Source organism: Agelaius phoeniceus, chromosome Z (genome assembly GCF_051311805.1).
Source record: "Agelaius phoeniceus isolate bAgePho1 chromosome Z, bAgePho1.hap1, whole genome shotgun sequence".
NCBI lineage: Eukaryota > Metazoa > Chordata > Aves > Passeriformes > Icteridae > Agelaius > Agelaius phoeniceus.
In genome coordinates, this window is record NC_135303.1 from 43,687,034 (window position 1) to 43,759,122 (window position 72,089).

Here is a 72,089-nt window from a genome sequence, read left to right on the forward strand (position 1 = left end):
TTGTGTAGTGCTAGACTCCAATTATAAATCAGGAATACAAAAATAAGCACAGAAGTAAAAATGGCATGGGAAAGTCATAAGTTGGTCGTACACAAAAGTTCAGACCAGCACACTTACAGTTTCCAGGACAGACTAGATGTGAGAATGAATTTCCAGTAATCACTTTTGTTGACACAGAAGGCAGTAGCTTAGTTGTTTGCATGTAATAAGAATAACTATTATCTACAGATATTTGGCATTTAAAGTACCTGAATTCTAGTACAACGAACCTACGTCTTGGTTCTAATCTCTGGCTCATTTGTCTTGTGCTCCTTAAAGCAAAAGAATGTATGTCCTATGGCCTTGGTGGGCTTTGTTGTGTGCAAATTTTTCCACACTTTTCACTAATTTTTTGAGTTGAGCATCTTTTATTGTTTGGGAGATACAAACTTTGCACACTGGGATTTTAGACATTAAACTTGAAAAGGAATTTCTTCCTGTTCTCATCAGCTGAGAAGAAAAAAATATTCTATTTTGTCCTGTGTTGCAGAAAATAACACATTTCACAACAAATGATTTTCATTGTTTCTGACAGCTAAGCTTTGCTTTCTTCAATTAAAGTTTTTTTCCTAAGCATTCTTCCACAAGATATTTATTTGTTAACAGGATGCCCTAATAATATCATAAGTCTGCAAAATATTCTTAAAATAACATAAAAATACTAATAAAAAAGACTGTATTGGTGTTGATCATAAGGTTTATTATTTGAAAAGAAGAATAATGTTTTTGTTTGTACAAGTAAATACTACTGTTAAGTATTTAACCATGCAAACATCTATGGCTGGTAATTACTGTTCTTAAAATAAAGACAGATTATTTTCCTAAGAACATATTTCTGCTATTGATTCCACCAATGCTTTTCAATAAAGGATAATGTACTGGCAGTTACAATTAAGAATTAAGAGAATTGAATTGTCATAGTAATCCTAACTAAGAGGTGAATCAACAACAATGTTTGTCTTATTAACTCAAAAAGAAAAATCTCTCTTAAAAGGTTAATTTTTTTTCACTAGAATTGTTATTCTTTTGTAATGAAAAGTGTTCTTGGAAAATGAGCATTTAATATATAACCAATTAGTAAAACCATTAAGGCAATTACCAAACACAATTTCTATATTAAATGTTAATTAAATTCAGAGGTATTTTTAATAGGATTATTATAGAGAAAACAAATTTTAAAAAAAGGCAGTTTAGCGTGAGGAAAATCTATTAGTCAAGAACAGTGTTTGGTTTTCACAGACATATTTATAGCAATATTTACAGTAATGATTCATTTAACATATAAAAGTTCAATTCATATCCAAAGGGCTTGAAAATTCAGTTAAGCCTTTTGTTTGTGTGGTTGAACATAAGTGAAATATATATTTTAATGCAATTGCTAAAGTTAAAATATCAGCAATACTCCTTTGATCCTAACAAAAATGCTGAATTAAGCCTGATCCTGTATTGATGTACACTTTTGTGATCACATTCTTTGAATAAATATGCATCCTAAAATGTTCAGTAGCAAAGAACTTAAGTTCTTCAAGATACTGAAAACAAGAAACATAAAAATGTGGCACAAAGGAACTCTGTGTCTTCTTTTCTTTTCTTTGTCTCCTTAGTAGTCATGGGGCTTAAAGCATATATAACTCAAACTATTAATTTTATTTTAACAGTGTGTAAAGTTTCATTTATCATCCAATATTTCTGTTCTAAATAAATTAATGACCACAATGTGTCCTGGTGTATTGGAAATTCCAAAATTATTCTAGTTCCTTGAAAATTAAATTAAAAGTATTTTCAACTAGTCTCTCTCGGAATCTGATAAAATTTAATCTGAAAGTTACTGTGAGGTGGTATAATGTTATGAGAAATTAATTTATGTTTGAAAGAAATTCTCCTTACTGAGAGGTTTAAAGGTAAAAATTTGATTGGATAAAGAGGCAGCTTTTGTTGGGGTGTTGGCTTTTTGTAATAATAAATAAGCAACGGATAAACTAGTTATCTTGCAAGATTCTTCATGGGGAGAAATAATTTGTAATTTTTATTAAAAACTAAATTAAAAACTAAAATGGCAAAATTCATTTCAGTATATCATTGTGCTTCTCACAGTAAAACTGTCCCTTTATTCTTCTTAAAGCAAAATACCTGGCATACTTGTTATTCTTTGGAAAGAATCTCTTTTGTTTGCTGTGACAATCTCTTAACACAGCTTGTCTGGGGAGCGTAGTATTTCCAATTTATTTGCAATATCTTCCTCTGTGTGACTGTGGTTAAAAAGCCCAGGTACAGTCGAAAGTGACAAAACATCCCTCCATAGCAGGTATCATCTTCAAGCATGCTTAGAGCTGCTGAGGGCTTTTTGTTTCGTTACATTGAGATATTCTCAACAAAACTCTTAAAGATCTTGTCAACAAGTCTGTTAGGAACAGCAGAAAGAGGAGAGCAGTGTACCCAATGACACAAAGTCCCAGCTTTTGAAATAGTAAAAACTTTTCAGACGTCTCCTATCTCATCTGTGAGATGCAGCTGAAACACTGTTACTGAAGTGAAAGGACAGCATGGCAGAGCAATTTGTCCAGGACCACTTCTCATGCCACTTCTACAGATTACCTTGTGAGAGCTTTCTAGAGCTTTCTTCTTGCCACCATTTAGTTCTGCTATGTTAGGGACTGACTAAAGAACAAATACTAATAATTAATAGCACCCACTGCTAAAAAACAGTAATCAGCTTGCTATTTTTAAATTAGATTACAAACTTTGAGTGTAAATTTACAATTTTGAGTATTATTTGCTGAATTTCTAACATTGAAAAAAAATCCCCTGGTTTGAATATATTCATCACATCTGATATAATTTGAATAATAAATAGTTTGTCCCACCTTAAACCTAATGAAGACATGGTAGAAGGCTACTCTGACTGGCTTGTGTGGATCTTGATTTGTGATGTGTTTCTAGAAGAAAAGGAGGATGACTGGATTGAGGGTCAGGGAGTGCAGTGTGGAAGAAGGGAGATTAAGTGTTTCCTTGGGGAAAACAGACCATGCTGACATCAGAAAGAGAAGGACATGGAGGGGAAAGAGAAGGACATGGAGGGAAAGAAAAAAAAGAAAAAAGAAAGAAAAAGAAAAGAAAAAGAAAAAGAAAAAGAAAAAGAAAAAGAAAAAGAAAAAGAAAAAGAAAAAGAAAAAGAAAAAGAAAAAGAAAAAGAAAAAGAAAAAGAAAAAGAAAAAGAAAAAAAAAAAAGGGAAGGGAAGGGAAGGGAAGGGAAGGGAAGGGAAGGGAAGGGAAGGGAAGGGAAGGGAAGGGAAGGGAAGGGAAGGGAAGGGAAGGGAAGGGAAGGGAAGAAAAGAAAAGAAAAGAAAAGAAAAGAAAAGAAAAGAAAAGAAAAGAAAAGAAAAGAAAAGAAAAGAAAAGAAAAGAAAAGAAAAGAAAAGAAAAGAAAAGAAAAGAAAAGAAAAGAAAAGAAAAGAAAAGAAAAGAAAAGAAAAGAAAAGAAAAGAAAAGAAAAGTGATGAAGGTGACCCGAAAGTTTTATTTAGTTAAATTAGCATCCAATAGACCAAGATGCTGTAAGAATTCAGCAAATTCTTTGATGTGCAAATTGGTGGTGAACTGATGTGATTACAAAGGCATTCAGCATGTCTAGGAGAAATTACTGTAGGGCTATGGAATGGGTATCAGCTGATGAAAGTGTGAATCAATGAAAAGGTTTTCTGAGAATGACCCTAAATATCCCCCACAGGACAGGTATGACCTACTTGATGTAACCTTCATACAGATCAAAATTTACATGCAAACTTCCACAGCAAGGAAGTGAGACCTGGCAGAAGCACGTGGTGTGAAAACATTATGTAAAATGCTGACCAAACAAAGAAGGGATCAGTCCTTACATTCCTTCTTTCCATCATGCATAAACCAATATGAATAATGGACAGATTTCATAATATAGTCAATGAAAAACATATTTTTATAAACTTTAAGTAGATAATTCATGGCTCAATTAACTTATTTCTTTGGTGGGAAAAGCAGGATGTTGGTTCTCCCATAACAACCCTAAACTTACATCTTATGCTCTGTCAGCATTGATCTTCTCTCTGCTGTGTTCTCTCATACATTTGCAATTTTCTCCATCTGATGTCACGTTGTGGCTGCAGCTCTTCAGCTTACCATAGCTCTTCCACAAAGCTGATGCCTTTGGCTTTGTGTAGGAGAGCCTGACCCACGTCTCTTAGGTGCTACAAAAAGGGATGAGCAAACCAACAGCAGACCCACACTTTGCTTTGTCCTCTCACAGACAGCTTTACACTCAGCACACCTTTCCCAATATCCTCACAAGTACACTCTGTTACACACACTTCACATGTCAAGAGAGAAGAAAATTAAGAGTTCTACTTAATGAGGACCCTACATAGACAACACCAGACTAAGCCACCTGAAATTGTCTGCAGTTACCAAAACATAAAACTTTAACCTACTTAGTCTTTTTCCAGAGGATGGTTTTCCAGCCACTCTGCTCCTAAGCTATAGCTCTGCACGGGTTTGTTGTAGTCACAGTGCAGTGCCTAGCACTTTGTCTCACTGAACCTCATGGCCCATTGGTCCAGCCTGTCCAGGTCCTTCTGTAGAGCCTCCTGCCCTCCAGATGGATAGCCCAATCCAACTTGGTGTTCTCCATGAATTTGCTAATGGTACACTCAGTCCCCTCATCCAGATTAAAGAAATTAGACAGGAGTGTGCCCAACACTGGGGATGCAGCACCACTTACCTACACTCTCAGGGCCCACCTCTTAACTCATCGAAGAGTGCACATATCCAGGTCATGGACTGCTAGCTTTTCCAGGAGAATGCTGTAGGAGACAGTGTCAGAGTCTCTGCTAAAATCCAGGCAGACAACACCCACAGGCTTTTCCTCATCCTCTAGGTGAGTCATCCAGTTGCAAAAGCAGATCAGGTTGGTGAGACAGGGCCTGCATTTGCTGTTTGGACCTGATCTGCCAGCTGTTCTGCAAGGACCATGTGATCACAAGGTGATCTGCTCCATATCCTTGCCAGGCACTGAGGTCAGGCTGACAGACCTGTAATTCCCTAGGTCCTCCTTCCAGCCCTTCTTGTGAATAGGTGTCCCATTGATCAACCTCCTTCCCTGGTGGGCCAGGACTGATGATAAACAATGGAGAGATGCTTGCTGAGCTCTTCTGCCAGTTCCCTCATAATCCTAGGATGAATTCCATCCCATCCCATAAACTTGTAAGCATCTAAGTGTCTTGGCAAGTCACTAACTACCTCTTCCTGGATTTGAGGAGGTTTATTCTATTCCCTGTCTCCATCTACCAGCTCAGGAGGACAGTTATCCTGAGGATTACCTGTCTAACTGTTGAAGATTGAAGAAAAAATATTGTTAGGTACATCAGCTGTTTCCTCATCTTTGGTGAGTATAATTCCCCCCTTGTCCAATAAAGAATGGAGGTTTTCCTTGTCCCTCCTTTTTTTATTAATATATTTATAAAAACATTTTTTATTATCCTTCATAGCAGTGGCCAGATTCACTCCTCTTAATTTTCTTTCTGCACAATCTAACAGCATCCTTAAACACTTCCAGATTTCCACCCCCCTCCTGCGCCCCATAAGGGACAGTAGCAGTTATTTTTCATTCCTCACTGATCATACATACAGGATTTATAGCATGTGCTGTGTCTGCTGGTGTTTATTTAGTAGAGTAACATCTAGTTATCTAGCTGCATTTCCCTTGAGTATGATCTTCCTATGCTTTCTTAGGCAAAAACAAGTGCCCGTCTGCTGATGTCTGTTCAGTGGAACAGAAAGGAGCATATGGGCTCTCCCCTGGTGTAGCTGAACAAAAAAGCATCCATCTCTAGGGCTGCTGCTCCAATATCTTCTATAAACATTAAATTCAAATATAGATATGTTTAATACAGCTTCCTCAGCTGCTTGTGCTTCTGACTTTGTATTACATTTGTGGGGTTTTACATTAAATGTTCTTCTTGCTACTTTTTACTTTGGTAGTTTACCCTTGTTAGAATCACATGTGATGCACACAGAAGAGATTACAGCATTCCCCAAAGACTGCTCCTTTCCACAGCATGCATATTTCAACAAAGCATACATAAATGGGGATGTTTTGCAGTAAGTGCTGAAAATATGGCTACAAATAACTTGGGGAATGCAAAACTAGTAAGATAGGTCTGTCTGTTTATTTGTTTGTGATTTCTTTTGCAATTTAGGGAGCTGTCTTAGAGTTAAATACTCCAGCAGCAGGTTATAACCTAGTGGACTGAGGCAGCTATTGATCTCTGGATATGCCTACAAGATCTACTTTTCATGGAAGAGAAACCAGTCTCATAAGAGGCGCTGGCTTCTCAAGAGATGATATATAGTTCCACTCAAGAATACTGTGTGAGGAATAGCCTAGGCGTGTCTTAACATCCAGGTCCATAATGGAATCTGACTACAGACACTTGGGGTTTACTTTAGGCTAAATCGTTGCATTCAAACATGTAGGTAAAATGGTAAGAAATATGTATTTATTAGGTATTTTTAAAGGTCTGTACTATGGGATGAGATTTAACAATGCGTAATTTAACAGTATGTATTTAAGCATCCCCCCTTGACTTTGCAAGAGGTTCTTCCATATGGGAATGCTTTTCAATTCACTTCAAATTTCATTCATCTTACATCTTGCTCAAGGGATATCTTCAACAGTAGTACAGTAATGCAGGCAAAGAAAGAAGAAAATAATAAGATTTCCCACTGTACTGCTGGAAAAGCATGATGTATTTGTCATTTTGGAAACTTGGTGGGATGAATCAAAGGCTATTTTCTGTTTAGGAGGGACAGGCAGAGAAAGAAAGGTGGGAGATTTTTCTCTAAATTTAAAAAGAAAAGCAAATAAAGGATTGAATGCATTGTTTTGTTTATGAAACACACACAATGAGAACTTTAAAGTGAATATTAGAGACCAAGACAGCAAAAGAATCTGTGGTTCATGTTTACTACAGGCCACTTAATCAAGGGGAGGCTGTAGACGAAGAACTACAGGATGCATCCTGCTCATAGGAATAATCTGCTGAGGGACTTCAGTAACCCTGACATCTTCTGGGAAAGCAGTGCAGCAAGCATCAAGCAGTGTAGGATAATCTAAGACCTCACAGAAGACAACCAGCCCAAACCTCCAGATCTCTTCCTGCAGGGTTGTTCTCCTGCCTCTCTTCCCCAGTTTTTTTGTTTAACCGGGACCATCCTTTCCTAGGTGCAGAAAATGTCCATTTCTCTTAAACTTCATATGATTGCCCAGCTCTCTATCCTATCCAGATCTCTCTTTAAGGCCTCTCTACCTCCCACATCACGTGTCCTTTATTCCAATATCCATATACTTTCCTTTTCCTGCTCAGCCAAACCATTCTTCTGCCTCACTTGCTTGACTTCCAGCATTATGGAATTGCCTGCTTTTGTGGTCTTTACAAATGTCTCTGAAAAATTGACCAGAATTCATGGACCACAATACCTTCAAAAGCAGATTCTCAGGGGACTTTACTAAGTAATTCTTTCATCAGCTTTATGTCTGCTCTCCCAATATCCAGGGCTGAAGTTTTGCTCCTGTTGCTAATAACTTGAAATTCAACTATTTTGTGGTCCAGTGACCGAGACAGCCAGAAATCACTATTTTTCCCATTTTCTTATCTGTTTGCAAAGAGCAAATCTAGGAGAGTGCCCTTCTTACTTGGCTCCCTTAGTACCTGCAATGCGCGTCACAAATTTCCACGACCTGTTTGTATCCCCTGTGGGGCATTCTCAGTTCATGGCTGGGAATATAAAATCACCCATAAGGACAACAAAGGATGGTCTAGAGATATTTTTTAATTCTCTGTGGAATAATTCATAAGCATCATCATCCTGGCCGGGCAGGAGATAGTAAACTCCACAACATCTGCTCTCTTTGCTTTCCCCCTTGCTCTTATCCAGAGGAACACAACTCTGTCTTTGCCAATTGAAAATGCCACACAATCCAAATCCTTCCTTATGTTGTGACCCCTCTAACCTCTCCTGCTCCACCCATCCCTCCCAAAGAACCTATGAGTGTTTATCATGGCGCACCAGTCACAGGAGGCCTCCCACAAAGGTTTGCCTGTGTTGATGATGTTGCGACTCTGGGGCTGTCAACACACAGAGGGAAAAAAGAGGTAGATTTTGACAGATCTGTTGAACAATCTTTGCCAACAACTGGGGCATGTCTTCATCTCCTTTGGTTTCTACATCAGATGGTGAGATCATAGCTTCAGTTTCAGAGGACCTTCTTAGCAATACCAGTGTCACGACATAACTAAAAATATTTGTAATCAGAGCTCTGTACACAGTGTGAGATTTGTACACTCTTCATGCGTGCATCTCATTTTTAAACAAGAGCAGTGCAAATGTCTATGGATTTTTAGTGTTCACATAGAGCATGAGTGGCAGAAGCTCATCATTCAGTCATAATAATACTCAAGTTTGAGCCAGCTACAGAGAACTTGTGTGCTTCGAGTGCAGAGCACACATTAACAGTATTATAAGGATAGAAAGGGCATCTAGCCCTGACTAGTGGGATAAATAATTAATGAAATAGAAATCTACTTAGATATGAAAGGCTTCCTGCTGAACATGGATCAAGACAATAAGTCTGGGAACAGCACCAAAGTGGAAGAGGGTATCCCTGGGAAAGAGTGAAAACCACTTCTGCCTGATTTAAAGGAGGATAAAGTTGTTTTCTTTTGTTTGTATTTTCAAAAGAAAACAAGAGGATAAAGAAGTCCTTTGTTAAATACAAAGCATCAAGATTATATAAAATTCACTTCTGATTTCCTGTGGCCTATTAGGTCATCATCAGAAAAAAAGCACAGTTTTTTATGAAAAAATTTTGGAAAGATCTCACAGAGTTTCTCACAGAAGATTTTGGACATAAACATTAATGTATGTATAGAAATATGATAATTTAAATATTGCAGCATTTAATATCTAAACCTAAAGCCCTAAATTAGTCTTTTGAAATATTATGTAAGGAACATAGAATATAAAAAATTCATAAGCAAAAGACTAGCTATGCTAGGACTTAATTTCAAGGCTGAAATAAAAGGCAAAATGTTTGAGAAGATGAATCATCAGGTATCATGTAAATTAGTTTCCAGAACATAGTGTGGAGAAGATTTTGTGACTTTACATATTTAAAATAATATCAAAATGTCTACACTGTTGGCAAGCTGGACACCCTAATTCTTAAAATGAAATTCGTAAGCCAGACAAGCCCGATTTTTGTACTGTGTTCTAAAAGCATGATTTGAGTTTTGAGTGTTCATGCTTAGATGGTAGACACTTTGTAAATAAACTCTTTGGATATAATCTTTTATAATATCCTTTATATTCACTTCTAGATATGCAAAGCATAAGCTTTCTTCCTGGAGGTCAAACAACTTCATCCTGTTCCCTCAAATTCCTCTTCCTGTCTCACATATTTTAATCTGCAGCGCAATTCAGATTCCTGCTTGGCCTAATTGCTTGTTATATGATGTCAAAATAAACCAAGATTATTTAAACCCAAACAAGGCCTCACCTCTTTCTTTATCTGTACTCCTTTTGTTTGGTGTTAATGTGATGATCTGCTCTGAGCTCTTAATTCTGAGGATAACCTTCCTCAATTTACACTGAAACATGGCTTTCAAAAATATTTCAACACTTTTTTTTAAGAATCGGAATGCTGAAAATATTACTGCATTATCAAAATTTCATGTAATCGATTTGAACTTTTTTACATTTTTACAATGCGTTTAACAATCAGGTTACTGTGTTGAAATTGAGGTGTACACAAGTTTTTTGTGATTGTTTTTTTACAGATTTCCTGTGGAATCTGCCATGCAAGCTACTGAATCTGATATTTCACCCTTACTCTTCTGGTTTCCCTGCTTTTCTTGTGTTCAGTACTTTTCTATTTATCAAAAAATAAAGAATAAAGTAGCAGAAAACCTTTATTATCTTTGATTTTATGAGCAACTTAGGGAACATGAAAATAAAAATAAAAAACCCCAACCCTGCCTTCAACAAACCCTACAAAGTACAGCTATATCTTAAGTGGTGAAGTTTAATTGTTCCTTTTTAATTTCAGCATATATTTTTTTTACAGAGAAACTATCATTGTAGTTGAAAATTGAAAGAAACCCAATACATTAACTTTAATAGGGCCTTATAGGGCCTTATATTCATGATTTTTTTCTTGAATTTTTGAGAAATAGTTTTTCTCTGGTACTTTTCATCTATCCACATACTCTGGTTAGATATTTTTAAATTCCAGGCATTATACAGACAGAATTTGCAGGTGGTTCTCAGAGAACTTTTTCCCCTCTATCTAGCTGTGGAAAGGACAATGCAATTAATAACAGATGGCATGAAATGACCACGTCCTTGAGAGAATGCCTTATTGGCACCTCCTGCTAATTGTAGCACATATAATGCAAGTAAAAGCATAATAAATCTGAGCTGGGGGACATTTTATGCAAGAGCTCTTCTCCCTTTCCAGACGGTAAATTGCTCAGCTCTTGAAATATCTATAACCTTGTGATACGCAACGTGCATTAGCTTAATTGCCTTTTTCCCATTCTTTCTCTCCCCCTTTCCTTGTTCCCCCTGTCTTTTTCAGTTCCCTGGGTCTGTAAAAGAAATTATATATTTTTAGTCTACCTGCCTTAGTGCTGTAAGGAAAGGATCTATATTTGCTGTCTTGGACAGAAATTGGCGGGTATCTTTTGTAGAGGTATTGGTAAATTGTGCTTTTTAAAGAGCTGTAAAGCCCTCCACTTGATATCAGAACGTAACAAATGCTGAAGGAGAATAATAGAAATCTAGAAGAGCATTATTGTTAACTGTGAGATAGAGTGAATTTCAAATGGCTCAACAGATATATCCAATTCAATTTCTAAATATAATACTATAATTAAAACCCCTGATGCACCAGGAATTTTTTATTTCTCACAACAAAAAATGAGGATTTCTTTTTTTTCCAGTGGAAAAAAAAATATGAAAAGATTTCTGAAATCTCAAGTCCTTGTGCTTCATCTCTGTGTGGGGATGAAAAAGCAATGCTTTGGCAGAGTTTGCCTCTGCTGGCAGTGGGGGGGGGGGAGACTGCCTCTTGCGAAAGTTCTGCTACAATTTTTGCTTTATTTCTCCTTGCAGCAATACTTTCAATCCTGGCTTTGTCCCAAGGAGAAAATAACAGATAAGTGTACAGGAGTATGGATATACATTTGCTAGAAGGAGCTGCCATTTAAGGCAGAGAATGATGCTGCAGCTGCACAGACTGAATTGTGTGTGTAGTTGCAAACACCCAATCAATATTTAGTTGGCTTTAAGGTATTGTCCTAGCTCTCCTAGTGCCTGTATGGTGAAGGAAATTTGACAGAGTATTGTTCTTTGTGGAATATTTCAGTAAGATGAGGCAAAGTGATTATTTCAAGTGATTATTTGAACTTTACTTGGGCCTGTATCCAATGTGCAAAGGTGCCAACCATTATAAACCTTTCCCCTACAGGCTATCATGCCCTTTGGGTGTTTCCTATTCCATATCATGTCCTGCTGAGCCATCTGGGGAAAGAAGGTCTTCCCTGGATAAGAGTTACACATAGCCATCAATGCAACCCACAGAGGAAGATATGCATTGAATTGGGAACAAGGACTTCCAAATAAAATTCTCATTCTTGCTACTGACTTTGGGAATGATTATTGGCCATTTGCTGTGTGTTTTCATTCTTGATCCCTATTCTGCTCTATTTTTAACTGCATGATCATGAATGGTGCCTATCCTGAGGATTCCTCAATGCTCTAGGATTACATATTAAAATTAGTAGCATGAAGAACTACCTTGGCAAGTACTAAAAAAACCATATTTCAGTATGAAGACTGCTTTAGGAAAACTATGCAAACCCAAAAGCTGTTCTTGAGAGACAGCTGAAATCTGAGCTCAGTTATTCTTATGATTCTTTTTGTTTGTGCACAGCATGTTGAAATGTCCCCTAAAATTTTTATGATTTTTTTTTACTTTGGTAAGTTCATATGACATTTTCTTACTGCAATTATGAGAGCAATTATATCTCTCATATGTGCCTCTGAAGCTATTATAATCAGACAATAATAAGCTTCCTACTTGAGAGAAGAAAAGAATCTTCAAAATGCATTTTAGTATATGTATGCAAAACAAAGCCCAAAACATGAACAAACCCAGGCCTGGAAGAAAGATTATTGTGACTAAAGTCAATAATGTGGCCAGGAGTTAAAGTCACAGAGGTTAAGAGTAGACAGTATGAAAAATAGCTGAAGAAATGGCTGAAAGCCAGAATGGCTTAGGTAATGACACAATAATTGCTTAAGCTACCAGGTTTTCCAGTGTGGTGCATGTTTTGGAATTTTCTTATTTGCTTTATGGATTTGCTATTTTGTTTCTTTGATGGTACTACTACTACTACATTCTGAACTAGAGCTGTGCAATAAATTGTGATAACCCTGGCACTGTTTGTACATCTGAATATCAGTTTTTAAATTCAGAGTGACTCAGGCTTGGACAAAATACAGGAATTGATGTATAACTTAAGATGCTATTTAGTCCCTTTAGAAGAATTATGCTAATCCTCTCTTTAAGCGGAGAGTAAAAATTAAAAGTGCCATAATGAACTTTGTAGACACTGATGGAAATACCTTGTGTGTCCAAGTTGGTTAAACCTTGTAGTTGCAGGTAGACAGTCAAGTGACCATGATTTTTCACTTGCACATCCAGCATGGAACCTTTTTTCAAGTAGTGCTAATTTCCATAAAGAGCATCAAACTACGTGAAGAGGTGCATTCATCCCCCAACTGGCAGATTGTTGACCATAATCAAAGATAAATTTCTAAGTAAATAAAAATACCAAAAATATGTAAAATTCACACTCCCATTGCAAAAAATTTTTAAGGTGTCATTGTATAAGGTATTTATTTACCATGCAATGACTTCTCCTTCAGCAGAGTATGGAGGGCACTATTTAAGTGAATTAGACTGATTCAGTTTGGATCCTATTGTGTTGAGTCCTTCTGACTAGAAGACTGTAAGTTTGCACAACAATGACTTTACCCAGTCTGGTGTTTTCCCATTGCTAAATAAGAAGAACCTGGTCTAGCTTCGTGGAGAGATATCCTGGTTTTGTACTCCAGTGTCTTTTCAGGCTGGCTCTGTCAGCTGATAGACCTTTCTTTCAAAGAGTTCACCTGTTGAACCTGAAGAAAATAAAACTAAGAAATAAAGGTGAGCAGGATTTTTTTAAGAGTGTGTTAGGAACTTAAAATTTAATATTCTGGGAAAAGATTTGAAGAAAGACAAAGCCATATGAGGAAGCAAAAGAAAGGAGGAGGATGGGGGTTAGGATAGAGAAGAGAATTGTTATCTCTCCTTCAGTCACAGTGAAAGCCTAGATTGTCTCAGTTGCAAAATGTATTCATCCTAATAGCAGGTGTCTGTGTTAACATGTTGATGGAGTGCTGTGTATGTTAGACATGTACATTTATCATGTCATAACTTTCCATATGTGTTTAATTTTGCAGGAAATATTACGTACTCATTATCACCACTAAAAGACCACTCTTCCTATACACCAAATGTCTATTTCCACTGCTGAAAGTCAGTTTGACTTATGTAAGAAAATTTCAAAGATCATCCTTTAATATTAACACATTCAGTAGGGTTGGATTAACAAACACTCAAATATTTAGATCATGGAATAAGTATTCTTATACAATGAGTGTAGCAATTCACTCATCCTTCCATATTGCTTCTAAATACAGCATTATCTTTGACAATTCTATAATTTCTTTTTCTTTATGTTTTCAATTTACACTCTAGATTTAGAAATGAAAAGTATTTTCCTGAAAGGTAGTGTCATTTACTTGGGTAAGTAGTTTGGTTGAGTGGATCTGACTGAAATATAAGTACTGTATTCAGATGACGACAAGGGAAAGCTTCCTTTTTTTTTAACTTTATGAATTTTCTAAGTGGCTTCTCTATCTCTAAACTGTCATGACTCAAAGATTTGTACAAAGCACTATTAAATGAGACAGTCCAAAAACCACTGTTTTTTTGTTTGTAGATACTTACTGTATGTTATATCACTAGCAACCCACAGTAGCGCTATTCTCTATCTCTGCTTTCATGATTTTTGGTTTTTGTTTTCATAAGGGTCCTCAAATTAGGGGAGTAATTTGCCCTAATTTGCCCTAATTTGCCCTAAACTAGGCAGGGCAAAATAATGTGGAAGCTATTGTTTTTTTGTGAAAGTTAAATAGTAGAAAAGATCAAGGGAGGGATGAATTTCAACATATCACTTTCCTGCTGAATTTCTCTTATTTAATTCTTCTCCTGCTGCAAGCTTTTTCACATCACCAATCACCCTATTTATCTGCCTCTGTACCTTTGTATTTATATTCTTTCTTAACTGACTATTCAAAAACAGAACCATGGACATGTGATGATTGTAGCCAGAAAGACAAAAGAAGATTAATGACAATAGTCTGTGGAATGAACAAAGCTGTAAGATTAGTGTAGGGAGGTGCACAGGCAAAACCCGCTGCAGCTTTCTGAATTAAACCTCCTGCTAAACATACTGTGAAGTCCATGCATCTTTCAGACATGGTAAGTGACCTTCTAGGGACTATGAAAACTTACCCAATTGCGTAAAAGCAAAATATTTCCTTGTAAATATACTATTAATATCAACTGACAATATTGATAATAAAAACACATTACTAATATCAGTGGAAATCTGTAGAAGGGATAGACTAGAACAACATCTGGTAGAACTGAAGTGGTAAAACTGTGTAAAGCAGGTTTTCTGAGCATTACTCTTGGGACTCTTTTTCATTTATGTCCTTCTATCCATCCTGATATGTTAATCTAACAAATCAATAACACTGATGCATCTTTGAGCGAAGATTTTTCATGTGTCTAGCAACCATACTTCTCATTAGGACAACTATGAATTGATTTGAAACAGAGAACACATCACAAGAGAAGCTGTCAACAACAATTCCATCTGATGTGGCAAATGGAAGAAAATGTTATCTACGAGATAATATGTGGAATAAAGTTCTTTGTTCCTTCTTTTCCTCTTTTACCTTTCTTTGCATTTGCTATTTCTGAACTGCTTACTCATGTGAGTGGGTGTATAAGTGCACATTTATTGTAGTAAAAGGTTAAGGATATTTTATCAACAGAAATGAATTATTAAACTAATCAGAAGTTTAATTTTCAGAAGTAGGAGAACACAGATTTTTCCATATAATTGCTTTATAACCTTGTGCCTGTTTTAATAGCTTAGAAATCTTGATGGCCTATCCACAAAGCAAAATATATTTGGAGCTCAAATTTCAGTAACAAGGATCATTGAATATACAACTTAATACTATGCATCATTGTAAAAGGGGAACATTTTTAAAGGAATTACATATTATTTTCTTTCCCCTCATTTGTCTTCTTTATTAGTAATTTAATGTCCAATAGCTGATTTTGAAATCACCCTGTCTGACTCCCTACATCATGCACATTATTTCTGCTTATGCCTGTTACTGACAACATTTTTTAGATAACAATATATAACAATACATTTAAACAAACTAATACCACATGTAGACAAAATTGAAAGATGTAATATTAAAAATAAAAAACAATTTTGAAAATCTCTGTAAATAAGAAACATGAAAAGTTAATTTGTAACAGCATCACAAAATTACCTTAAGTAGTACATTAGTAACCGTAATGAAAATAAAAATGAAGGGTGGAGAAAGCAATCTAACATGTGTTGGTGTACAGTGACAGAATTGTCACAAATGACAAACCCAAATGATTCCTAACAAGTGCCACGTATGCACATGATGGGAACAGGTAAACTAGGCAGTATACCCTAAGCTGCATGGCAACAGTAGATTTGGATATTTTGCATTAAATGAGAGGAAGAACTTAGAGCTTATAATGAGTCTTCATTGTGCTCTGACAGAGCAATATGTACATTGCTGGGGATTTTTTTAAACCCCAATTTAATACCCACTACATATTTGATTTGTATGGGAGCACAGGGAGCTCACAGTTTCTTTCTTAATTGTACTGTTCCCCAATTTTTGATAAAGCGGGGTAAGTACTGTGCTGATAGCCTTTCCATATTTGCCAGTTAAATAAGAAAGAGTGTGTTAAATCTCACAAACATTCCTTTTAAAAAGTATTTTCAGGACTCTTGGACAGATTCACAGCTAGAACGAGATTAGGGTTCTTTTTGACTTAATTCCTCTGTACTAGATTTGTTCTATTATATTGGGAAAGCTCTGCTTCTCTCTAATTCCTTACAATGATAACTATCATTATTGTTGTTATAAATATAGAACCATCAAAAATTGATCAATCCAGGGTATATGGATTTGAAGGAAGGGTTTATTTGAGGCTAATTTTCAATACTAATCAATTCAACAACAAATAGCCAATGAATTTTATCCAGCAGCATGCTACATCTGAAAGGGAAATTGAATCAGAGTTGAAACTCAGCTGTGTAGTTATAAATAGTGTGAGTGATAATATGACAGACTGAAAGTGGTTAACTTGCATTTCTCTGTGCACCAGGAGCATTTTTTAAACTATTCCATCAGAAAACTGACAAACAGATGACATCTAAATAAATAATTCAGATATACACCTTCCTGATTTTCAACCTATTGTATTATATGGTCCTAATCAATGAGTCAGTTACTTTGCTTCAATATATTTTACATAAATTAAATGACTGGTGTCTTCTCATGAGATTGTTAAACTCATGAAAAGCTGAAGCTACAAAATGCAGCGTTCAGGGAAAAAAAAAGAGAGGGAAAGAAAAAGAGAAGGAAAAAACTGTGTTCTTCCTACTGATGGAAAAGGGATTTTCTTTTTCCATAACTGTGTTGAAAGTTCAACTGAATTCTTTAGCGCCAGCTGGTGAATTTGCTATACATGGATCCAGTGGCTTTAATCTGTGATGCTTATCATGTTGCCATATCATGATGTTTTTCAAACCATTTTGTAGGAATCACTTGGCTACTGATAAAGAGTCTCATCTAGCTGCCTATTTTTTTTGCAAAACCTGATCTCATCTCTGTTGCTATGGCATTATGATGTTATAGAGTAGATTTCAATTGCTGTTTATCAGCTTCAGAATGTTTTAATGTGGAGGACAGAAGTCTGAAGAAACAATTCTTCAGGTATGTTTACTTGCTTTAACTCTGCATTGAGCAGGTATCTGCTGGAATCATACATAGAATGTCAACAGGAACTTACTAAACAAAATTGCAAGTTACACTATACTAGTGGGAAAATCCAAATGATTGAAGTTCTTTAAAAATAGTAAGTGATTAGGGAGAACACAACTGAACCTGAACACATGAACTCTCATGAACGAACTGTGTCAATGTTCAAAAAGAAAAGCATTCCCATTATATTTTTTAAATTACAGACTTTGTTCCTTGCTTACTCTATTACAAGCGATTAATTTTTATGACATGTATTGTGAATAGTAAAGAGTATTTGTCTATTTGATCTACAGAGATAGAAAAAGTTATAATCTGCAATGATTCTTCACTGACACTTGCTTAAATTTGTATCTATGTGAATCAAATAGGCACAGAAATATTCTACTTGCAGAAAAAAGACAGAGGAAATTCATCATGTCTGCACTGCTCAAAACTTATGTAAACTTTCTAAAATCCTCCTTTTACTTCCCTCATCCTGCCCATGTGTCGCATACCAAGCTCCTGAAGACAGGAGACACTTTCCATGAAAACACTGTATCTGAATTCCAGATGAAAAAGAAAGCCTCAAAATTCAGGATGCATTGGCTTAGGAAAAAGTCCATCTGTATCATTATTAACAGTCAGTGGACAATACTGTTGAAGTTGTGTTCCTGAATGTACTTAAGGGGAAAATTCTTTGCTACCTCTTGCTTGTTTTCTGTCTTTGAATGCAGTCCTTTATGCTTGGCCATAATTACTGCCCATACCTAGGGATGAATATCTACCTCTATCATAAGAGTAATAAGAAACATAAGAATCATAAGAATCACCAGCCTTAAAACTTTGGCACCAGCTCTACTAAATAATCATTCCACCTTGTTAAAATGCACTTCTATTGCTATTTTTTAGATATGATATTGGTGCTCATCTCGATATCATAAGGTGTCTTGTAAATGTGAAAACAAATATAGACACTAACTCACCCAGAAAGACAGAACTCTGTTAAAGGTCCTTACTGGGCTTATTTTCTAGTACAGCCAAGGATCGTGATTTGGACCATTTCCACTCCTTGCACACTTACATTTCTGAGTTCAAACCAGACAACTGGAAATAAGGAAAATGATCCATGCCTCTCATTCATCCATTTTATTTTCCATTTACTTGGAATCCCTGAGATTTATGCCTGCATTTTACGCATCTATGTAAAATGGTTCTGAGTCTTACTTTAGAATTGAGGTTTCTTTACAATAGACAGCATTTGTCTATTGTAAAGAAACCTCAATTGTCTATTGTAAAGTCTGGTATTAATGGCAATTTAGTTTTTAGGTTTTTTAGTTCTAGGATCATGCTGCCAGAATTTAGACCTGTTTTGTTGAAAACCAAGTAACACAGAATTACAGCTTGTGTTCTTTAATTGATTGACCATATTCAGTTTTATTTCTATTGGAAAACTGAACATAGGTGGGAAACAAAAGGCTCAGAATCAAATATTTTAGATATAAAAGATCATCTGAATGTTTTACAAGGCCATAACTGGGATTTTAAAATTTCTTTATTTTAGATAGTTTATCCTTTGCAATTGTTCTACTTTGCAGTTAAACTAGCACATATTTTCCTTTGATTTTCATTTAATCAATCTTACTATGCTAAAAGACACTGTCTTGGTTAAATTACTGTGGAGTCTGTGCTAACAAGATTTATTTCACGTCACTTGAATGATATAGCTTCCTTATATTATACAGCTTTCCAGTTCAAAATAGGCAATACCTTTCTAGTTCAGAAAATATACTGTCTCTGGACTCAAAAATGTATCAGAGGGTTTCCAAACACCAACAGAGCTTTTTCTTTCCAGATTTGTTATTTGAATTCAGGCAACATGTCACAGAAAGGGAGGTGGGGAAAAACAGGTTACTATTTAATATTATTTATAGACTAGCCTTAGCATATACTTCAGGTTCTATAAACCTTGCCAGTAAGCCACTTCTCAAGTACATCAGACCTTGTACATCAACAGTGGCCAAAATAGTACACACGCTGTAAAAAAGAAAGGGGGAAGGGAAAAAAAGAAAATAAAGGGTTGTTGATGGTGGGGGGGTTGTGGAGTGGTTTTTTTGGTGTGTGTTTTGGGAGTTTTTGTAAGTCTTATCATTATTAAGAAAAAAACTTAAACAAGCAAACAGTCACAGTTACTTTGTTTTTATAAAAAATTTGTTATTTCTCTGTTATTAGTACCTTGATGTCATCAGTGAACTCTATGGGAAATCATTACTTTTAAAAGTGGACCAAGATTTAAGGTGAGTTTACCGGAAAAATCGTTCAAGCTCATGGGCTATGACCAGTCTGGGAACTGCTGACTGTAGCTGTGAAATAATAGAAATGGAAACACCTCATTACTTTTCCTCTATAGCTGCCATTTTGGGTCTTAGGCAAGCCATTAACATTTAGATATGTCTGAGTTGAATTTAAAAGCATAAGAGAGAAATTTTTTGGAGACAAGGTGTGATTCCAGGAGGTACATTTATTAAATCAAATATGAGTCCATTTCAAATGTAATATTTGCAACAAGCTATTTTTCCATATTGCTCACGCCTCTTACTGTGTGAATACATTAATTAAACACTGGGGTTTTTTCATACTTAGCACACTTAGAGAGTGCTATATATACAATTTTACCATAAAAAGTAGTAAATCTGGGAGGTGAAGAATGACACTGATCCATTGTCCCTCTTCCAAAGTCCTACACTTTGACAGTTAAATTATGTCCATGCTTCATGTCTTCCTTCTGGTTTTCCCCTCATATAGCATTTTTGCAGTGAGAAGTGTCATTATTTGAAATTCTGTTCATTATACCATGTCTTGCATATATGGTTTGTTTCATAGAAGTTGCTGTAATAACACCTTTTTTGATACTGGATCTAAAAAACGTTGTTTAGTGTTTTCAAATCATTGTGAAAAATCTTAAAGAACATAAGTTACCATCAACCTTGTGAAATACATACATATCTCAATTTTTCTGAAAAAGTCTGAAAGAAAATTTCTCCATGGTACTTTAAAATCTCCAATCATTTAGATTTTAGAAAGTTACAAGAAAGAAAATGAGAAATAGAACAATAGAACATCATGGCCTCTGTTAATTTTTTTCTCAAAATATACATGGCTGTCGTGGTTTGTCTGGGATATTTCCTTTGTTATGGAAGCTGGAAGAATTTGTGTTACTCCCCTCAATATAAATAGTAGTTCCACACTTTTATTGATTTCTTCTCTGCAGATTAATTATCCCCTTATCTTTTCCCTCCATTTTTATCAGTGCTTACAAATCCTGGTTTCACCTATTCTCCTCTTCTTAGATCTTAACAGATATTCCTTTAGAAGCTGCTGAAGATAAAGTGTCAAATACCCTGCAGTCAGCGTGAAATGTGAAGTGCCCAGCATTAGCACCCAAATCATTCTTCAGATGGGTGTTTTGTCTGCACTAGATTGCAGTGCTGAGAATGAGGTGGGGACTTGGCTCTTGGTTTGCTCCCCAGGGTCTCTGTGGAGACCCTGGGGAGCACCCCCTGGTTTAGGGAGACACGGGAAACTCACCTCAAAAAGCTCTTAAGACTCCTTAGGCTCATTACCCTGTTCCTATGTCTGTTCCTGTGTCCCTGAGCCACTCCCTCCCTATCCCCTGACTGGCCCTTATCTTTGTATTGCCCCTGGACCAGGTTGATCTCCAGGCCCGCAGGGACTGAAAAGCTTGAGCCCTCCATGTGTGGTTGCTGGGACCTGAACATCTCACCACGTGGCTGAATAAAACATCTGTGGGTATTGTGCAAAGGCACTTTTTGCTTCCTTACCCTGGACTACACTAGCAGCTCTTCAGGCTGCAACACAAACCCACCACCCTCAAGTCTTTGTTTTGATGAGAAGGAAACCATGAACAGAGGTTGAAATGCAGCTCCACACACCATGCCTAGTGCTTCAGATTAGCCTGAAATTTCTGGTTTATGCCCATAAACTCAATGCTCCTGGGACTTCTGTCTGAAGCAGTTCTGTGCTATTCTGCCACAGTGGAAATAATTATTTATTTTATTGCTCTTGAGTCTGGTTTTACTGTATCTGCTGCTCTGTCAGTATCTCCTCTAGGTGAAATATTCAGCATTAACATTGTACCTGAGAATGTGACAACATCACACTGTACCTTAATTCTAGCAGGGTTGTTACCCTAGCAACACTGAAAAACCAAACAGGACAATGGTTAGCTGTCTATTCAAGGTAGCTGGGAGAAGTTCAAAGCAGCAGTCTAGCAACTAATGTCCTACAGAGACTATTTTCTTCCCTGAAAATATTTCTATTATAGGTCCTTCTGTCATGAATAAATGCATGACAATCTCATAGCATGTCCTGTTTGTTAAAAATTTGGCTTAGAAAATACTATTGTGCTGTTGAAACATTTGAGTATTTTTATGTATGTGAAATTGTATTGGCATTTAATTAAATTTGTGTGTATACAGATTCTCTAATGAACCATTTATTTGTGTGTTTATAGGTCTTTTGATATATGCATTCTATACATCTTCAAATTACAATAATGTAAACATACAACAGATTGTACTTTGTTTCCAAATGTCACTCCTTGATCTTCCTAAAACAATCTTTTTCCTTAGTATATAACAGTTATGGAAGAGAAACTATAGATAAAATATAAATTTTAGTAAAGTTGGGAGATCAGAAAAACCTTCATTATGGGCATGTCTTATGGTATAACACAGTTTTACAAGGTCCTACCAAATTCTGCGAGGGAAAAAAAGGATTTAAAGACTACTAACTTTGTGTATCTTATCAAATAACAGAGAAAACATGCTTTTTTGGAAAGGTTGATTGGATATGCTGGTAGATTGCAGATGAACCTAGTGTTAACTGTTAGTTTCAAGTAAGGCATGAAGTAATGAATATATCTTTTAACTAGAAAGCTATTTTGCCTGTTTTCAGTGCATTAGATACTTTTTAATTGTGAAAAAATAGCATTTATAATGGCAAAAACTGACCCTAGCTAACCCTTTGATTGAATACAATGACAAAAACATTTTTTTTCCTTTCTACAATGTATAACTGGAAAATATTTTTGTAACCAGATGAAATGCAAAATTGAGTACTATTTTTAATATTTTCTGTTTTCTGATAAAGACTTATTTTCCAGTAATTGGAGAAAGGCTGCATTATGGAATCCAGCAGTACGAGGTCACAAAATTTTCTTGTGCTAGCTGATCTTATTCTTCCCAATAAGAATTGCAGCGGAAAGTGAGAGGAAAGCAGGATTATTAGCCCATTGTTAGAGTGGGACTCTAATTCTTGAAATCACCCTTCCTTTAATCAAGTATATCATGTGTTATTTTCTGACTCTAAATTCTGTGTTTCTGAAATGAAAAGAGCTGCCTATGCTGCCTGGGATTCCTGGACATGTAGCACACTGTCTCTGGTAGGAACAGCAGTCATGATCAAAGTGTCTTGATAGGCTCCAGGACCCAGTAACACTATCTGTAGGTCCCAAGTGGAAATATGACCATCCTCTGCCTGGCAGATGAATGCAGCACTTGAAAAACACTGTGTGGGATCTGTAACCTTGAATCCTATCCACTGGAACTCCACTTACTCATTTAGCTTGTGCAAGGTGTTTGGACCTAAGTCTTCTTATGGTCATGAACTCTCTTGGGAAGGTAAGATGCAGTGAAAGCTACAGTTTAACACAGCAGCAGCACACTAGCTTTCTTGTGCAGCAGCCTAAATAAATGTGTGTACTGAAACCAGTATATAATTAACACAACTCTGCAGGCTTTAAAGTCTCAGAGAATCACAGAATGTCCTGAGTTGGAAGGGACTCACAAGGGAAATTGAGTCCAGTTCCTGGTTCTGCGCAGGACATAACCAAGAGTCCCTGTATGACCCTGAGAACATTGTTCAAACACTTCTTGAGCTCTGTCACACTTGGTGCTGGGACCACTTCCCTGGGGAGCCTCTTCCAGTGCCCAACTATTCTCTTGGGTCCTGTTATTCCAGGCCAGAGGTTGGGAATGCAGACATTCTATTGGGGCTTTAATTTAGTGGCTTATTATTTAATATGCCCATTGAATATGGGACTGGAAGACATAAAGTGCATTGCTAGTCACATACATGTCCAATCGCATCTGAAAGACCACAGAATCACAGAACCACAGAATGGTAATGGCTGGGGTTGGAAGTGTCCTCTGGAGATCATCCAAGTCCCCCCCACCTGGCTAGAACACCTTCACCTGGAACAAGTTGCACAGGATCTTGTTCAAGTATGTTTTGAACATTTTGAGACAAGGGAACTCCACAAGATCTCTGGGCAGCCTGTTCCAGGGTTGTTTGAGGTCACCCTCACAGTAAAGAAGCTCTTCCTAATGTTCAGATACTCATATTCTGTGCTTTAATTTGTGTCCTTCACTATTTATCCTTTTACTGGGCACCAGCTAAAAGTGTCTGCATCTGCCCTCTGAGTAAAGACCAATACAAAGAAGGCATTCAGTAACTCTACCTTTTCTTCAACACCAGGAAATCCACCCAGTGCAGCAGGACCTACATTTTCCCTAGTCTTGCTGCCAGTGCTTGCGAAGAAGCCTTTTCTTGTTGTTGATTTCCTTTGAAAGATTTCATTCCAAAAGGACTTAGCCATCTCTGTCACATCTCTGCATACTTCAGCAATGTTGCTTTGTTCCTTCCAAACACCCTCTTCCTTTTCCCATACTTCATAAACTTGTTTCTTCTGTTTTTGCCAGAAGCTTCTTGCTCATCCACCCATTCCGTGCTTCTGTGTGCTTTAATCAAAACAACTTCACAAGCAAGCATTGATCATCTTCCAATTCCATTACCTCTCTATAGAAGGGATAAGGCAGAAGTAAAGACTGTAAAACTTATGTGAGTTTATGGTACTGAACTCTTGTAATGTTCTTAGAGAATTCCTGTTTATCACAATTTTATCCTCCCTGTGTGAAGCCCAGTCTTTCCCCTAAATATAATTTAGTGCACTGAAAGCTCCCAGACTGTCACAGACTTAGGATGAGACAACAAGTAGTTCCTAGGAAACATGATGTTCCATATCTATGTACTGAAATAAATTTATCTTTCACTTAATAGCAGAACAAATTAGTCATAATCTCAGATGCTGGTGCACATTATGCTGAGACATACCAGCACTAATATGTTTTCTGATAAAGCAAATGCTTGCTCTGTCAGAGTACAAATCATATTTTGCCTCCAGTAAAGTCGAGGGAGAGAGAACTGAACTCTGTGGCAGGGCTGCTTACTTGAGGAGATTTGGAAATTTTTAGCCGATTTCATTAAACATGTGGAGAGACCTCGGCACTCAAGGCTAGAAAATTAGAATGCAAGTGGGAAATGATAGAAACAAAGCAAGACAGGAGAAGCAAGCACTATCATGGATATATGAGTGTCCCACAGATCCATCCATGTATGCAAACTACAAATCTGTCCTATTTCTAAGCATGCTGTTATTCTAATTTCATTACTTTATCAATGTCTTTAATGTGACTGGATCTTCTCTAACAGGACTTTTAGCCTGACACTGAGAAGCAGCACAGTGATGAGATCAGTGACACAGAGGACTCATGTTTCACTGGATGTGATAAGCACTTTGCTTTGATTTTAACTGTTAGGTCTGTTACTGGACACTTCTGGTCCATCATCTGTCACTTTAAATCAGAAAATAACATGTATTTCCCTTTCTAAACTTTTAATCAGATATTGGAACCAGTAGCCATTCAAAAGGTGACTAATACCCTCAGATTTTGTTACAAGGGAGAGGGAGAGAAGGCTGTGAATATTTCCTTACTAGATGTTATTTAAGTATTTATTTAATATTTTAACATATAATCTTTCAATTTTAGATTTACTGTACTCAAAATGTTAATTTATTAATTTCTGCTGTTTTACTAATACAGATACTATAATTTCACATGTTAAAGATACCATAATTACAAAGGTCCTAAATATTTTCATCTTTGTATTTGCTTAAAAAATGTAAACAACTATAAATAAGGATTGTGAAAAAAATAAGCAAGATTTTTCATAATGAGATCCCACTCCTGATTTACAGTGGCAGATGATGTATAAAATATGAATGAAGTTAATACTGAACTATAATGCTACTCTATCAGCTGCCAGATAGCACAGCTGTTATACTGGGAATTTGTGTCTGTCTCCAGCTTTCCAAAAAAAAAAAAAAAAATCTTACAGAACACCACGGAATATGAACAAGAATGACAAAAGTATCTGTTTTTAATAGTAAAAATAGACAAGTCATGATGCTGTCTAATGCTAAAACCCAGTTTATTAGAGGTACAGTAGTAATGAATATTTTATGTTCAGCTTTACATTAACATATAATTCAATATCTCTTCTTAGTATGGAGAAGGTATAATAGTGAATTCCAGCATTCCAAAAATCAGTGGCAATTTTCTCTCCCTAACTTCAGAATATACAGGGTCTCATGTGGTGTTCTGATCAAAACAAAGTATAACACCTATTTCATTCAACCTCCAACTGAAAAGAACAAAGACAACATTTTGGAGAGCTGCTAGGCTGCACATAAAATTTCCAGTGATGAGACTGAACAGTTGTGCATGGCAGGCTCTGAAATTTCCTGTACTTAACTCATGCTATTCATAAAAAAGCTTTCTGTATATCCACTCTAACCTCACCTGGAGCAATTTAAACCTGTTGCCTTTCATTGCACGCTCAGTGATCATGGGGGACAAAGGATTCTTCTTGGCCTTGAGGCAGCTGACCTCCTGAATTGAGGACTCTAATCCCACTTTCCCTCAGTTTTCACTGATATGAGATGAGACAATGGAGACTATTTCAGCCTCTTGCAATAAACCTTGTTATCACAATATCCAGACATTGTTCTCTTATGTCTTATCTCCATCTGCCCATGCCCCTCAAAAAATCAGATATGACAAGGTTAGGAATGAAAACCTTTTATGTGAAAACATCTATTCATTTTAATAAAACTAGTTATGTCATCTGTTCTGGTGATGCAGTTCCACTGCAGGAGAATGTTTTAATATTTTAGAAAGTGTATTTCTCATCACTGTCAAGTACAACACTCCCTTTTTTCAATTGGGGTGGCAAGATGTTCATAGTAAAGCTGTAGCTGAAAGCTACAAGAGAAAATCAGGCACTTAAAAAATCTGTGTAAAGTATTATTTTCTTCTGAAAAAATATATTTGGTTACATAGTCCATAATTAATAAATACTCATTAGAAAAATTAAACTGAAATTAAAACAGTGAAGAATATTTTCTGTAACATGTGTGATCCTTTATCATCTATAAACAGTCTTAAACTTATTCTGAAAATTACTGTGGATTAATAGTGTGGGAGAGAGATCAGATGAGAGAAAATTCCAATACAAATCAACACCAAACAGACTGCACCTTTGACAAAGTTTAATAGTAATCTTGTACGGGTGATCAAAACAACGATGAACATTAAGGATTCAATCTTGAAGTCAAAAAACTGAGTATTTTTTGCACTTTCAGACAGAATGAAAACATACTTTCGGTTCTTACAGATCTGAAATTCAACATTCTAAATGGTGAATTAAAGCTTACAAAGCTTACAATAAGTGATTTTTTTTTTATGTATCTCTGATCTCATCTTTTACTTTTATTTGGCGCAATTCATAAGTAAGTTAAATAACTGTATGAAAATACAGCATGTGAAACAATTATCAGTGCATGAGTTGAGTTAATTTCTTTCTCTTTAAAGACATTTTGAATAAATCACTACTTAGAAATGAGAAACAAACAAGTGCATTCAGTATGTTGTGCTATGACTAGGAAGTTTATCTAATCAAAAATCTCACTGAGCATCAGATTTTTACAAGAGGTCAAGAGGATAATGTAGAAAGTTTTTTACAGTAGAATGAATTCTAATTTTTTAAAGAAATTGAATTTTCCAAATTCCATGACTTAGCTGTTATACATGCATGGCTGAATGCACTAATATGTCTTCCACTGTATTATCTGTATAATCTCTGATTAACAACATGTTTTATATAGACATGACTCCAGTCTAATAACTGGTGAGGAAAAGCAGTAATTGCCTAAGATTAAACAAATAAACAAACAAATCCCCTAATGAAGACAACAATTAGATTCAGCGCTTTTCAATGTTCTCTTAAACATCAAAAGAATGTGGGCTTTTTGTGTTTGTTGTTCTTTTTCTGTTCATTAAATGGTTTCAAGGTTGAGGGGATGGAGTCTTTTCATGCCTGTTAGAATACCTAATCATTGTACTGTTGAAAGTTGTTAATTCATGAAGTAGTTCTTGAATAACCTTTCTAAAAATATGTAATTTAATATAAAGAACAAAGATAATATGGCAATCCCTTGGCACACTGCGCCCTTCTTACAAAGGGGAAATCCACTGATATAATTCAGATGTGGTGAACTCTGCCAGTATTACTCAAATCATGCTATTCAAATAAAAATGTTGATTCTTTTTAATAAGGGTCGCAGCTACAGTTTTAAAAAGCAATCTGACATTATTTTAGAGTAGTTTTGCTATGATAACTAAGGTAAAATGACCATATTGTTTATTTACCATATAAGAAAACTTCTTTTATGGTTACCATATTTGCTCTTTAAGTACAAGAGACAACTGCAATTCCTTTAAGCCTGCATCAACCTTTGGTATTTATTATAGACTAAAAATGCTCTCATTTCTAATTTGAGATTTTGTATTCTGTAAATACCTCTACCTCATAGTAGCTGAGAAATATGAGAAATTTCCAGAGTCGAAACCCAGCAAACTGATGGCCAGATTACTATTCTTATTTATTATTCTGTACTATAGACTCCTATTTGAATGTCAACATCAAACTTTGATGATTATATTATTTTTCAAGCACCCAACATTTTTGACATCTTGTTTTATGGTTGGATGTTATTTGAAATTGTCTTAGCAATGTCATTTTGACACTTGTGTCCAATACAGGATAACATGATGTTCAGTGCTGGTTGTACATTTAATGTCTAGGTAGAAAAAATTTGTATTTCTTTTTTAATAGAAGAGTTTTTACATACATTGCTGTTTTGATGAAGTTTTCATCAAAATCTTGATTAGGGCATATGTTCCAGGTGGCTTTCTTATGCATCCTCTGTTTCTCATCACTCCTGAAACTAATGGGGTTTTTTCCATTTCATAATTGTGTAATTAATTTTCTTTCTCAGAGTTATGGCATAGATACTTTTTAGAGAACTGCACTCTGTTAAAAAGAAATATTCCCTTGAATTTCTAAAAGTGTGTAGTAGTTCTTTTCACTGTTAGCCTGGGCATTGTGCTGATGTTTGATAAACAGTAATTCTCTTTCATTCCAAGAGAGATTTCCAATGCTGTGCTAACTAATATGAATATCCTTTCATAATTTTTCAGCATTCCATTCATTCATTGTGAGAAATACATGTGTTCATCAAGGTGAAAACCAGAACTGCAACAGACTAGAAACACTGACATGTTCAAGATAATAAAAAATAACAAGATGCACACACTGGTCTCACCAACAGGTAGGTATTGAGAGAAATTTGTACCACTCCCTATATTTAAAGTAACTCTTTGTACATTTATACCTAAGTTCATTGAGGAAAAAGTTAATACAACAGAAAAAAAATTCCTAACTCTTTGTCCTTGTCCTCACATTTCTACTTCACCTCACAGGAGAAGAAAAGAGGCAGAACTTCTGTGCTTGTTGCTGAGTATTTGAAAAATCGGCAAATGAAAAATAAAAGAACCCACTTACCAGCTTTGAGATATGACTCAAAGCTGTATATAGTATATCACTCTTTCATTTGACACATGACCTGACCATTGCCATGGGAACTGGCAGGAAGCAAAGTGCCACATGATAGAAAGCTTCTGTGGAGTGGTAAAGGCTAAGAGCATTAAATGGATGAAGGGGTTAAAAGGTTAGGAAAATTCTGGTCGTTCCTCTCTGTAGTGTGACTAGGAAAATGTATTTCAGACTTAAACAAGTTGCGTTAGAAAGAACAGAGATTAAACTATGAAAAATAATACTCATACCTCTCCACCATTGAATCTTTTCTGTTTCCTTTTGTGCATTCACTTAGCATTTAGCAACAGAATGGAGTCTGAGGAATGAATGTGAAATGTTTTTAAAATGCGATAGAAAATGTAGAATAAAATCAATAGTAGTGTGGGGAATGACTTGAGAAGCTTGTGTTTTCACAGTGGTAATCAAAAAGTAATTTTATATCCAATATTTTGTATTGATTGTTTGTGAAACTGTAATGTATCCTTTTATACATCTTGTTGTCTGGTTATAAATATGTGTACCATCTTGTTGGGTTTTTCTTTTCTTATTGAGTTTTCTTTTCTCCAAGAAATTTTTTTTTTTGTGTCCATAAAACTAGGAGCTTAGTGTCAGGCTATGGATATTATTTCAGCTAATATTAGCACCTTGCTAACATCTTTTGACTTTGTTTGGAAAAGAGCAAAAGGACGCAAGGCAGAACAGAGTCCTTCAACCAGCACTGTTTACAGGTGATTTACCCACTACCTGTCAAGGGTTTTCTTCTTTCAGCCTCTTGTCAATCTCCCAAAAAATTATTTCATGACAAATTTTATTTTCTTCTATACAAAAGCAAAATACCTTATTTTGAACCTACATCAGAAGCATTCAGGACACAAATAAATTATGTTTAATATACAAAATACACCATAAAGACAATGAAAATGGAAAACGAACCAACCCTCCTCCCCAGCTCTCTTTTTATCAATCCCTTAATTCTAAATCAGTTTCTGAGTCTCATGAGCCCAAAAGACATCTCAGACTCTTTGAGGTTATGTGACTGGGTGTTGGCTGCTTTAGTACATCATACATATGAAGTTTCAGGCAGAACCCCCATTTTACTTTTTAAAAAATTTATTGTAAGTAAATTTTAATACCATAAATTGATTTGTCAGATTTGTTATTTTTCCTTTAAGATATATTTCGACTGAAAATTCCTAGAATTTGAATGTAGTTTATTAAAGCATTTTCTTAGTATATTCTCACAGATAGCCTATAATACAAAGCCATCACAGTCTGTTGTTAAAAAATATCTTTTTTTTGATTTTTGCTACTTCTGATATTTATGGAGGTCATAGAGAATAAAATTTCTCCACAGACTCCATAAACTGAATGCAAAAAAAAAAATGTATTACATTTAAAAGTGTTTTTGTACAGCAGCTACTGAAAAAAATATCCTTTACTAAAAAAAAAAACAAATGAATCTTACTTCATCTGTTATTCACTGAGCATTTTTTACTGAAAACTGTAGCCAGTTATAGAATGGAACTTTTAGCCATATTACCAGGCTATTTTCCAAGGTGGGCATTTTAAATTCAGACTAAAGAAACATGTAGCCTGCTGGCTGTGTAAATTCTGCATGTAAAAGGTGGAAAAAGGGTTTCCAGGTAGGGCTTAAAAGAGTACTGAAATGCGCTGTCCATAACTAGTAGAATTTTGGAATATTTCTTTTGTGAAAAATCTGATTTTCCCCTTATCAATGCAAGTTGATTTTTTTTTTTTCCTCATCAGACAACAGATTTTAAAGTGCTTCAGTTGGGAATATCTAAAGGAATTTACTTTTCTCCAAGTGAGGTGTATTTTTTTTTTTACACTTTTATGTGTTACTGGAACTGTGGTTTGTATATAGAATCTTTAATTTCCCTTAGGCAAAATTCACTTTGCCTTATACCTGAAATGCATCTGCCAGCAGGAAACACAGGCCTGGAAAACTTATGCTATGTCCCAGGCTGATTTTCTCCACATGAATGTCTTTGCAGAGAAATCTAATCAGAAAGGACAGCATGAATCTAAATTGGTGAATCTGTTTCACCAAAAAGCTCATTAAGCTTATTGGCAGTTCAGCAGATAGTTTCTAAGACAATATATAATTGAAGATTTCTAATTTTTTTTCAGAAAACTTAACCACCTTTCAGTCTATTTGTGGACACAAAAATCAAAATAGTTTTGTATGCTTCAATTGACAGAATGATGTAAGGAAAGAAGGTTGTTTGCATCTGTAATTATTTCATTGCCATATCTCCATATTTTGAGATTTGTAGTTGATATTTTAGGATTTTTGTCTCTTATTTAGAAACAAAATTTGTGCATTTCAGCACAGTTCATGTTGGTACGTACGTACTAAACCTATATATTTATTATTACTTAAAAATTTTGACTATAGTATGAGAAGTAGAAGATAATTCTTTCCACCAGTTTTTATTATATTTTTTGCTAGCTTGGGAAAAGAAGAAGAAAAAAAAAAACACACATGATTTTTCATTATACCGCACCTCTTATACTGCATCTCAACACTTTAATGGTATTTATCTAGCACCAGCACAATTTTATTTATAATTATTAACCATAGATCTTGTCTCTGGTTCGTATCTCATATATGTAATGTTGTACTTAAAAAAAACCTATTTATAAATGATATCTATAGATAAATATTTGTGATTGACTCATGTTTCATCTGTACTGTTTCATGTCTCTTGTCAAAAAAGCAGCATTTTTTCAATTCAAAGTACCAGCAGCTGGAGAGAAGATAGATTCCTCAGGTGCTACCTGTCTTGACCATTCAGAGACTATTTCATTCATTAGTTAAGACTGATCTTTTTGTCTTTTTTTGTAATGTACAATTTCAGGATATACAGACATTTCAGATTACACTTGCATGTATTTTAGAATATTTGGCATAATATGGATATGGTTTATGTTGATGAAAATTACTGCCATAAAATATCATTCCATGTTGGAGGAATATGCAATAATAATTCAAATTTCATATAAGATTTTAGTAACAAAAACCCTTCCTGTTATAAAACAATACAGATCATAGTAGAAGTATGACTCCTTGCAGTACTACTAAAGTAGTTTCAGTAATGTAATGGAAAAAATTTGAGAAAAATTTTTTGAAACATTAAACTTGAGTGAACAAATTCATTCATTCCAGCAGAATGAGCTATATATCTGTCTCATTTACAGACAAAAGTGTATGATATATAATTTTATATAATTTAAATGTTTTAAGATCAGAATGTATTTTAAGTGTTTTGTTTGAATCCTGTCTAACATAGGTCATACAATTCCATCACACTTCATGTATCATGACAATCTTTTAGAATAGTACAAAATTTTTTTGGAAAGAAATTACATTTTGAGACACTTCAGTGAGTTACATCTTCATCCACGATGACCTTACATCTGTTCTTTGAATGGTTAATTTCCAAGTCTCTTTTTAAGCCACCCATCACATTTTATAACTTATCACATTATGTTATACAAACTGTCTTGTAAACTACTTCTGATATATGTAGAAAAAAGAAAAATGCTGATTTTGTTTACTTTTCACAATCACAAAATAGAGTGCACGTATATGTAAAAATTATCTTTCTCATACCCAAAGAAAAATACCCAGAACCACTTCAGAACAAAGCTCCTCTATTGGCACAAATTTCTATTGAAAGCTACACAATAAAATAAATAAATAAATAAATAAATAAAATGTCAGTTGTGAGAAAAGTACTTGAAAAATGCAAGTTTTGTTATTTCTCAATTCTTCAATAACTTTATTTTCTGTCAGTCTAATATGCATGATGTACTTCACTCTGGTTATGTGAAGAGTTAGGTTCAAAACACAAAACTACCTGTGCACGAATATCAGCATCTGTCCCTAAACTTTGCTTCTGCACAGCAGATGAAATTGCCACATATGCACCTACATTTTCATTTTGTAGAACCAGTGTTTTAAGGAAAGATAACTGTATTTTATCTAAAAGGTTATGTAGCCTCATGGTAATCTATTGCTATCAAATAGAAACAGTTTACTCCAACACAGGTACATTGAATTTTTTCTGAGAATGAAAATGTCTGGGTAGTGTGGCCTTTTACTTGTTTTATTTATTTTACTGTATTTGTTTGTTTGCTTTAATTCACTTGGTGGCTGAAATGTTAAATGGTATTTAGGAATTCAAAACCATATATAGAATGTATCTAGGTATAATGAATTGCAATTGAAATTCAAATGGCTCCTAAACTTTCTTTACAGTGACAGCAATGGTGTTTCACCTCAGTGGTTTCCCCTTGCAAATATATAACTCCTTGACAAATCAAATTCTTCCATAAGTAGTGGAATGTCTGAAAGACTCTTCCAAAGGAAAATTCAGAACACCTAAAACTTATTATTATTTTTGTTCCTACAAAAGTCATATCTGCTGACCACAGAATAAGCCTAATTTCCTGAGACCACAACTATGTTCAAATTTTTTTATGCACTATTTATTTTATAAATCAGAATTTATGTTCTTGTGAAAATTAAGAATTTCTCTTAATAAATTAACATGGAGACTCCATTCCAAATAATACGCACAATGTATAATTTTCAGTGGAAATTATTCTAAAGCTATGACACAAAAATATCCTAACTTGAAATGCAAAGACACCTATAAGAACAAATTAAAAATGAAATAAACAAACAAAAAGATTCACGGACCAGATTTTTTTTTTTGCTTTGGTCTTGTTTGCCTAATTCTTAACACTTTTTTTTTAATTTTAGCTTATGAAAATGAAAGCCTTTATTATTGCCATTTCATCATGGAAAGAGACATGATTTGGGATCTTGAAGTAATGTGTACCGGTATCTTGTCATAGTGACTCCCATATTAGCAACAATATTTTTAATAGTCCATGTTGTGTGAATTAAGTTATTATAAATTTTAGGGGAGAAATGGGTATCTCTGTGCTGGGTTTTGGGCTTTGCTAGCTCTTAATTAGACTGCAAGTTGATACTTCAAATTATATAATACCACATTTTTCATTTAAGAACTTCAGACAAGCTCAAAGTCTCAGAATGATCAATGTTTCCATTGCTCAGGTAGAATATGTAAAGAATATCTTTTGTCTGACACTAACATGTTCAGTGTTCAGACTTCAAATTATTTTAATGGCCTTTTGAGCTGCCTGTTGTTAATAGCAATTGATGAAGGTATCTCCAGTAATGGTTTTAAGAGAGATTAAGGACAGACTTGAAAGTTCAGTCTCAATTTTCATCACTCCAGTATGAAATTGAACACAAATGTTGCTGAAGACTGTGGTGATGGAACACACTAAAGAAGTCGCTCTTTTTTCCCCTGACAGTACATTAAATGTAATCATGCTGTGAAATTAGATAGACCACATGTAATGGTTGGCCCAAATACTTCTTTGAAATGGTTTTCTTTTTGTTTAAATCTTTGGCACTCTTGCAAAAGGCATTGATAAGCCTCTAAACAGCAATTGAAGTTGAATAAGTTAGTCAAGGAGAAAAATAATTAGGAAATATGTGTTTAATGCATCACTAATAGAAGTCTTTAGACATTACATTGTGCCTTGATGTTTCATTTACCTCTTTTGACATAAATTTTGCCATCATCTTTTAGTGATTTGTAAAATATCAGTTTTGATTCATTACTCTTCTTTCCTTCCATGTCTGTGTATACAATCTTCCCAGAAATGAAATAAGGATATTGATTACTTCTGTCTAAAGTTTATGGAACAAGGTTAGAATCAATTTTTAGTGTATCTATAGCACTGATAATTTCATTTATACCTGAGTTACAGATGATAAAAGAGCTGAAGCCAAGAAAACAAGACACAGCATAAACAGTACCGCTGATCTGTAAAGTCAATGGTTCCACCACTCCTTTAGATATTTGCCATTTTTTTAAAAGAGTATTTTATTTCTCCCCCTTTCTGAATGTTTCTGGAGGAAGATTAACTTTCTTTCTTAAACGCAAAATTTAACACAGACATACAGTTATCAGCCTTTATTTTGTTATTGCTAGAATAATTTGCTACTTTTTTATCTTTGTATCCTGTTTATTACTAGTATTGGCTCTTCGATATTGACAAACCATTCCCTACATGGAACTTTGAATTTTATGTACAAAAGCATTTAGATTTTTTAATGTCATTATAATGTTCTAATTTCACAGTAATGTTGAAATTAGTGCACAAGCCACTTTAAGTGATAAATCCAGAATCACAAAAAATATTGCATACTTGAAAAGAGAAAATATACAACAAATTTTTCTCAAGCCTTTTTAGTTTCATTTGGTAATAAGTGACATATTGAATATTGAAATAATTGTGTTTCTATTTGCAATACTGGAATATCTAGTCAAAAACCATTACTCCTTCTCCTATAACCTCAGGCCCTGATAAAAAGCCCTCCCTCTATTTTACTGCTTTAAGTATTGAAAGGCTGTGACAAAGTCTGCCTGGACCCTTCTCAAGGAGCTGGGGATGCATATTGTTGGATCCTACACACTTGTGTGGTTGTGTTCCAGCATTGCCTGACCAAGATATGCAATTAGTTTTTATGTATGAGTTTTTATATATGTCAAGAGAGACCTCACCAGTGCCCTGATATATCTGAGAAGCTCTGTTTCATCTGAGAAAACAAGGAAGTGGGCTGTTGTTAAGTACCTTTGAAGGTCCATTGCATGCAGAGATGTATTCCATGCAGTTCCCAAGCAGATGTTCAAACTGAATTCTTACAGAGGTCCCTGCTTGAGGTCATAGAGTTTTACTATACATAATATTTGATTGAATAAATTTTTAGCATATAAATTTAACTGTTTCAGTGGATTTTCCCCATTTTGTTTTGTTTTACTTCTACATTTATTAAAACATTTGGGATCTGACATTTATTGGAACACCCCCAAACTCTAACTTGCCATATTTGCATTAATTTCTTCAGTTTTGCCTGATTTTAAAATAATTCTCTCTTTTTTCTTTCTGGTTTTTTTTTTTTTTTATATTAAGTTTTTTGTTTAGGTATAAATCTCTGAAAGTTTACTTTTTTCATTCAATTATCTCTGTAATACAGATCTATTAAGGAAAATTATATCCTCTCTCTAATTCAGGAAGTGAGAATGTTTTTATTGATTTCAATAGGATCAAGACTGCATCGACATACTCAAACTAGCTAATCATAGTATTTTATCTGTTTTTAATGAAGTGGAATGGACTGTCATTTATAATTTTTGTGTTGGATGTACGATAAAACTTCAGATGGAAGGAATTCCACTCTTGCTTACTCTTTCAGTTCCAAGACTTTTCCTAATCCTTTTTGTATGCAAAAATGTTAGCCTGCAATACTAAGGGCAATCTACTGTCAAATATTTTAGAACTGAAATGGAATTTAAGAAGTTCAAGGCACAGAGACGCTACACTTGTATATTATTACTATATTGCTACTGGCAGATTTTTCACTATGTCTTTCATCTCCTGTTTTCTAAATATTTTCTTAGTGTGTATAGCTAAACTACAGCAACAGATATTGTAGAAAAGTTCTGAGCTAGATCTAAACGCCTCTCGTGCCATTTTTTCACTTCTCAGCTATGCAGGAAAAAGATTTCTAGAATTTTTAGCTCAACCTCCTTGAGGAAAATCTGAAAATCCTAAAGCCTATTTTCTAAATCAGGAAAAAGTATATTGTTAGGGAAGAAAGACTATTAAAACTCTACATGTGAAATATTTTTAAAATATTTCTGATTTTTCCTTTTTTCTCAAAACCTACAAAATCAATTCTGTGGTATATTAGGCATTTAAGAAGATACTGAAGAATATCTCTTTGAGACAGTGTCCCAGAATAACATGATGGGGCTAGAAAAAAGGAGATCACTGTTATTCTCAAAGCCCAGAGCAGAAGCACCGACAGTTTTATTATGGCTGACATGGACAGTTTAGACTGTTAAAGATCTCAAGTGCTGGAGGACCTAGTAAGTCTATTCCAGTGCTTTGCTCAGTCTGAGAAATGTTTTCTCATTTTTTAACCTGAATTTACAGCTTCCAATGAATGAACTACATTTTTTAAAGTGCAGGAGAAAACAGAAAAATTAAAGTGTTGTATAGAAGTTGCAGCATGGTTATAAATGAATATAATTGTTTTTATATCACAAAAAAAGAGTATTAAATACCTTTTTTATAAATAATACCTTACCAATATGTAATAAAAGAAATTAAACTTTAGAACTCTTGATTTTACATTCTTTGGTGTACGGGTGTAAAGTGTAAGTGAGCATCTTGACATCTCAGATCTTTTTGATAACTGTTTTTCATGTTAGCAATGACTTGAAAATGTGTCACATACTGGAAACAGACTGGATATTAGGGAAAGTTCTTTACCCAGAGGGTGGTTGGGCACTGGGACAGGCTCACCAGGGCAGTGGTCACAGCACCAAACCTGACAGAGCTCAAGTGTTGGACAATCCTCACTCAGGCTCATGGTGTGATTCTTCTGTCCTGTGCAGGGCAAGGAGTTGGATGTTGATCGTAGAGGATCCCCAGCTCAGAATGATTCTATTATTCTAGAATATGTTACTATTTGAACTCAGTCTCTTTTCAGTTTTTAGGTTGTGCAGAGAAATGCTGGAACAGCAGCTCTTACTTTGTAGAATCTGAAGTCGAACTTAAACAGACATCTCTGTTTTCCTTTAACAATGGAACAAGAGGCTATTTTTCATGAAAATTAGAACCACATATCATGCTCTAAAAAAAAGCCAACAGAATGACACAACAAACCCTAGGACTTTCTGATTGTGTGAAAAGATAGAGAAGACACAATAATGCGTTTCCTAGAATGGCAGATAGTGATGTCTTCAAATGGCCTTCACCAGAAGGAAAAAACATACTGCTCTAATCAATACACAGATAGTCTGTAATGTAAAGATTAAGATCAGAATACTTAATAATCTAATACTTTTTCTCTCCATATAGCACTTTGGAAATCAATATCATTAGAAACCTGGTCCATTTCCCTGCTTTGAAAGCATTATATATTTAAGGTTTCTAAATAATTAATCCAGTCTCTGTCGTTAAAAATATAAAAAGTAAGTCCATCCATTAACTTCTGCAGCTGCTGCCTGAATATTAGGGGGTTTGGTGGTTTTGGTGGTATTTTTTTAAACTACTCAGTATTCTTTTCCCTCTTGTTGAATTGTGCTACATTAAAGGAATAGAGTATTAGACCCATCCAGCTGCCAAAAGGAAGTTTTCTTTTCCTCAATAATAAATGAGTAAATACATGTGCGTTCATGCACACATGTATCTCTCTTTGATGGGGAAGGAAGGCAAGGCAATGTCACTCTCATGGTACTTTTATAAATAGGGCTCAGAAAATAGGTAAAAATGCTTTTTTTAAATGGGTTTGCAGATGTAAGAGGTACAAAAGTTATAATATTTTTTATTGCAATATTTATGAAATACTGAACAGATTGTCTGCTGTTTGGTGCATTATCAATGAACCCTTTATAATTCAGTTACAAAACTACTAATGAGATTTGAGTCTTTTATGCATTCACAGATTACAAGTAGATACTGGAATTTAACCACTTTTGCATTAAAAATAAAATTAATTTCATAGAATCATAGAATGGTTTGAATTGGAAGGGATCTTAAAGATCATCTAGTTCCAACTCCCCTAGAACACATTGTCCTAGCTCAGGTTGCCCAGGGCCCACATCCAGCCTAACTTTGAACTCTTCTAGGGAAGGACCATTCTTCTACTACCATTTTCCCTACCAAATCCACAGCTAGACTCTTGCCTTTTGCAAATAAAGAAATGCCTCCTCTTGTTTAAGAAAATTTAAAATAATTTAAAAAAAAATCTTAACTCTTTACATTTGTAGGTGTTCTTAGAAGAGGCACATGGAATTAGGTAACCCTCCAGTTTATGTTACTAGTGTGTAAAGTAGAAAGCTGCGGAAACAGTGAACTGCTTAGGATCAGTTCAGCAAAAATCCCCAAAACAACTTTAAATCAAGAAATGATGTCAAAAAAATGTTTCATTCAGTAATACAGGAGTTTTAAAATGTATTGAGCAGAGGGCATTTGCTGCAGGTTACTTGCTCTATACTAATAAATAATAGAGTAATTCCCTTTAGCTCCAACCATAATTCATATGGGGTTTTTTGTTGTTGTCTTCTCAACATGCTCTAAATCATGTAAACTGAAGAGTGCTTTGCTCCTGTTCTGGAGGTAAGACTAGAAAGCCAGGATTGCTCTGCCAAACATCTTAAAAATTTCATTCTTTCCATTGGTCCACTTGTCACAAATGCCTCTCTTTCTTTCTACTGTCTAGATATCTAGAATTTTTAAATTAATAGTAATGAGATGAAAATGTTACTTCTATTGGAAGAGAATATTATAAGGAGAAGTCTGAGTTTTCCTTGAAAATAATGATGAAATAGAATCTGACTTATTGTGCAGCTATGGCATGCATTTTAAATCAATTAATTTCCATAAAATAAGATCAAAACTTTGAACTGTCTCCAGAGTCTTTCACTTTTAAGCTGCCTGGACACAATACATGAAGTCACTGAGTGAAGTGAAAGAGTATATATTCTTTTAACACTCCCAGCATTTACCTTCTGGAGAAATGTGCCCATTTTTGGTATTCCCTGGTTCACATTTGATGTGAAAGAAAATGAATTTTTTCTATCTGATGTTTAACTATCAACAGCCGAGAATTACCTTAAAAATCTGTACTAACATTTTGTCTTTCAATTAAAATGAAATATGTCACACTTCTGCTACACTAAGGAAGTTTTTCAGTTTTTTGGGTGTCTGAATGGGTAAGAAGTTTTAAAGGTTTTGGTTTATACCAAGCTGTGCTTCAGCTTCCCTGTTTGTATATTCATGTGTCTCAGAGCCGAACAGTATTATTGAATCATGCAGTGTTCCCTGCTTAGCTCAGTCCAATACTTTCATCAGTTATTTCATACAGAGAGCCCAATAACTAGTCTATTCCTTGAAGTTCATAACAGTGAATAGCTTTTTCACTGAATTTTAGAACATTCGTTACTTGACATTAATAATTCTAAGGCATTTTGTATTTGCTGCAGAAATTTCAACCAAGACGTGTGTCATGACAAAGTCTAGTATTTGGTGACTCTGCATAGAATCTAATATTAATCACACTGAATAATTATAACTTCTTTGTTTTCAAAATTAGTAATGTAAAACATTAGTTTAATTGAATACAGTAAAGGCACTTTTAAAAGGATATTATCGCACCAAATGAAAGCATATTAATAATTTTACCCTCTTTTTGCTGAACTGACTTTAGTTCAAACTAGGTCTCTTAGATCTGCAGATCTCAATAAACCTACAGATTAATCTGTGTTAATACTCTTTTGGTCAAGAAAGGTTTATCACACTCCAAGTTAGTTCTGCCTGTTAGTAGATGCTGCTACTGTGAGACACATGGATGTTAGAATGAGAATGACACAGGGACAGAGTTAGAATGAGAAAATTGATGACTTTCTGAAAGGAAAATGAAAATGCTTAATCAAACACAAAATATTTCAAGAGATTTGAAATATTTTCTTCTCAGACACTGTGTGCTCCTGATTTTCATTGTGGTTTTTTTCCCAGCTGCATCCAGTATGTCAAAACAAGAAGAAATTTTGTTCTTGGAAAATAGAAGATATTCTAAATATGTCTCCTTTTAAAAAATGCCATCAAATATTTACTATATAGGTTAACCTAGTCCTCATCTTGTATTCATGATTTCTTCACTCTTTCTCCTTCATAGAGTTTCAATAGTCTGTGAATTAGTGATGGTTACTTTCCAATGGGATGACTATGCTTTGTTTTTCAGGAGAAAAAATATTTTTGAGGTGATTTCTAAACCGATATTTTTCTGAGATTTGGTGCACTTTCCCATAAATTTGTGACATTTTGGAAGTCTGAACACAGATCACATGATGGACCATACCTTCTGCTTTATATTTAACCAGAAGTAATGCAGTTTTTGTTTTTGAAAAAAAATTTGTCAGTGCTAGAACTAAAGGAGAGGGGATGGTAGCAAGTGGGAGATTATTTTCAAAATCTCATGCTAGAACTGAATTAAAGCAGTAACACAGATAACCTTGTATGCTCATCTCTTTCCATAATCTTTTGTTGTGAATGGACGTCATTGCAAAAAAAAAAAAAAAAAAAAAAAGAACCAGAATAAAGCAGAATAGAACTGTCTTATAGTTCTGGTTTTGTTTTTGTTTTGTTGTGGGTTTTTGTTTATTTTTTTTTATTTTTAAACTAATAATAGCTAAAATGAGTTATTATCGTGAAAAAAGTGAAAATCTTTTGGGAAAATAGAAGGCAAGAGTTCATTGCTCAGCTGGTGTCCTGGAAGAAGTTTCTCTGGCTGGCCCTTTTCCATACTAGAACATGTTTTTATGATGATCCTGCTGAGCCCTTTACAATTCTAGGCTGTCAAGTAAGTGAAGGGAAATTCTTAAACATTGTTGGCTTCAATTTACTGGAATCCAAGACGGCAGAGTAATCCTTGCTTTTTGTGCTAGGGGAAAAAAATTATAATAGAAGGGTTTTTTTCTCATCTGAGTTCCATGTTTGCCCAATGCTTATCTGGGGAAAAATAGGCAGAACAACTTTCTCCAAGAGTATTTTCCTTAGCCTTCTCTTAAGTTGGAATGCTTCCCTTTAGAATCAATAAGCAAAATGTTGTCTCACATTCTGCCACTCATTCCAAGCATGAGCCAGAGAGAAGAAAAAAATTTTGAATCCATTTCAGGTTCCTTTCAAATCTGGTTCAGGGTCAAAATGTGGCATAATGAAACACAAAATCTTATGAGATGTTAATCTGTTAAAGAGCTCACTCACTTCCTTGCTCTTGCCTGAATCTTCCCCTGCTCAGCACTCCTGTCCAAACATTTAAGACAATGCAGCTTGATTATCAGAACACTTAAAAAACCCTCAAAAAACCATAAGGATGTTTTCCTCTTGCACTTAATGCTGTTTATACTGAGAGATCCTTTCAGGTTTTTTTAATGTGGTGGTGGTGGGCTTCTTTTTTTTTTTGTTGTTGTTGTTTCTTTGATTTGGTTTTAGTTTTGTTTTTTTGTTTTCGTTCTTTGGGGATTTTTTTGAATAGCAGGCCTCTTCCTCTTTCTTCTAAGGGAAAAATATGATACCTTTCTGCTGTTGAAATAGTTTTACACCATAATTGCCATGCAAATCTGAATCTTTGTATTGGTTTTCACTTCTGCCTACAGTATTCTAGATTGCTGTTCAAAAATATAAGGTTTTCTAAAAAGTTTAATGCAGGTTTCTTATGCACTATGGTTTTAACATATCAAGGGAAAATTGTATTAACTCTGCAATATATTGAAAAAATAACAAATACTATTCTGAAAGCCTGCCACTCACCCAGGGTTCAAGTGTACAGCAGGGGCAGTGTAGAAGACTGAATTTTATTTCCAGAGTGAAAGCTGGAGTAATTTTGAGAGTACATATATTGTTCATCCTGTCCAGGATCTTCTCAACAACAAAAAGTGACTGGAGATGGACCATCTAGTATCAGCCTGAGCGTGTGCTTTAGCAATGCAGTCTGATTCTTTTTTCCTTAAATGTTTATTTTAGACAAACCTCACAGATAACTGTTGACAGCTTAAAAATGTATTGGGAGAAAGACTTTGTTCACTTTTTTCTTTATCTCATATACATATGAGGCATATAAAATATTACCGCTCATCTTTTTTATTTTCATACAAAATTATTAATCTTTGAGCTTGCTTATTTTCTCTTCTTGCTGTTACTGAATAGACTGTGAATTTCTGGGACCTGATGCTAGTGCAGTGAAGTTGAAAGCAAATTATAGGAAGGCCACATGCAATGGAAGATGTATCTCAGAAAAAATATTTTTAACATTTCTATCTTCGCCTTTCTCTTCCAGGCAGGAGGAGAGGAAGGAAAGGAAAAAAACCCCAAACCAGCAGATACTGTTTTTTCAAGTAATGTATTAAAATTATTAAATGTGTTAAAATAACTATCCCTTATAGTTGCAGAATCATTGCAGGCCAAGTCTGGAACTTAGGCTGACACTGAAGTGCAACAGAAGAGTAAGAGTTGTAATCTGCTATTGCTATTACTAACTCTTGAAATATCTGCTAATAGTTTTGGTAATAATAGCTATCTGCCATGCAGCAAATAATGAAATATCTACAAGAATTCTCTAAAGTAGGAGATTAAATAACTGCTAGTCACCTTGTAGTTCTAATATTAGTTTATATCTCCACAATAATATTAAAGTACTAACATGAATTACTGATGCAGTAGGAATTTGGCCATTATTCTATTGGAATTCCTGCTATATTGATGGAGTTGAAAAAAAATTATTTCAATTCTGCCTATTTAGTCACCATTAGAAAGTCCCTTGATGAAAGGACTTTCAGTAAAACACTCATAATCCAAATACATTCTTCCCTTTACTGATTATTCCAATACAAAATGCTTGGGAAATCTGTGGTTGATGAAATATTTACTTCTGTTTTGGAGCTGAAGCAAATGCTTATGGGTTACAGCTCAAAATGTGTCCCAAAGCTTAGAGAATACAAATGGTTTGTGAGAGTCTGTAATAGACCAGAAATATCCATAAACCACCCCCTGCCAAGAAGTAATGTTGTCTACATATGTCTCCTGCTTTGTCGGCCTTATTTCCCATTCTGGCAGGTTAATATTTCTAAGACTGGAATTAAAGTGTTTGTGCTAGAAATATATGTAAATTTATAATTTGAATCTGAAACTCTGCCCTGCTTATAAGATGATTTTCAACTTTTGTCTCCTTTTTCATTTCCCACAAGACCTTATATTCTATATTTCCCCATGCTGCCTTCCTATTTGTATCACCTCAGGATATTCTTGCTCCCTGTTGACTGGATTTTTATATTATGTAGATTCAGAAAGAAAGATTTACTACACACAGAGTTTTAAATCTTTTGGTTGGGCTGCAGGGGAGATTAATATCAGCAACATACAAATATGCCAGGACAAAATTTTCTTATGTAGAATACAGGTTCTCTGAGGCAAATGAAGGCATAATGTCCGAGATATGCTGAAATATCTAAATATAAAAGGAGAAGAGGATGAATGAAAGAACCCGTTAATAAATCAGGAAAATATTTACTGAACTTGCTACAGTGCTGCAGACTGAATTTTAGCAATTTTGTGATATAATGCCTTTTAGACTGTGCATTTTTATTCTATCAGTTATTACTTATCTGATGTCTTTACAATTTTTATTTTGAATTTTGTTATTATGAATTAAATCACTTCACTCTCTAGTTGCTCTTTCTAGTTTATATTTATTGCCTATTTTTCCGTATTTTTACTGAAACTTATCAGAAAAGAATTTATAAAATTATATGTATATATAAAAAAAAATTTGAAATAGTGAGCAGACAAGTGAAATAAGAATATTTTTTCCTTCTAGGAGAAACAAAATCTTAGTCACAGTCCCTCTCAGTTGCCCTATAATCACTATGTTCATTCTTCCTAAGAAAACATAGAAGGCAAAAAAAAAGAGCTGTGTGTGAACTTTCTTCTTCCTGTACATAAGAATAACTTCAAATTGAACATAAGCACTTTCTTTTTACACAGCAATGAAGAATATTTATTATTCTTTCAGTGTCCTGTAAAAAAAAGGTCTGGATAGTATCATTGCCTGATGATGTTCAATTGGACTGATTTGGGCATGATGAAATAGTGGATATTACAACAAAATAAATATTTCAATCCTGTTCCAACAACAGAGCTGTTCTGTCAACTCATAGGGTTTGAGTTAATAAAATCTTCCTGCCTAAAATTTAAAACGCTTTGTCATTCTTTTGAAGAATTCAATAATCATTATATTGCTATGTAACATTTCTAGCTGATATTTTTAGTTTGTGAATTATATTAATGTATTCATAAATTTTAATGGCAGAATAATTGCTGTTAAGAAATTCGACCTGATTAGCATAGAGAGTAAGATTTTGACATACATTCTACCATCAGAACTGTTATGTTCATGACGTAGAACTTGTCTTTTTTGAAGAACAGTCAATTTTTTCCAGATATTTCAAACAATGATGATTCTTAATACGCCTTGGTATGTTGTCTCTTCAGGCAAGCTTTAGAATTAAATGCCAAGCATTACCTATATCTATGCTTATGGTCATGAAGTGCTATTCTTGTATGGAAAGCTGCTGTACATTTGCCTGTGTTGGTTGAAGATGGTTTTGTATCTCCTCCTAGTAATTTTCTGTAATTATTTCTCCACACCCTGTCTTACCAATTTCTTACTCTTAACCTCACAGTTGTAACAAAGTTCAGCAAGTTACAGAGGCATTATGTACAAGGCAACTGGAGTAGTTTTTATACTTGGGGTGTTGAATTGAAAGCAGCAGTACTCCCAAACACATTGGAATGCCTACTTTCTTATTGTCATTGTTGCCTAGGTGAGGTGCCTTTTATGCAGTGGCATTTGACAAGTACTTTCTGTGCAGCACCAAAAAATGCAATTTTATATTCTTCATGAAACCACCATTAGGTGCATATTTTCATAAAACTGGGGTTTTTTCAGTGGTTTATGTATAGGACTGAAAAAACCCAGGGATATTCAAGTGACTGAAAAAATATGGGGTTTAAACAAAGCAATATTGAGAGCTACTAAACATCATTTTTTTGACAGCTTTATGCCATTTGTATAACTTCTGGTGGTATTAATATATTTCTTTGGGAAATAAGGTAGGTGCTTAGTACAGACACACCAGAGAGTGAGTTTGATCCTTGCTGCATATGCATTTCTGAATTGTGTTTGTGAAATATTTTTGCATCCAATGGATTTATGTATTATTAACATAATTTGCTGTGGAACTCCCTTCTGCAAGTTGAGCTTCAGTAGTTAATGTCTAGCAGTCTTCTGAAGGTGATTGATAAACAACTGTTTGTCCTAGGTCATCCTATGAATGTTTAAATTTCCTCATTTAATTTCTTAATGCCCTACGTTTCTTAGTATCTTACATGTACTTAGCTTGCTTTCTTGAGATTGCCACTCCAATGGTCATGTGTTCTCTTCTGATATTTATTTAAAAGTGAATTAAAAATTTCTAAGGCTCTCAACATGATCTAGTGCCCTTAAAAGATTTCTTCATAAAATTTGATGTGTTAACTTTAGACAATCCAGTAAATGGCCTAATTTGGATTAATATAATTTTCAGGGAAAGTGGACTAACAAAATTTCTGATTATCCAATATCTTAATAGGAAACTGTTGGAGATTAGTGAAATTCTGGATGCCTGAGACAAAATGGAGGTGATAAGCAAGCATTAATCCTTTTTAGGTTTCTTTATTTGGTTGGTGTGGTTTTTTTGTTGTTTCTTTTTGCTATTTCCCCCAAAAGACATATTTTGAAGAATGATGATATCTGGACAAAGATCAGCTTGTGTTACTATTCAGTTCTGGTCAGAGAGTTTGCATCAAAACATGCTACCAAAATTTAGGTACGTAATTTATGTGCTATGGTTTTTCTTCAGGAATGATACTCAGCTTTCTCTAATTTATGGTGTAGTATGATTCTGGTTTGGAGAAATCCACACAGGAAGATTGCAATTTTTCATCAGTACAATGTTAGCACTGTATTTCAAGAGATTCCTTTGCTTTGAAAGAATTCACTCTTATGGGCAATATTTCCTTTTTCCCTTTTCCTTTCCTCAATCCACATGTTAACATTCTGAAGACTTCAGATCGCCACACCTACTGTAATAATATATAGATTTTTGTGAAGATAGAGACAAAAAAATAGAAATTAAAAAAAATATTGTAACACACAGGAAAAAAAGTATTCATTACACAGATTTACAGAGGGATTTACCTAGAAAATTGAACTTTTTTTGACATCTCACCTAATAAAATTTACTTCTTCATTAATCAAAAACTAGTTCAAAACCTCAACTTGGACACAAACATGCTGAGATCTGCAAGAGTATCAGCGTGGCTTATTCATCCTACAAATATGCCTAATTGTCATGAGAGTAGCTGGTATGTTTTCCTCAGGCTCATTGTTTGGGACTGTCACAGATTCATGAAGATATGCTTTTCTAGTTACTAAAATGAATGGGAAAAAAGTCTACAATTAGAATCTCTCTGCCTGTACATATTTATTTTCCAGTATAGTAAACTGAAATCTTTTGCCCGTACGTTGATAAGTGCTGCACAGGAGCTACTAAGGTATTTATTCTAGAGGTTACACTAATCTAATTAGGACACTTCAGCAATTCTAGAGACATGTTTAAAATGTATTCAGGCAGGCTAGTACCTGACGTACATTATGCAAAAGAATGTAAGGGAGAGGAAAAGTGAAAAGTCCACTTTGGTTGCCAATACACTGGACAATGATATGCTTCCAATTAGTAGATCCTTCAAATCTTGGAGCAATAGAGAGCTCCATTGCTGTACTGGAGCAATTAGAGAAAACACTATCAATTCTGAAGTATGCTAACACTAGCAGTATGAGCTTCTTCACAAGTCAAAAATCAGTCAAGCCTATGTCAAGTCTATCTTTTTCTGTGCAAACGATTTTAGTACTTCTAGACAGAGTTACCAATAGATCAAAATTTAATTCAATTAATTAAAAAAAAATCTAAGTACAATTTTCAATGCTGTCACAGATAAAAACCACAAAAGTCATAGTAAATACAGTTTTGTACAAATGCAAGAAAACTGAATTACATCATTTTCTCCCAAGAATATTCTGCTATGTCCAAAACCAGCTTGCAATTTTCCTCTTCAGGATCCAGACCTGTCAGAAATTCTTCAAGGCATTTTCCTTGTCTGTGAACCCACAACATGAAAATCTGTTCCTCTGTGTGTTGTCAATGTTGCATGTCACCTTCTGTGACTTTTGGCTACAAAACCCCAAAGCTGCTAAAAATCAACAGATTGAAGTATCATTGTTTTGAGGACTCAGCTGAGTCCTCAAAGTGCTAATGGCATCATATCATGGATGTCATACTATTATAACCATAAAAATAACATAAAAACAATTATAAAAAGTTATATTGAAAAATACAGCAGTTCAAATGGCAATCAGAAGAGAGGTTGATCAAGCCTATTCCATTAACATATGCAGAGAATGATAAACCTGGGGATCTGCCCATGAACAAGTAGTAAAATGTGACATTAAAAACTGCAACTTTAAATTTTCCATTGATTTCAACTTTTCATTACCCTATCAAATTCCGACAAAGGATATTCTTTTGCTATAGTTACTAACTTAAACTCTGAGAAAAAGGTAACCTTTTTATAGGCTATATGCCTCACATTATGGTGTAAACTGTTAGTGGTAAAGAAAGATAAATGAAGATAAACAATATTAAGATATCTTTCCAGAACCTTAAAATACTTAGAGTTAAGTGAAAAAGCTAAGTGATATTTTGGCAATTTGTCAAAATATGTGGTGTGGTTTCCTCTTTGTGAAAAATAACAGAAATTTGAATTTATTTAAATTTGATTATTCATATCTGAAGTGAACTAAATCTATTACTTGAACACACTTTCTAAATATCTGCAGAGGTAACTTTTATTTTAGTATTTTCATGCACTTTAGTTACAATAATTGTGGTTGTTCTCCTATTTTTTCATTTAGATTTTATTTTCACATGTTGGATTTTTTTCAGACAGGAAAAGAAAAAAAAAATTATGGGGGTAGGGGAAGAGCTGAGTTCTAAAGCAATACCCAAATGAGCATCATAAATAATATTAAAATGGTATTCATTACAGGTGAAATAAGTATTTTTCATAAGTATGTCAAGCAGCCTGGTGATGTCTTGCACAACAGGAATCATACAAATATGATTTGAGGTCACAGTAGAGTACCCCTGCTATTTATTTCTTTTAAATATATCAAACCCATCAGTTTAACTTTGAATCACCCTTTTGTAACGTTTTCCAGCACATTCCACAATTAATTTATCCTCTAATTTCACTACTGACAAATGTTCTGCCTGGTCCTGCCTTTTGTTCAGAAAAAGAAAAATGAACCCTTTTACCCTTCAGCTCATCTAGGCTGTCTTCTAAATTTTTTTCTTCAGCTTTGTCTTGTTTTCTCTACACCATTGTGTCCAAGCAGCCTCCTCTGAAAACCAGGTTAATGTTCTCACAGAAGATTTATTGTTGAAGAAAAGTAGGAAATCCAGTTATGATCAAGGGAATGATTTTCAAAATTACTTTTTATCATGGATTCCCCTTAGGTTATGTCCTTTTCATGTCCATAGGTAGTTCAAGTGTCTTGGGCAATACAATAAACAATAAAATTTAGAATGCTCTTATCTGGCTCATGTAATTCAAAGTCTAAGGGTTTTTTGTTGGTTGGTTTTGTTTTTTTCTTGGAGCCATAGTGTGGAAATTGTTTCAGTGACTTGTTTTAATGAACAAGAATATGACTTTCATTTAATAATAAAGTTGTTACTCAATTTTTGCCTTAAACTATAGCTGTTACAAATTAGATATTCATAACTTCAGCTGAAAATTTAAAAATTATCATTATGACCTTTTCTATTATTACTATATTAATATTGCAACAAGTTCTCCTCATCTCCACCTGTTATGCTACTTCTGCTTGAGACCAAGACAAATAAAACATTGACCCTCTAGAGTGACAGACAATTGCTGAACACAAACAACATTGCAAGTTAGCTGCACTCACTTCAAAGGCAAGCTTTGTCATTATTACTTCCTTCTGTCATTTAAATGTGTTTGGCAAAATAGACAAGACCAGTCTGAGAAGTTAAAAACTTGAGTTCTTAGCAGGTGAGACAATATAAATCTCTAAGGTGCTGGAGTAAGATTTGCATGAGGCTTTCACATCTGTGTCAGTATCTCTCTGATGTCTCAGAATGCTCATTTGTCCTGCAGATGCAACTTCACCACTTTTCTGTATGGTCCATAGTTAGCAAAGTGAGCATAGAATGTGCCATTATCCTGATTAATGCATTTCTGCTGTCCTAGATTGTGGAACCTTCTGATCAATACCTTTCTTGTAGGAACTTGAAGAAGAAAATGAAGCAGTCTGAAAAACAAGACTCCAGCCCTTTGCTTTCGCTTGCTTATAAAAAGGAACTGTTCTCTAAACTTCTGAAAAAAATAAGTCTCAGGATTCTTTTGAGGTTTGACAATGAAACAGTAGACAGAAACTTGTCATAGGCAGAACTTCTGTATGACACAGGAAGTGGATGGATACACTGAGTACTAAATTCAGTTTTCCAGTAGATTTGGAACAAATTTTAACCTACAGTTAATTGTTTACTTATTTAAAAACTGTCATGCAAAACTATTAAATTTTCACTTGAAATGGACTTTGGGAGTGAATGTAATACAGGCTTAAACTGTACAAATACCAAAATATTTTCCTGTTTGTTTCTATTATTTCAGGAGTCCTTAGCTCATCTCTGTAACATTCCACCTGTGCTCCAGTGTGGCTGGTACCTCTCAGAGTCACCTACAGAAGACCATCACAAGTACCCTCTCCATGTAACTTTTTCATATTACTACACAGTTTTCCAGGAATAAGCTTGATATTGCCCCTCTCCCCTATCAGATTTAGCTTAAAGCTCTGCCAGTAAATCTCACTGACTCCTTTCTCATTGAGATGACATCTGATGTCTGATGCCAGCTTGCTTAACCCTGCACAGGCCATATCATTGTCAAAACACCAAAATTTTGGTGATGACATCAGCTGTGAAGACAGCTATTATTAATGGACTCAGCTCATCTGTTTCTTTCGTTACTGCTGTTTTCAACTGGAAGTATAGAGCAGAAAATAACTCATACCCAAGATTCCTGTATCAAATGTCCAAAGGCCCTGAAATTTTTTTGATTGCCCTCAGACTATGTGCTGCCACTTCCTTGCACCCTACACTGAAGATCAGTAACAGGCAGTAGTCTACAGGCCACGCCAGGCTGTCAGGTCTTCAACACAGGGAGGCAGCAGACCTTCCTCTGGGTTGGGCCCAGTTGGCATATCAGGCCCTCTGCTCCCTTTAGAAGGAAATCTCCTACAGCTATGCCACATCTCTTCTTCTGCTTCCTGTAAGCAGCTGTAATATAGTGGATTGATTGTGGTGGTGCCTCTGGTGCAACTGGAATTTCATCCACTTTTTCCCTAGGCTGCTCTTCTACTTACAAAGCCTCAGGACTATTGTGCAGAAGCACCTGGGAGATGGAGAGCATTTTTCTTGCCTCTCAGAATATGGACTAAGCTACATTTGCTTCTTGCTTTACAACTGGTATCTCCTTGCTGGGGGATGGACAGAGGACCACCTTGATCTTGAAGTATTTCTGCTGGCTGCATCTCTCTGGCAGAGGCCAGTGCAAGGTTCTGCACAGAATATCCACTACACCATGGTTCACACCAGTTCACTTATTCTTAAGTAACAAAAAATTGGTGATGCATCTCCCACAGTGACACTTTGGATAGATAGGATGAGTACTTTGGCTGTCACAGTGAATAGATTTTTTTCCTGTCAGAACATGGCATGGTGTTCAAGAGTACTCCCCTGACGTACAACTGCCTTTAGCCATGTCCAACTTAGCTTAGCTCTGAGCTAAAACTATGACTGGCATGAAAGAATATTTGTCACTCTATTGTTCAAAAGGATAGTAAGTCCTCTCTGACTTTAAATTTCTATGGCAGAAGATGGGGGATTTTTTTAATAGAATGTTAATATATAAAAGTGGAATAAAATGATCTCTTGTTGCTATTGCAATATTATAACCTAGAAAAGATCTAGCTTTGCAGTGGAAATTCTTGTACACCACTTAATCAGTTGTTGTCCGAAGGTAAACAATAGCTAGCTATTGTTAGATAGACAGAAGCCTGGAAAACAGGTTGTGCTGTGCCAAGAGAGAATGAATCATGTGCTTCAAAACAGAAAATTATAAAGGCCAGGATTTGGACTTGAGAAGGCTTGTGCATCTCTTCCAACTCAGAATATTCTATGGTTCTATGAATAATGAAAATTTACAATGACAGATGGTCATTGAAAGATCTGAGAATACATCCTTCTACATTCAACAGTAAAATTAAATGTTTGCACAGCAGTGAAACTGAAAAGGTTGCCGAGGCTCTTGCATGGAGAACTTTAGAGAAAATGAAAACAAAAAAGTCGCATAGGGTGAAAGGGGATTTCAATACAATCAGAACTTAATGGAAGCTTAGTTCTTAAAGACCACAACTGTGCCCCACTATTAGCCTTGCCTTTTTTGATTTAACTAATAAACCACTACCATTCCTCAGCCAAATAAATCTTCAGGATCCCCTCATTCATATTCACCATCATGAAAGATATTTTTAATGACTTATTCTGCCTCATTTGGCTCTCAGACTCTGATATACTAGAAAATGGCAGAATCTAGACTGTTTTTCATCAACTTTTACTGCTGAATATTCCTCAGACCTGTTCTCACTTATATCAATGGATCAGAATGTAGACAGTACTGAAAAATTGTGGAAGACTTACAATGTGAAATTATATATTATAGGTGGTGTTCATTTACTGGTGACTGAGTCTAATCTGCTTTAGGCTTCACCTCTGCTCCAGATCTGGGATTGTGTTTGAAGAATTACTAGTATTTTGAGTTGTCCTACAAACTGAAGTCAAATGCTCCCAGTATGTCACAGGTTTTAACCTGGCATATATCCTTTTTTTTACCCCCAAACTGTCGCATCTCAGTGCAGCCAATGATTTATCAAGAATGTTAAATGACAGACAAAACCTTGCCCATAAATCTGGTCATTTTAGTATGACATCAAAAATTTATTTAGACACATTTAGAATGTGAACATATTGAGATATTTTTCCCCCTCCAATATTAAAATAGAGATAAACTTTATTCTGATATCTAAACTGTCAAGCAGTCAAATTGTTAAAACAGAAATAGTTTAGTTAGCTTTGGCTCCACCAGTTACGAATGTATGAACTTCAGAGAAGCTGCTCTGCAGTGAATGATTACTTAGTACTGTAGTTGTTGACTTTACCATGCATGAAAGTTCAGTTTGAAACTTGGAATTCTATAATACTTTCCTCAGCTTCCTATATCACAACACTTATAGTCCACCAGTACTACCCAGTTATCAATATGGCACTATGCAGGATATTTTGAGTTTATTAAATTTTGTTAAATGTGTTGTATGTATTTTATTGTTCATGTTCTGAAGTGAAGTAAAAATTATACTTCTTTAGCAGGATTAACAGAAGTTGCACAATTTTTCTTTATGTTGTCATATTTAGGCCTATAAGAGAGGTTACATAAAATTATATAATGTCCATGCTTTTCTTATTTTATTAAACATATTAAGCCAAACAAGTAAAATATCTTTATTATGGAGTAGAGAACTACTTGAGTACCTTATAAGACCTTGCTTAATAAATGGCAGAACTAGATGAGTATTAAAGCATGCATCAGATGTTCTTCTTAATTAAATTTTCTTCATCTGTGTCTTTGTCCTATTCTTTCATCTTGATTGTACAGCTCTTTGAGAAAAAGGAAAGAAAAGTTATGAAACATGATGAAACTCTCTAATTGTCAACAACTTTAAAAAACCTCTTCATTTTTAGTGCCCTTCTTCCTTTGGATATTTCATAGATAAACACAGGCTTCACACAGCAGTATTTTTTTGGTGAAAAACTTCTGTCCTTGCTGACAGTTCTCTGTACTTTCTCTGCTTTATGAAATTTGTGAACAACTTAGTTTGGTGCAGTGAGGTACAGGCTGAAAACAGGTTTTAAGCTGCATTTGTTGTAAATAAAATTTTATAGCTTACTTAAGTTTAGAAATATTTTAAAAGGTCTAAAATGAGGAGATAGTTGGTGGATATTTTGTGCTAGAGGTTATTCTTGACTTTGATTTCAAAACAAATGTTCCTGTGCACTCATTTGTCTGATGGATGAAACTTTATTATTTTCATTAAAAATATTTATTTGCTGACATGAAGCTGATGTCAAGAGATTAACTCTTACTGTTCTAGACCAATAAACATTTCAATTATGTCTGTAAGAAGCTACATTTTAACAACAATTGTTAAAGCAAGGCCCATAACAAAACAGCATATGAAGCAGAACATCTGAATATGATTTTTGAACAGATATGCCTAAGAAAAGCTTTCATAACCCAATATAACTTTGCACTTTGAGAAGTCTTCTTGAATATCATCTAAGTTTTGCACTGTAGGTCCTTGATTTCCTTTGTCACAAGTTGAGTGGATTTTTAAATAGACCAGGAGTTGTAGAAGTTCTGTACAGCATTTTTGGCATTTCCAGACAAGATGCAGTGCACAGGCACTTTGCGTGTCTGATATGGCTCCCTTTTCTTAGCATTAGCAAAATGCTAAAATACATTGCATTAAAGGAGGTGCTTCTACACCTCCTCACACACACTGTTTCAGAGAGGTTAGGAACATCTCAGCTGGGAGCTGCTATTCAAGTTAGCTTCAATCCTTTTGAGGCTGCAGTTCAGGTATCAGATGTTGTGTAAGGTACAGAAGAAATTGCTGCTTCTCAGAATGTTTCTCAGAGATAACAGAAAGATTTTATCAGATATTTTATCAGACAAGAACCTGTCAGATGGTTTAACAAACAAGAAATGCCATAAATAGCTGGAACAGATCTAAATTATAAACATCTACCCTCACTGACCTCTTGAAGCTGCTGAAGAAGAGCACCATCTTATACTGAGATTTGTTCTAACCTCTTTCCATAGCTCTTAGTTTAGCAATTTTCCACCCACAAAATATTTGCAAAGTACCAAATACTTTCTTGTAAAAAAAAAACCCCAAACACATAAATATAGATATATTTATATTATGATACTGCATAAACCCTAAAGACCATTAACAGTTTTGTGAGACCTTCCTGAAAATCCTAATGCATGTAATGGGTAAAAAACTTTTCTTTACAGATATTTAAATGTAAATAATTTTGTATCAAACTTGTAAGGCAAAAGTTTTTTAAAAGCGACACTTAGGAATTGCGGGACTTTGGTAATTACTATTTTCCAGTTCATATATAGACACTGAAGATACAAATCCTGTTAGGAAAAATATTGCTGCTTGATAACAGAATATAGTTCTCAGTTCTCCTTGAGCAGGATTGGAGAATCTTTGAAAACTGACACTAATTATCAAAGTACCATCACCTTTAAAAGAGTCTTCAATAAATAATGAAAGAGTTTCCTTTAGGATATATAGCTCCTTTCACAATTCTTTGTTTCAGTTAACTTTTCAAAGAGAAGGGAGGAGGGCAGAGGAGAAAAATATGTTGTTTAAAAGATGTTCTTGTTCTCACCACTATGTAATAGTGAAAAGGAAACCTTTGTACAGACATTATAAGGTTACATTTTTCGGCAACTGTGAGGAATCTATGGTCCATTATATTTGGTTGATCCTTTTTTCTGGCTATCATACTTTAATTTTTCAAGGAATCCTCCTAGGCAGGAGGATTCCTTGAAAAATTAAAGTATGGCTTTGTTTTCAGCTGCTTAAAAAAAAAAGGAGAAACTTTTACAATCCATGGCAGTGTTGGGAAATTTCAAACTAATGTAAGATCAGAGCTAAATATTTACTCTATGTGGAGATGCTCAAGTCTTGCTTTTGCCACCTGAGAAAAATCTTAATATACTTGGATAAAGATATTTTTCCCTGTTTGTTCAAAACCATGGGATCCCCATTAAGAAGCAAATGAATATCTCAATAAATTACATAAAACTATGCATACCACATTCATAAATAAAAACTTGCTTGAATTATTGTAGAAAATGGTATGTAGATTAAAATGATAAAGGTGATTTTGGTAATAAGCTTGGGATAATATATAACTTGAGACACTGTCCTTCAGCTAATTTGGCTTCCAGCTGTGGTTCAAGTTTTGACATGAAGAGATTTACTTTGAGTAATTGTTATAAAAACTCTGATAAAGATGCAATGTAGTGCAATTGCACAGCATTTTATCTTTGAACCACTCCAGATTAAAACATCATTTACAATGATCTGAGATATTTTTTCTGTCACTTTTATTTTTCCAAAATGCTTTGAACAAAAATATATTTATTAACTGAATTAGAATCCCTTTTGCTAAACAATGACAAACATGGTTTTGAAAATAACTGAATGAAAAGTGGAATGCCTGGTCCACTTTCTGTGTCTGCTGCAACTGTTGTGTTAAGTTCAAACAGAGTGGAATAGGGTCATATATATTTGTATATATTTACGGATGTAGCCAAGAATTTATTCATGGTGTAAGTGAAATCATAGCAGTCTAATTCACAGGTCATGAGGATTTTTTCTGCACTGTGTGGCTTAAGTTAGGGTTATAAATATCTAATTCTTCACAGATCCACCCTTTGTTGCTTCCATCTGTGTAAAAATATGGTTGTAGCATCTAAAGACAGACAAAGGTAAAACAAATGAGCCATAGACACCAGGCTCACTATCAAGTTTTCTGTCACAGCTATACCAAAGAGAAACAAAGCTGAAGGCAGACCAGGAAACTTACTGGCTGAGTAATACCAAGAATTGCCCTTTCTCACACCTTCCAAATTTGCTGCAAATGTTATGGCCTGTTGCTGGCAATAGGAGTGCTGTATTACAGGGATGTAAATTATAATTTCCAGTAGAGCATATGTGGGTTTTCTGACTGTAGACTATGATGTGATTCAGTGAAACTGGAATTCTGACTCAGTTACAGTAAGTACTAAATTTACCTTTGCTCTGGCATTGGCTAACTTATCCTGTATGCAGTTCAGAATGTGAAGTACTGACATACCTCCAAATTAAAGACTAAATTTGCAAAATATTCAGCCATTGAATTAGGGACTTATATTAGCAATACCTGATTTAAGTGCCATTTGGAATTGCAGCTGATTTCCAAAGACAAAAAGGTAGCAAAATGCTATTTGGTGCCTGGTCAAAAAAATATTCCTCATTTCATATCTTTATAGAGCCATACCCATTTAGATACAAGCCAATGGAGGTGTCAGAAGTTTGTGCCAAGAAATTACTCTGAAAATTACTAGGAAGACAACCATATAATTTCCTCTTTATAATTTCATGGCCCAAATATTTAACCAGAACCATCTAAAACCTAATACATTTTTTCACAGGTAAATACAATACAGTTTTTTCAGTGGTAATATGCAACTTCCTATACTGAGTCCCAAATTAGGCATTCAAGATTGGAGGGAAAAGAAACTTATGGCTTAGGGAACATGCCATAGGGACAAAGAGAACTTAGAATCCCTGCAGAAGGCTTATTTAAAAGCTGTGAAAGCTGTGAAGTTTTTCCTTATATTGCATTGCCTGATAACAGACTCTTGAGTTTGTATAGCAGTGACACTGGCAGTGAGATCTCCTCCATTTTTACTGTAGGGAGAAAGTCAGATTATATTACTTGACAACTAGGGAGAGCCAAATGGATTTTCAGCAAGACAGTATTTACCCTACATTAACAACACTATTTTTCCTGAATGACAAAAGCTGATTAAGAATAATAGTTCGGAGATACTAACATTTTGACAATGAGAGGCATCTGAATAGATCTGCCCAAAGAAAGGTGGGTGGAACTTGTATACATGAGATGTATAGGAGAATTTGGCATGTAGGCTTGCGGTATATAGTGTTTGGCCTTGTGTCCCATTTTATACTATGGGCCTTTATTGGGAGGCCATCTGGCCAAATTTTTATCTAATTTTTTCTGATATTCAAGAGGAACCACTGTCAATCACTCCCACCTGTGTAAACCTCCTTTCCCTAATGAAATGGACTGTAATTTGCATCGAAGATTATGACAGAGCTACAATCTTCATCACAACATCTAACCTCACAAGAAGAGTGTTCAAGGTGCAATTCATAGGAACACAGCTTTATCAACAATTCTCATGATATCTTGAAGCCAATTATTATTAATTAAGTAGTCAAACAAGCTTGCAACAGGCACTTTCAGTGATCTTTGGTTAGTATTGTAAATAGTGAAATTACTTTTAAAGCACATCTGAAACTAAAGAGCAATTAAAAATATGAACACAGAGGTGAATAGAAAGAAGGATCAAATAAAATTTTGACTTGCCTTTACCTGCCTTTTTTTTTGGCTTAAATATCAATCTTTTTAATGAAGAAAATAAAAAATGACAGTACAATTGCAGTGCTGCACCATTTTCTTTGCTGGTATCCTTAGAACATTTATGTTCAATTTATGAGATAGATTTAGACAGAAACCTGTAGCACCTTTGTTGGCATGCAGTACACAGATTCATAAAAATATCTAACAGCTCTTTATACTAGTTATTCGCTTGCACAGTCAAATATTTATGTTTTAAAACAAAAGCAATGGAAATTCCTTTTCATAAGTTAAGCTCTTGGGAGCAGCATGTATTTAGAAGACACTAAAATATTTCACTAGAACAGTGCAAGAGTTCATACTGCTGAGACAAATAAAGCAGGAGCGTAAGAGGGAGGTAATCTTTTTAATAGGTCCAGAACAGTATATTACCAACTGCACTGAAAAACAGCATGGAAACTAGCATGACAATGCAACTGTTCTGCCCAATTGTCTCAGTGTGATGGAAACATGCATGACTAGTGTTTTCCAGTCAGTGTTATTAGTTGACAAAATGACAATTTATGACCAATTGTCATAAGTTACCAATTTATGACAATTGGTCATGGTGAATTCTGTAGATGTATCAAGGGGGCCATCATATCTCTCTACAAAAGAAGTTGTGTCACTGTTCAAATATAGACTGTTACTTATTTCACATATTTGAGGCAATTATAGACTTCAATTGCTTCATTAATATGTTAGCAAGGGTGTCATGACACACTCATGTTCCCTTGACAAATGAACTCCACTTGGTAATCTAAGCACTGAAGAAAAATTAATCTTGAATTTTCTGATTTTTATGGTAAAATTCTTCAAACTTTGACAGATAAGCATCACAGAGTAATTATAGTGCAGAATTGGACTAGATCTCCTTTTTGGTATTTGATGAGGACTGGATCTCATGGGAAAATTTTGTGTTCCTGAAATCTCCTGGAAACAGAGACCACAAGCAGTCCAAGAGCTTGAGGAGGGTGTTGGGGAGAGCTGCTATCAGAGACTGAAGTATTATAGATTATGACTTAAACATTTTCATGAAAGACTTTTGCCTATTATAGCAGAACTGTGTTACAAAAGCTGCAGAGATGACCATGACATCCTGAATAAGGTTCTGAGAGGCCTTGCACTGTTCACTGATGAAGATAAGTAACAACTCAGGATAGACACACTGACAAAGCACAATCTTAGCACCTTCAGGGAGGAGATGGCAGCCCCAAGCCCCCACAGACCCTGGCACCAAAGGGTGGAGGAAGGAGAGGTTTTGGGCGCCTGTTGGAACCCTCTGGTGAGAGGCAGTGACCGCCCACCCTCCGCTGGGCAGAGGAGATACCTGAGGGGTCCCTTCACCCTGGGAAAAGCTTCTCCACAGCAGAGGGGGCGTCATGGCCATCAAAGGCCCCAGCAAAGGGGTCCCACCCAGACCCTGCACCAGAGCACTGCAGGCGATGCCACAGACCCTCAGTGTTGCAAGGGGCAGTGTCAAACTGGGCCCCTGCCAGGGGGGCACCTGGGCGCTCCCACCTGCCCAAAGCGGGGATGAACCCACAGAATTCTGAACTCTTGGGTGTGTGGTGGCGGCAACGGGGGACCCTCACGCCAAGAAGATCAGAAAGAGGGGAGCAATGGGATGTCTTTGGGACCCTCAGATGGGTGACATGCTTCCACCTAACCCCTGTCACTCTCCCCATGTCCCTCCACCCCTACAAACACCTTTTATTCTTTTCTTTCTTTCTTTCTTTCTTTCTTTCTTTCTTTCTTTCTTTCTTTCTTTCTTTCTTTCTTTCTTTCTTTCTTTCTTTCTTTCTTTCTTTCTTTCTTTCTTTCTTTCTTTCTTTCTTTCTTTCTTTCTTTCTTTCTTTCTTTCTTTCTTTCTTTCTCTCTTTCTCTCTTTCTCTCTTTCTCTCTTTCTCTCTTTCTCTCTTTCTCTCTTTCTCTCTTTCTTTCTTTCTTTCTTTCTTTCTTTCTTTCTTTCTTTCTTTCTTTCTTTCTTTCTTTCTTTCTTTCTTTCTTTCTTTCTTTCTTTCTCTTTGCATCTTTTATTATTAAAAAAAATACATAACTTTTTTGGTACTAACGTCTAACCTTGTTTGGTTTAAATCTCATTTTTGAGTATATTTGAACCTTCAAAGTTCTTTTTGGTTTATACACAGTGATTAAGCTTTCTTTGCTTTTATGGGTTTAAATTGGATCGTAACAGCTGCTTAACAATAAATAACATGAAATGTCCTGGCTGGATGACATGGTTTTGGATCTGCTACTAAGGAATGGAACAAACCTTCTTAGCTAGTGGCACAATAGCACCAAGGTGGCTATGAAACGTGAATTGAAAATCCTGAGTGAGGAAAAAGATAGTAGAGTACAGCCCCTGGACTTGAGGAGTGCAGACATTTCTTGGTGTAAAAGAGCTCAAGGCAGCTGTCAGATCAACGAGGACAGCCTCTTGCAAGCACAATGGCCCATCTTATCCTCATGAAAGTGAGTGGCATATCAGGAGATGGTTTTGGCTAAATACAGAACTTCTGCCACAACTGCAGTGGAAAAAAAGAAAGCACAAAGGATGCTGAAGCAGGGACAGACCAAAAGGAATTTAGAAGCATTTTCTGGGCATGCATAATGGTGTTAAGCTCAACTAGAGCCAGACCTGGTAACAGACATCAGGAGCAATATGAAGGGCTTCTGTTATTTACATAACTGTAAAATGATAAGAAAAGTGTGTGTTCATTGCTAAATATGTAGGATATGGAGTGACAATAAATGCAGATAAGAGGGAGAAAACCAAAATTTTGGTTCTTTGAGTCTTTCTGAGTGTCTCACAAACCATTATGCCTAGAGGGTGATTAAGAAGGAAATAAATTACTCCAAGTAGGAAGATTTGAATAATGGATGTCTAGAGAAATTTCTATGTTTCCAGGTCCCTGAGACCAGACAAGATGCATGCAAAGTTCTGGAAGAGTTTGTCAAAAATCTCCATGAGGAATCAGAGAGACTAGAAAAAGTCTCCACTCAGCACAGAAAGCCAAATGGTGCATAATATATGAGAATGCAAAGGTGAACAATTAGAGAACTCACATTACTCTGATTCCTGCAAAAATCAAGGTACAAATGCACTTTGAAGTTATTTCTGGGCATAGGAAGAAGGAAATATTTGTGAATGGCAATCTGACCAACCTGATTTACTTTCATGATAAAATTACTAGATCCACGGGAGTGAGGAGATCAGCAGATGTTCCCTACCTTGACTTTGGAAAGACTGACTTCACACATCATCCTTATAGTCACTTTTGGAAGGCTGAAAAAACTGCCCAGATCATCAGGCTCACGGATACTGGTTAATTGTTTACATTCTACTTGAAGAATGGCCACAACTAAAGGTTCTCAGCATCTGTTATGGGATTTTTTATGTTAATATATTTATTAATAGTCTGGAGGAAGAGGTAGAGCAGGCCTCCTGAATTTAATACATGATATCACGTTCATGTGAATCAGTTGACCTGAGCAAGAGGAAATCTCCACCTACAGGGTCTGGCTGTGTTCATAGGAAAGCACTGACGGGAACCTCATGCAACTGTTATAGAGCAGATCAATATCAGTTCCACTGGCATGGTGAACTACAATGATCATTCTAATGCACATTATGGCCTATGAAACCAAGGCTGAGCTATCAAAATTTTCAGATGGAAGATCACTGCCTCAACAGATCACAGCTTCTCTGATGCAACACAACAAAAAGTAATTAGCATACTTGAAAGGTTATTACTGAATGAAATAACTCAATTGTTCAGAAAAATGAGACAATGACCAAAATATTTAGACTGTGAACATTGCAGATGAACTTTTTGCTAAATTTTTTTTAGGAGGATATTTTTTAAATATTGAAGGAAAAGGTATTAAGCACTAAGCATTTTCATTAGAAATAATATCGATTATTATTAGTCCATATTCGGATTGAAATTTCTCACTCTGCTTCAGACAGTGAAAATAAAATTTCTCCTTTAAGTATTTTTTTTCCCTGGGCACATCCAGTTTATTGTCAAAGCCCTCAGAAAGCCTCTACTTCACTACACTACATAGACATCTCCAAGAAAATTTACTCCAGATATTTACCTTGGTGTATGGAACCTGATAGGACCCCTTTGAAACTGAAAAACACAGATCCTGAGTTGACCCCAGGAATGAGACATTGTCAAGGCCTTCCATTCCTTTCATGTCAATATTCTGAATAGTACACCAAAAGACAAATTGGAAAATGTTGCAGTTTCACTCTACCATACCAATTTTATTTATGGACCACTAGTGCAAAACTCTACACTTCTGTGGACATCGCATCTCATGTTTTGCAGTCCCTGATGACACTGAGAAAGAAAACCTCCACAAACACTCCACCACCTGAATTGTACATAACATAAAGGAGGCTTCAGTTTTAAGTGGTTTTAGCCTTTCAGCAGTTATTATTCACTGAAGACTAAAGAATATGAACTATCAAAGCATTGCTGTAATGAAGATGGAGATGGAGTAGTAAAGGACTGAATCTCATTCTGCGCCAGATTATACCAGGAGGATTTGTTTGACCTCATCAGTACAAAAAATTAGAGTTGAGGTGAGAGTATCCAAAATCTGATTATATTGCACATTAAGCAATCAAATCGTTGCACAACAGTCCCAGCCCTCTAATTTTCCTGTGTGTGCCCAAAACTGCACAAAGTCAAAACACTGTGTAGCTGATAGCTCCTACAGCATTCTGTTTTCATTGTTCCATTCTGCTCAATTTAAAATTATATCAAAAAAGATAAGCCACCTTAATTTTTGTAAAAATTGTTTAATTATATTATTTTTCAATAATCTTCATAGAAGTTTGCATAATGTATTTATGGAATCAGAATTTTGCTTGTATCTCTCGGTACTCTTGCAAAATACTTCATGATCAGGCCAAGGCAGCAAAGGTACCCTTTTCTCTGAATGCTTGTAAGATTTTAATCAGACTCTAAGGGCACTCACAGCCCATGCTAGTCATAATGGCTTTTTCCCTGTTCTTCAGTCCTGGAGCAGAATTTGGGCCTAAAGTTCAAATGTCCTCTGCCAGTCCTGTGCCAGGCAGGCAGATAAAACTTGCCTTTCCATTTCTTTCCACGGTATGGACTTGTATACAATGATGATAACCATTAAGTTTTTGTGAGGCGAGGTTGTCATGATTGCATGCTTTGAAGTAAGAGGAATTTCTCTGCCTAATTGAAGACTTGCTTTGTTGGCTGCTTTGCCCCAGTGAGTGGAAGGTCTAGCCAGGAGTGTTGGCAACTACTGTGTGATGCCAGTGCTCCTGGCTTCAGGAGGCCAGTTCTTTGTTGACTCTGTTACTGATCTGCTTTGTTATCTCAGGCACATAGTTATGCAACATTTTCTACATTAATTTAATTTTCATTTTTAAGTGTTTAAAAGGGAGTTAGGTAGTGTCTGATTTTCAAAGAGATCAAGAATCCATCTCTTGCAAGATAAAGGCCAATTAACTCAGCCAGAAAAACAAATAATTGGCAAAGTAGTTCCTGGTGCCTAGGCAGTTTTCTTTTGTTCAGTTGGTCTAATTTAACATGTGGTTTGCTACCAGTAGTAAGTGGTGAATGCTATAAATTTAAAGGAATTATTTAAAGTGGTAATTTTCAGAATTAAAGTATGCTTAAGATCTGCACATCAAGAATAAAGGAAGAAAGAACACACAGGCAAATTTTTCTGAGCTATTTACATGGCCTAAGTGTGAACAATTGCAGGAAGATTGCCACCAAACAATTAGGTAGCAAGCAGATAATGACACTCAGTGCAGAGATGTGTGATATCATATACAAGTGAAACACAGTTCCACCTTTCCTGGGTTGTGAAGGGTTAGCAACTGACTTTTATACATAGGATTGGAGTCTCAGAGAGATGACATACAGCTTTCTGAAAATTTTAATAACAGTCATAGAAGATAGAATACTAAGTATTTTAGCAAAATAATCCAACTGTATACTGCACCTATCTAAGTGCACCTATCTACATCTCTAAGATAGGGTTAGTTCTGGTATCTATTTCCAAACAGAGAAAGTGAAAAGGTGAAGAGTAGTTATTTATATGGAACAGATTTCAGAAGTAGAATGATGTAACTTTGTTATTTCAGTTTTGGTTATGTGTGCAGGAAGAAGGCTATTTTAAATGTCTTTAAAACCATGAATACAGTGAAGAATAAACAGAGACACATTCTCTACTTCCTCCTATAATGCGAGAAATTCTGGGTACAAACTGTAATCATCAGGCTGCAGATTTAATCCACAAAAGATAGTATTACTTCACATTCTAAGTATACAAGCTGTAAAATGTTCACTCTGAGATTTTATGCTTGCTAGAATTTTACATTTGTTCTCAAGGCTACTGAAAAAATTCAAGGAAGAAAAATATCTCAGGAGCTATTAAACACATACACCTCTGACTTGAGATCCTAATCATGGAGACTGAACTGAGTCTGAGATTGAGTGGTTGTTTCCTCCTATTCTTATACGGTAATCACCAGACAAAATATGAATTTAGTATAACTTGGTATTGCCTTTTTATTTTTAGGTGGAAGGACTCGGTGCAATAGTAGGAACAAAGGAATCAAGGCAGCATTTAGGCAGAGGAGAGAGGGAATGAGATTAGCAGCAACATCCCGAATCTAATTATGGATATTCTTGTCCTATTCTGGTTCAGATAAAGAGACTCATGTGCACCTTAAATTATGTGCTTCAGAGCCATTTTCAGGACCAAGAAGTGGCGATTTTTGCCTCTAAATCCAGCATTGCTTCAGTTTTTGTCCTTCTTGACTCTCTTGTCTACAGAGTATTACAGGACCAGTAAGACTGGTCATGACATGGAGGAAGTGTGTAGGTATAGAAATTCACAAAAAACTTTTTGAAAACTTTCAGGGACTATAATGGCTTAGTTACAGCTAAAAATAATGAAAATGTTGCATAGATGGTCTACAAAGTTTTTCAAGGTGAGCTGACAGCTCAGCAGGCAATTTTCCCCATTATGTCTGCTGTGAAAGTAGAAGAGTAGGAGAGTGTGTCACACTGGAAAATGTTGTAGAGGATTGTCTTCCACGGGAGGGATCCCATTCTGAGACAGGGAAACAGTGTGAGAAGGCACCTCTGCGAGGAGCAAGGAGCAGCAGAAATAACACGTGATGAACTGAGTGCAGCCCCCATCCCCCTGTGCTGCTGGGGTGCAGCTAGAGAAAACAAGGAGTGAAGTTAATCCTAAAAAGAGAGAGGGTGCAGGGAAGGTGTTTTAAGGTTTGTTTTTACTTCTCATTCTCTTACTTTGATTTATTGTTAGTAAATAAGTTAATTTTCCCAAGTTGAGTCTGTGTTGCCTGTAATGGTAATTGCTGAGTGATCTCTCCCTGTCCTTATTTCAACCTGTGAGCCTTTTGGTCTATTTTCCCTTCCTTGTCCAGGTGATGAGGGGGAGATAGAGTAGAATTGGTGGGCACCTGGCATTTAGCCAGATCAGACCATCACACCAAAGATGTAGACTGTGATTAGAGCATCGGAGCTCCAAAATCCAGAAAGGCAAACATTATTGTAATAAATTGGAGTTCCTTTCTGCATGATTTACCAAATCCAAACATCACTTTTTTGGCACCTTAGAATCAATTCTGCACAAGGTTGAAAAGCAGATACTCTCATGGAAGTAATGCTTATGCTGTACAAGAAGAAGTGAGATTAAATTGCCATCTTTGCCTCTAAGGGGCCATTAGTAATGAATAGCAATTATCTTTCATTTCTCTGACTCTTGTTATTTCTCTACCCCATCTCCAGACTAATCTTTACAATTGGAAATTCTGGTAGCTCAAATGAGACAAGACTGCTTCACTGCTTGCTAAGACCACTGCTTTTTTAATTAAGAGTCTTCATAATTTTTTAAATTTTGATATTGATTTCTTTTTACTTAGATAAACCTATCTAGTTAATTGACAGTCATGAATGAATTATTTTTGTTAAATATTCCTGTCTGGATGAGATCTGTCATTATATTCATTACTCAGAGAAGGAATGGTGGTGGAAAATAGTGTCAGATATTCAACCTGCATTATATTCTCTGAAAATCTCCCAAAATTTTCTACTGAGCTATCCTTTACATGCTCTTTCAAGCAGAAACCTTAGAGCAACCTCTTCCCACTCCACTGCCAGCCATTTCAAGTACTTCAAAAACATTTTCTCTCTGAGAAATTTATTAGTGGCAGATTTAGAGATTTGATCCTGATTTATTTGCCCTCACACTAAGACCTTCAAACAGTTATCTAATTTTTTCTCCCTATATTTTATTTAGAGTAAAGCAAACAAATATTTTTAAGTGATATTTTATTCATGTGTGCATTAGTTTTAAAAGAGAGAACCCTATCTTAACATAAATAAAACAAATATTGTACTTCTGATCTATGATTCAATTTTAATACCCCTTTCAGCAGCAGCCGGATTTGATTAGTACTCATGAATTCATATCTTCTTGCTTTCCAGGAACACTCACAGAACAAATTAAGATACGCAAAAGATGGACAGATGTAAATGACAATATAATTTCTGTAGCAAAGTTATCTGAAATTATCGCATAACACAAACTCAATATATTCCAATATTCTGGAAGGCAAAGTTATTCTTAAACACTTAGAAGTAAGGACTTTGCATAACAAAGGTCTTTCACAAAGATAACAAAATCACACAATCAGAGGGACAATGAAAATTTCATTTTTCTTGCTAATGAGCCAATATACTGGCTGGCATTCGTGATCCTTAAAATCTTGATCATGTCACACTATTATTGTAATTTAAAGTAGTCATATTATATATTTTATATAAGAGAAATTGCTGTTTTATGCACGGCTATACATGCAAAGATATCCCCGGTATTTTCATAACTTTAAATGAAAAAGACTGTTCAAGAATGTCTTGAAAACTGCAAGGAAATTTCAGCCACATTTCCAAGTAATCCTTTTACCTACCCTTCCACTTCCCACACATTCATTCTTGTCATATCTTTGCAAAAAGTATGCACTTGAAACAGAGTGAAAAGGAAGAATTATATTGGTAATATGGTTTTTGAGAAAAATTATCTTTTCAACTTTTCCTAATGAAAAATATAAATGGCCAGTTTCAAAGCCACCTTCTCAGCTGCTGATAAGATTAATGTACTGATTAACACCTTTTCCAAGTTGGGTTGGAGGTGAAAGCAATTCCATTTGGCAAAACCTGTCGCATTTGCTGACATCTTCATTAACCTCACTGATAAGAAAACCATTTAATGATAAAAATTTCTCAGGGTTGGAGATTTTATCTTCACAGCTTCACCTAACAATGTAAATTTTCTATGTGAAACATGCAGGTTCAATTGCCTTGATAATTTCTCTGTGCCCTATATCTTTTTTCCTTTGGTTAAAAGGTTGACATAAAGGAAACCAATTGCTTTGGATTCACTACAGAAGACTGATTTTCAAAAGGACGTTTCACCTTTTAACAAAAAGAAAGAACAAGGATGTAGATAAAAGTGAATGAAAGGGTCAGCAGACACAGAAAGTTAATTGAAGGTAAATACTGGAAGAAATAATGCCACGTGATCATGGCCTTACTTCTTCCAATATGTACCTTCAATTAGCTATGCCAAGCTCTTGTGTTCTATTCTATAATTTTACTGTTGTATACCCTGATTTCTCTATATCATACCACTGCTTTGTTAAGATTATAAATTCTTTATCCCCTGCATGATAAGCTTCAGTTTTGGAGTCACCACAGACACCCTCTAGTTATTTTAATAGGCATTTCCTTCTCTGAATAATTGCTGAATTTTTAAGAAACAGCTTTTGATACAAGAAGCCAATTGTGAATTTAGCTGAATGGGGAAACTTTTTTCAGCCAGGTTATATTCTTGTGAAAACCTTTTGCCATGAAGATTCTTAGTCAGAATGTGTATTCATACAGGAAGTTTATGGCATTTTCCAAAATAACCTCAGGGATATTCAGTATGTATCTGCTTACCAAGATGTATACTTTTGTGATAGCAGGACTTTCTCATCTCTTTTACCTTGTGCAACTGGAGTTATTGTGTTAAATCAATGACATGACATAGTCTTTCTCCAAAAGCAAGCATATATATGTGTTTACTTGTACCCCCTTCCCCTAAAAAAAAAAAGAAATTTGATATGCTAATCTTAATAAAATATGGAATTTACTCAGTGTAATGTGTCTTTCAAAATAACCTTAAATACTGTGTCAACTGTTTTCTTGCCATTCTGCCGTTTCTGCTGTGCTTATTCTCATACAGTGTTGCAGTGTTAGACCCCTTAGCCCTGTGCTTAAGCTTCTCAGGTCAAAGCAGCTGAAAATAGATTTTTCTATCTACTCCAGAAATATGTGTTTATTTTCTAATTCTCTAAAGTTGCAATGAAGCAATGTTATTTCTGCTATAAATCTATGGAAGTGGCTGATCTTACAGTAGATCTGATGTGATATTTGAATGTCTGAAATTTGGGATCTAGGACCTCTGAATGCATTAATGCCAACAATAAGTACCCTTCCCAGTGATCTAGAAAGCCATCTGTAGTGCAACATGTGGTACCTCATGCTTATATGTTGTATATGCTTGTATGCTGGTAAATTGTGCTTTCAAACTCCTATTTCACAAGCATGTATGGCACAAGATGAGCTATTGCAAGAACAGTAATTTTGCTGTACAAGGAAGATCAGCTATGTACTTTCCATTACACAACAGCTGGACTCTGCTTCCAATGTGACTCAATCCAAAAATTAGTCACCATGCGCTATCTTGCAGTCCCCAAAGGAGATTTCCCCTAATTCTGAGAACTTGGTCTTGACTGTTTTTAATCTTTGGAGTTAATATCCAGCCTTTCCCTTTTGCAACACCTTTGCAATATCATTCAAAATAATATTGCAGTTTTCAAAAGCAGAATTGTTACTTTGGCCACAGACATCACTACTTAAAACAAGCATCATGTCAGTTCTTCTAAATAGAAACAATCTGTCTTATCTAAATAAATGCTATTGATTTTATGGCTACTGCCAACTGCAGCTCTCCCTACATCCTAAATAATCTCAGGCACACTGACCTAAACTAGTATAAGTCATAGTCTGGCAAAGCAATAGTTCAGGATACCAGCCACAAAAACACACAAAAGATTAGGTTCCACTTGCAGATGCTAATTGCTCAGAGACACAGGAAACAGACTGAACAGCATCTGAAATGGGTAATACTTAGGGTGTTTTAGAATTTTGGGTAGTAGGAAAAACAGGAGAGCTGATAGGGCAGTAGGACTGACTTCGCTCAACATTGTGTGCACTTATGAAGATGAGATAATACTGACCCATCACCACACAAAGAGTTTTATATATATATTAACTCTGACAGCACCGTGTGTGAGCTGTTGCAGAGTCTTTAGTACATCAAGCTTCTAGTTATAAATTATTTTTTTATAGGTATTCTTTTTTATTTCTCATCAGCCTGGCAGAAATTACACACTCTGTTGAAGATTGCAATGCAAGATATTTTCAATTACCATCTGTATGGCAGATTACCTTTGTCAAGTGGGCAGTTTGCTTTATCTCTCTCTTTGAGTGACCACATTCACACCTCCCTTGGGAGGCGACATCTGCTGATGATAGACTATTGAATGTCACTGTGTGACTGATGTGACTGATAAGAACTATAACATCCCATTGTGAGATGCTCCGCCCAGAGGGAGGAGCCAAGCATTGCTACCCAGATATAATCCAGAGGTTTTTGAAACACTAGCACGGCTTTCTCCACGGGATTCCCCAGAGGAACAGCAGCTGTCTCTTCTACCTGGATCTTCAGAGGAAGAATACATCCTTCTCTATAGAACTCCCTTGCTCCAACAGAACCACACCTGATACTTCAGGAGGACTGCAGTCACATTTCTAATCTGACTGCCACCAACACCCTCACCCACAGGGTGGCAGGTTGGGTTCTGACTCTGTCAGTGTTGTTCTAGTGTACTGCATTGTTTATTTTATCCTTTTTTTTTTCTTTTCCCTATTAAAGAACTGTTATTTCCTGCTCCCATATTTTTGCCTGAGACCCCCTTAATTTAAAATTTATAGCAATTCGGAGGGGTAGGAAGGGTTTACATTCTTCATTTCAGGGAAGGCTCCTGCCTTCCTTAGCAGACTCCTGTCTTTCCAAACCAAGACAAACTCTTTGCAATTAGACAAAGTCTTTGTGGTTGCACAAACCTGTCTCTGCAGTGCCTGCATCTGCTTAGTTCCCATTAAGCCAAAAGAAACCTAAAAAAAAAAAGTCAGATCTATCCATCACCTTAATTCTCTCCTGTCCTTTTAACAAATGTCTTGAAAGTTTAAACACTTTTCCTAATTAATTTCAAAGGGTGTTTCACTAGGGGTGAAGGCAGAACGAAGGCTGTCTCTTGCCTGGAGAGAGAAGCCTCTGGCCTTCACTCAGGGGCAGCAGGATATGTTCAACTTCTCCACTGGTTTTAAGGGCTCATGGATGTCACGATCTCGCAGTTTGATTGGGAGATATTTTAACAGTAGGAAGGCATTGTGTCTGTTACAAAGTAAAAGTCCTAATGCATAGGCAGAAGACACACTGTGTTGGTTTTGCCTGGGGTGAGCTTGCTCTCTTCACAGCATTGGTATGGGGCTGTGTTCTGGAATTGTGCTGAACACAGGGTTGATAATACAGAGATGTTTTTGTTATTGCTGAGCAGGGCTTACACAGAGCCAAGGCCTTTTCTGCTGTTTGTTCTTGCATGCTGGCGAGGAAGTTTAGGGTGCATGGGAGGGTGGGAGGAGACACAGTCAGGACAGCTGACCCCAACTGACCAAAGGGATATTCTAGATAATGTGATATCCTGCTGAATATATAAAATGGGAAGAAGAAGGAAGAAGGAGGAATATTTGGAGTTATGACGCTTGTCTTCCCAGGTCACCATTATGCATGATGGGGAATGCTGAATTAATTCCTTTCTTTGTTTTTGTTTGCTTGTGTGCATGGCTTTTGGTGTCCCTACTAAATTGTCTTTGTCCCAACCCATGAGTTTTCTCGCTGTTACTTTTTTAATTCTCTCCTTAATCCCACAGGTGGGGGAGTGAGTGAGCAGCTGGTGGGGCTTGGCAGCTGGTGGGAGTTAAATCATGACACACATACACACACACAAAAAGGAAAGCCTTGAGAGAAGATCCACGCAGGAGAAATTGTGATAAGACATGGTGATGAGCAAAAAGGAAAGAGAAAGAAAGGAAAGGGGAAAAGGAAGGGGAAGAGAATTACTCTATATTATCTATTATATTTATTTTCTTTATATCATACTTCATATTTATCATATTTTATTTTATATATTTATATACCACCAATACAGAACACCAGTATCTTCTCCATAACTACTGCTGAAAGATAGGATTTGAGAGAAGCTCCCCACAGAGGAGCAGGAATTCAAAATCTATGCTTGCCCCTGAGCAGGGTTTTGAAATTAAAATAGGTTAATATCCATCCTTGTAATATCAGTTTCATCTCAGAAGCTTGGCTAAAAGACAGATTTTGTGGGATTTGTGAACCAGATACCAAAAAATGTGGTATAGAAGCTAAAATGTAAAGGGAATCATTCTAAAAGATAACAGAATATGAAAGTCTGGTAATGGCTTGGCC

At 35.4% G+C, this 72,089-nt stretch overlaps 1 long non-coding RNA gene across 1 annotated transcript; it reads left to right on the plus strand.

Moving 5' to 3' along the window:
• The first annotated feature begins 19,558 nt into the window (after window positions 1-19,558).
• Window positions 19,559-51,401, plus strand: LOC143692108 (uncharacterized). Its single transcript, XR_013179975.1, has 3 exons — window positions 19,559-19,625; window positions 28,791-28,921; window positions 50,677-51,401. It is a non-coding gene; the product is annotated as an uncharacterized LOC143692108 (long non-coding RNA).
• Window positions 51,402-72,089: the final 20,688 nt, after the last annotated feature.